The 64483-nt window shown below is 57.4% G+C and overlaps 2 protein-coding genes across 6 annotated transcripts; both read right to left on the bottom strand.

Moving 5' to 3' along the window:
• Positions 1–5360: 5360 nt before the first annotated feature.
• Positions 5361–37583, bottom strand: WASF2 (WASP family member 2; the record flags this gene model as incomplete). 5 transcript variants are annotated; one of them, XM_080357798.1, is made up of 11 exons in its annotated part: positions 37491–37514; positions 36202–36314; positions 35965–36052; positions 20710–20863; positions 16851–16985; positions 16174–16327; positions 15038–15155; positions 13862–13992; positions 12275–12430; positions 10005–10525; positions 5361–9602 (listed from the first exon to the last, which is right to left on the bottom strand). In XM_080357798.1, exons 4-11 carry the CDS (start codon positions 20837–20839, stop codon positions 9445–9447), a joined length of 1503 nt encoding a protein of 500 aa, XP_080213924.1. In that variant the 5' UTR covers positions 20840–20863; positions 35965–36052; positions 36202–36314; positions 37491–37514. The 5 variants fall into 5 exon arrangements, with proteins under 5 accessions (XP_080213924.1, XP_080213923.1, XP_080213922.1 ...); XM_080357797.1 differs by lacking the exon at positions 36202–36314 and having other exon boundaries at positions 35943–36052; positions 37491–37583; XM_080357796.1 differs by lacking the exons at positions 35965–36052; positions 36202–36314 and having other exon boundaries at positions 37491–37582.
• Positions 37584–51941: 14358 nt separating this feature from the next.
• On the bottom strand, positions 51942–57652 carry AHDC1 (AT-hook DNA binding motif containing 1). Its single transcript, XM_080357663.1, has one exon. The coding sequence runs from the start codon at positions 57635–57637 to the stop codon at positions 52685–52687; it is 4953 nt and encodes a 1650-aa protein (XP_080213789.1). The 5' UTR covers positions 57638–57652; the 3' UTR covers positions 51942–52684.
• Positions 57653–64483: the final 6831 nt, after the last annotated feature.

Raw genomic sequence — 64483 nt, 5'->3', positions numbered from 1 at the left:
GTACTGGATGCTGCCCTGGTACTGGATGCTGTGCAGGGTGCTGCCCTGGTACTGGATGCTGTGCTGGTGCAGGATGCTGTGCTGGTGCAGGGTGCTGTGCTGGTGCAGGATGCTGTGGTGGTGCAGGATGCTGTGCTGGTACTGGATGCTGTGCTGGTACTGGATGCTGTGCTGGTGCAGGATGCTGCGCTGGTACTGGATGCTGTGCAGGGTGCTGTGCTGTGCAGGGTGCTGCCCTGGTACTGGATGCTGTGCAGGGTGCTGCCCTGGTACTGGATGCTGTGCTGGTGCAGGATGCTGTGCTGGTGCAGGGTGCTGTGCTGGTGCAGGATGCTGTGGTGGTGCAGGATGCTGTGCTGGTACTGGATGCTGTGCTGGTACTGGATGCTGTGCTGGTGCAGGGTGCTGTGGTGGTGCAGGATGCTGTGCTGGGGCAGGATGCTGTGCTGGTGCAGGATGCTGTGCTGGGGCAGGATGCTACGCTGGTGAAGGATGCTGTGCTGGGGCAGGATGCTGCTCTGTGCAGGGTGCTGTGCTGGTGCAGGGTGCTGTGCTGGTCCAGGATGCTGTGCTGGTGCAGGATGCTGTGCCCACCCGAGGGTCCGTGTCCCCCTGGGCCCGGGGCCCCGGTGCAGCCGCAGGTTGGTGCCGATTGTTGCCGCGGGGGCTGCGGCAGCCGGTGTGGGGGGACATGGGGCTGAAGGGCCGCGGAGCAGCGCCTGCTGCTCTCCCGGGGCCGGGGACAGGGCTGGGCTTTGGGGCTCCGCGTGTCCCCACTGAGGCTAATCCAGAGGGAAAGGAGCAGAGCTCAGGGGCTGGGGACACCCAACCTCCATCCCTCAGCCTGGGGTGGTTCCTGAGCCCACCACCCAGCGGTGCAAAATCCCGCAGTTCCCAGCCCCGCGTTACTCCCTGGCCGTTGGTACCTGGTGCTTCTGTCAACATCGTGCAGCAGCTTCAACAGCTTTTCTCTGCCCGTGCCTCCCCTGCTGATGATTTCAGAGGGAGCAGCCGCAGTCGCTTTGCTCCTCCATGGTGGGCAAGCCCGGCCGGTCCCTCCTGCTCCCTGGGGTCCCTGTCACCTCCCCTGGGGACAGGGTGACACGCAGGGTGTACAGGCAGCACCGCACAGGTCTGCTGGGGCCCCATGGCTGGTGGTGGGGTGGGCACAGCGCTGTGCTGGAGCTGCTGGGCTTCCCAATGTCATTTGGGGGGTTCTCAGGGCTCAGGAGCCAGGGTGAACCCCCAGCGCCAGCCCAGCTCCCCCCACAGCCGGCAGTTTGGGAGCCCCCATACTCACTGCGATGGGAACCCCGAGAATGTCACCCCTCGCAGGTCTGTCCCCTGGTGCCACCAGTGCACGGCTGCCCCGTGTGCCGCCTCCCGCAACCCCGGCTGGGAAAAACCCTGCGGCTCCTACCTGTGCCTGCCTGGTCCTGCCGGGATGGAGGGGGAAACGGGAGCCAGTGAGTCCGAGATGCTCCCGGCTATTCCAGGACTTTGGGGACAGAGCAGGTGGCACCGAGCAAGGGGATAAACGGCCGCGGCAGCGCCCAGCCCGCTCCCTTTTTGGGGGAGAAAGATGCAAAAATCAGAGGTATAAAAACCTGCTGAATCCATCCAAGAAGGCGCCCGAGTGCCAAGCAGCTGCCCCCACACTGCCGACACGCAGCGGGGACCGAGGGCCCAGTTTTGGGGTTAAAACATGAGCTCAGAGGCTGCGAGTGGGATAAAGGCGTGGGAACGCCATCACCCAGCTGTGCGCACACATCTGGCTGGCCCAGCCCTCCCCCTGCCCAGCGCCGCGGCTCCCAGCAGATGTTGGAAGCCGCAAACAGGCTCTTGCCTCCAAAGCCTGTGCCGCGGGGGGGACATGGGGCTCCGGGCGGGTTTTGCTGCCCTTGTCTGCCTTGGGCAGCCCCCGGGCTCGGCTGCGGCTCCAAGCGCCTGCCCTTTGTCACCTTGCCGGGAGCGGGGACACGGGGCAGCAGCACTGGCAGCAACCGCAGCAAAGCCAGAGCTGGTTCCTGCCCTCCCCCTGGTGCTGAAAACAGGGGGGGCTTTGCCAGCTTGGAGGATGAAGAGAGGTTAATGCTACCCCCAAAAATCATCCGCCAGCAGCTTGAACTCCAACGGAGCCACCTGGTGCAGAGCCGAGAGCTGCCATTGCCCACACGGCAGCCCAGCCATGGGTCTCTGCTCCCAGGGATGCACCGGGATATCTGCAATGGTGACGTACTGGGGTACCCGCCATGGTGCGTCCTGGTGGGGAGCGCGAGCCCCAACATCCCCCCTGCGTCACCGCGGGCGGCCGCGCCATGGGGAGGGCTGGGCCGCTCTGGTTCTCGGCCTGGGTTACATTTAAATGAGAAACCTCAGCCCTGGCTTGGGGGATTTTGTTTCCTTGGAAGCGGGAACAGGCAGGAAATGAAAACGCGGCCCCGCTCGTAAGCGTTTTACCAAATGCCGAAGGCAGCAGGAGGTATTTCCCGGTGCGGCTCCGGAGCATCGTCCCCGGCCACCACCGGAGCGCGGCTCCGGGAGCCATCAGCGGCGCTTCCCGGGGCGGAGAGCCCGGCCGACAGCGCGGCGTGGGGTGGGACACGGCGCCCGGGAGGGCGGAAAGCGTTTCCCTCCCTGCGGCACCCATTCCATCCCCGCAGCAACACCCGGCGCAGGGGGCGGCTTTGCTGCGCAAGCCCTGCGCTGCCTGGCCGGGTGCAGGGGCGGCAGCACCCGCGGCTCCCACGACCGGGCGCCCACGCTGGCGCGGGGCTGGGGCTTTGTCTGATGTGCCCTGGCCTGGATTCGGCGATGGGGAGGGGAATTTGGCCCCGGCCGACGGCCCCGGCTGCCTTAAGCCCTCCACATGCAGGCACTGGCCTTTGCGGAGCGGCTGAGCCCCAGCGCAGAGCGGCTGCCCTGCCAGACTGCAGAAACTTGAGCTCCAAATCCATAATTCCTCTGGCACCCCGTGGTTATTTGTGAGCTGCTGTGAGCAGATGGAAGAGTTACAGATAAAGCCATCCGCAGCACGGGAGCCGCTCGCCTTCCCCACACACCCGCGTAGGCAACAGCAAAGCAAGGGAGGAGGGGAAAAAAGAGAAGGCAGAAAGCGAGAGAGAAGCAGTCAGCCATTTCTACACGGGCTGAGCTGCCATCTCAGCACACCTACGTGCAAGAAATGGGGGCTCGGGGCTGGCAGCGGGCCCTTCGCGGGGATTTGGAGGAGGGTTGTGCTCTCCCAGCGCCCGTGGATGCTTGGCGAAGGACGGCAGCGCGAGTCGGGGGTGACATTGGCAGCGCGGAGCGGTGCCACACACTGGGAGCAGCAGGCTGTTAACGCTGATGGGAGCTGGCAGCGCCTGCACTCGCTCCGGTCCCAGAGGGGGAATTAAAGGAGAGAAGCTGACGTCAGTGGTGGAAAGGACACGCAGCCCACTCGTCCAAGGCAAAGCCGGCAGCATCTTCTGGGTGTTGCTAACACCACCTTGAAGGAGAAAATTAAATAGGTCTTTGGAGACAGGGGCTCCTGTGAAGCCGGAGAGCGGGCAGCTGTGATCTGGTGCCCAGCCCCGTGGAGGAGACAGACAGACAAGCACATCAAAGGCCGGGCCGAGGCCGGGGTGCCAAGGCACAGCAGAGCCTGGGGACGCTCTCCCAGCTGCGGCAGCTCCTCCGCAGCACAGTGCTGCGCACGGAAAGGGCTCGGGCTCCAAAGCGCTGACACACGATTGATCTCGCTGCTGGGCTTCTCCCCCCTGCACCGAGCCAAGCCCAGGGCGGGGAGCAGCAGCACAGGGGAGGCTGCTGGGTCTATAGAAGCTCTGCCCAGCGCCATGGGTCTCCAGGAGCTTTCCCTGGCTTCATGGGTCTCCAGGAGCTCCCCCACTGCTCCATGGGTCTCCAGGAGCTCCCCACTGCTCCGTGGGTCTCCAGGAGCTTTTCCCGGCTCCATGGGTCTCCAGGAACATTCCCTAGGTTGCTTGTGGAGGTGGAGGATGATGCAGGGGACCCAGAAAGGGGGATCTGGGACTGAGATTTCTTCATCTTTTAGGGGGTAAACCAGCATGACACTCATCAACGCATCCCCCCACACCCGGTTCCCACAGACGACTCTCAAGGGCTGGGACCCCAAAAGCACAGGGCTACGTGCCAGCGTGCACCCCAAAAAAGCAGCGCTGACCACAGACAAGGGAGCTGGGGGCACCGGCTGCTCCTCCCGGGTCTGAGATGAATCCGAGAGCAGCACCAGGGCAGGTGGGAGCCCAGGAGGTCCCTCCTTCCCCTGCCCTCCGCGCCCCAGCACGACTAAAGGGCTTGCTTGTTCAGAAGCTGGCAAGGCCAATTAATCTAATGAGGTTTTGCAGCCAGGGACTATTGTCAGCCAAGAACGGCACAGCGCTGCGGAGCGAGCGCACGGGCGTCTCCAAGAAGCCAAGGGAATTTGGCAGAGCAAAGCTCGTGGTAAAAACAGGGACGAGGAGCAGGGGGGATGGATCCTTTTGTTGCTCTCCATCGACCGGCAAGACAAATACACCCGGCACAACCGGGTCCTGTACCAAACGCGGCCAAGGCACCTGGAAACAGGGCCAGGAGCCATGGCGGCTGCGGCCAGGCAGATTAACTGCAGAAGGGACCTTGAGTGGCTGAAATGGAGGCACAAGCAGCAGCAGCAGCAGCAGCAGCAGCAGCAGCTGCCTCACAGCCCAGCGCAGCTCCTGCGAGATGGAGCCGGGGCTCATTTCGAGTGGAGGACCACACATGGCAGACCAGGCGCGTCCCCACCGCCCTCCGGCACCCACTGCCCACCCCGGCACGGCTGCGTGCGGGTTATGGGGAGATTGTGGCGGTGATGTCGTTTGCGAGACAGCGAGGGACACGCTGGGTTTCTGCAGCCCACACCTGGGACAGCACCCAGTCTGGGTGACCTCTGTGAGACACCAAACGCTGCCAGGCTCCCCAAATTATAGAATCATGGGGTATTTTGGGTTGGAGGGACCTCTCCAGCTCCCCCCCTGCCATGACAGGGACATCTGCACCAGCTCAGGTTGCTCAGAGCCCCGTCCAGCCTGGCCTGGGATGTCTCAGGGATGGTTCATCCACCACCTCTCTGGCCAACCTGGGCCAGGCTCTCACCACCCTCAGGACAACAATTCCTTCCTCATATCCAGCCTGAATCTCCCTCCTTCAGTTTAAACCATCACCCCTTGTCCTGTCACAACAGCCCCTGCTCAAAAGTCCGTCCCCATCTTTCTTATTGTCCCCTTTTAAGCACTGAAAGGCCACAATCAGGTCTCCATCTGCCAAGGGCCTCCCCGCACACGCCCGGAGTAACACACGCAGGCACCAACCGGATCAAAAGGTTTTATCAAGTTTACAGTTTTTAAAAAAGGATCAAAAAAAATTACTTTTTCTTTTTGTTTTTGGTTTTTTTTACATGTACATTACAAAAAAATCTGCAATTGGGATCTTCATCCAGGGGTTACTGAGCTGATTATATATATATATATATGTATATATATAAAAAAAGCAGCAGGAAAGCCTGGCTTACACAGCAACCGGTGGGGAAAGCACAGACAGACAGACAGACAGAGGTACGGACACGGGCCGGGCTGCGCCCCCCGGGGCAGCAGCTTCGCAGCCGCCGCATGGCGCACGCGGGGCGGCCGACGTGCTGGTTCTGCGGAGCGAAGGGAACCGAACACATCTACAGTATTTCCTGCTCATGAGGTTGGTTCTTTGTCTTTTCTAAGCAGAGTTTCACTGCTGAAACTCCTTTGGTCTGAAACGCGTAACCCCCGCACCCTGAGAGCGCCCAAACACTGCCCGGCCGGGCCCTTCGGGGGCACTGCCAGCTCCTCTCCCACTGTCTCTTCTGCTCAGCCATGAACCCCTAAAATACCAGTGGAATAATTACTCTTATAAATATATTTATACCATATAGGAAAAATAAGGCACTTCAGGAGGGTTACAGCTCGTCTAATTCTATGACATTCTAATCAAGAAGAAAAATGGGTTAGTTTCTGAAATGAATTAAAATGAATGTTAATACGGTAATAAAAACAATCGGATCCACTTCCCACTTCAAGGCTCTAACAAGGAAGAGAAAGAACCCCCCCGAAATCCAACAGCAACAAAACCAGAGCCAGGGCACCCACATCTGCCCCCCGGAGCCCCTCAAGGGCAGGTGCTTTCAAAAGGCACATTAAATAAATTCATGGATTGATAAAAATAATAGAGTCTTTCCCTGAAACTCTACTTTGCAGTTTCTCAGTCGCCCGGGCAGCTCCAGGAGCCCCTTCCCTCGATCTGCTCTGGTGCTTCAGCTCTGATAAGGAGGAGGAAGCGGTGAAGGTCAGTGGAGGGGAACGGGAGACAGAACTGCAGGAGCCGCGGGCGAGGACACCGGGACAATGTTCAACCAGGAGCGCAGGGTCGCCGAGGGGAAGGCGGCCGTGACCTGCCCAAACCCGCGAGCGCGGGAGGGAGTGGGAACACACTGAGCGAGCGGCCCCTGCGACGGGAGGAACGGTGCTCGGGCTCCACACGGACACAGGTCGGGCTGAAATGGGAGACGCGGGAGGATCCCGGCTGCCAGCTTTTTGGCTTCGTGAAATGCTTGAGGTTCGCCCGTTGTGCCGCCCGTGCCAGCCTCACACGGAATAAAGAACAAGGGGAGGAAGGATGGGGATGGAAGGATGAGGATGAAATGACGAGGATGGTGGAGGAGCCCGTGGGCCGCGGGGCAGCAGCTCTGCAGCTCCAGCCCAGCTGCTCTGTCTTGCAAAGGTTGTTTTTGGCACCTCTCCCTCTTCCCCTACTGGTTTAAGAAATATTAGGCTTACTTGGTGGCCCAGCGCTCTGCGATGTCGCAACGCTACTCAAAGACAGCCACTTTCCAGCAGTTGTTTCTAAGGGAGCTGTTTTTGCAATCAAAGTAGGTTTAAAATTAAAGAAACCAAATGAACAACCATCCCTACCTGTCCCAAACCGTTCTGTTTGGGATGCGGCAGCTCTGATTCTCACTCTGGGGTGGTTACAGCAGGGCTTGCACGGACAAAGCTGCGTCCCTGCGGCTGCCAGGAGCCCTGCGAGCAGCCGCCAGCCGAGTCCTGATCGCCCACACGATCCTTGTGCAACAGGCGTGGGGCAACCCGGCCCCACGGCCCCAGGCACGGCCCGGCCCCACAGCCCAGCCATCTGCGTGACAGGGAACGTGGCACTTCTCTGTATTTCACACGACAGGAATACTCGCTTCCCTTCCTCAACGGGGGCCATGTCTCGTTAAAGGCAATTTAAAATTAACCCAGGTTTGGCATTTGCGAGCTCCTCGCTTCCCTGTGTGATAACGCTGTCAGCCCGGGTTAGCTTAAAGGTCCGTTTTCCCCGGGAACCTGTCTCCGAGAGAAGCCAGAGGAGGACGCTTACAGAAAGAGCAGGAAAAACAAGAGGCGGTGATTCTCCTCCAGCCCCCCTTACCCAGCTTGCAGCAAAAATCAGTTTGCATTTCCAAGTCCCTCCGATGGCTCAACTGGCACTCGAGGGGTTTGTTCCCTCTTCCAGAACCTGGAATTAGAGCCGCTCAGAAGTTCCGGATGCCTCACCATCCACACCCTTTGCGTCCTGCCCAGCAGCCCATCTGCAGCCAAAATGTGATGGTGCAGCGATCCAGTCGATCCCTCGGGGTCGCGCTGGGATCCGCACCCCTGGAAGCTGATCCTCCAGGCCCTTATCTGCTCTGAGATCGAAAATGCACATGCACACATACAAGCGATCGGTAAGAACTCAATGGCACAAATCGAAGCCATCAATCAAACGCCCAAAAAAAGGATTCTCAGCAACCTGGCGGCCTCGGGCTGGGCCCGGCGCTCCCGCCTATCGACAACTGCGTTAAATGAGGCAAATCAGAGGAGAAAGAACAGGCGTGGGCTGGCAAAATACTTTACAAGAGGAAAAGCAAAAAGGCTGGCGAGTTGGTCTTAATGGGACATGCAGCTGGATCCACGATCTCCAAAGGCTTTGGAATCGCCTTCTTGCATGACCCTGAGTCAGGTCCAGATTGAAATGCACATCTGTAGCACTGGGGGTATTTGTTTCTAGATGATATTCTATGTAAGGTAATATAAAACAGCAATAAAACCTAGGTCAGCTAGTTCAAGTTCACCGTTTTCCCCCTTGCCAGTACTGTAGTGAGCAGTCTGGGGATTCATCGGGTTAGTGAGGAGAAGAAATGCTTTCTTAAAATTAGCTAATGAATTATAACAACAAAATTATAGAAAACAATGGAGGTTAGGTCTGATGCAACCAATGGGCAACTCAGTTCACACGCAACATGTTTTTAGGCACACTAACTCCCCTCCTTAGGTGGAAGGGAGGAGGAAGCAAAGGTAATACCAGCATTTGCTGTTACTCAAGTCCCTGTGTAAAAAATATGGTCACCCCACTAGAAAAAGCACCTCTTCAAACCGACTGCAGCATCGCCCCAAACAGGCCACGGAAAACCACAGTGTTCAGAGAACCCTCCCCACGCCATCTCCCTGCTCTAGGCACTTCTTTTTATAAACACATTCTCAGCATGAACTGGAGAAAGCAGCAGTTTGGCCCCGCTGGGCGCTGCCCATCCCGACGTGTCTCAGTGGGGCAGCGGTTCTGCTCTCCTACAGGCGAGAAGTGGAGCGACCACTCTGCCCCAGCCTGGCGCCCCTTTACACGAGTCTCCTGGGGCAGACCAGGCGGAAGATGTGAGGAAGGTAAAGGCAGTTTTGAAATGAAACCCAAGAAAGGGTCCCTCCTCACACTGCACCCAACGCGCTCTGCAGCCCTAGAGCCAGGGAGCGCACCCCACGCAGGGCAGTCTGGAAATAATACTAGGGGGTCAGAGGGGAAAGAATTGTGCACTGTTGCCAAAAATCGATTATTTGACAGCAGGATGCAGCAGAGAACTGACATTTAAAGCCCATTTTCTTGCAGCACTACCAGTATTCACTGGAAAGGAAGAGTCATCAGATCAACTGTCTGCTGTTGCAATGAGAAAACTAGCTGAAAATGTCCTTCATCTGAAAGGCCACGTGGCTGCAACAGGATCATCCATCTTTACTTTAAAAAATCCCTCCGGATGGAGGGTTTACGTGTGCTCTGCCTGGTGGCACCGAGAATCGGGAGGTTTAGCTCTCTTTTTAAATAAGCAACCGTTACAGCCCCTCCAGCTAAATCCCAACACCGCATCCTCATCGTCCGCCAGACCTTTAGGAAAGGCAGAGCAAAAAGTGCTGCCAAAGCCGGAGGGGCAGGGAGAGGGGAGATATGCTGCTGGTTGTCTGAAAACCCTTGGCACATCTTTGGTTACGGGCTGGAAAAGGGAATGGTGGAAGGTTTGGCCACCTGATTCTTTAAGAAGACGTTAACCCAGGAGAGAAGGGGAGGAAGGGGACGGGACCGTGGTTAATCCGACCATTCGTCCTCATCGAACTCTGAAGAGTCGTCCTCAGAGTCGCTGTACTCCACAGCGATGCGGCGCGACAGGATTGTTGCCACATCGTTGCCCACAACGTCCCGCTTCTCCTGTTCTCGCTGCTCCTCCACCTTGCGGAGCTGGAAGCCTGTTGGGAAAAATGCAACGGAGAGGATGATGGAAAGGTTTTGGTTACACCGAACTCTCCAAAGCAGGCGTCTCTTTGGCAGTTCTCTGCGTTGGACACGCTGGGGGATAACGCTGATGGGGAACAACAGCCCAGACAGGCTGGATGGGCAGGTGGAATGGGGAAAGAGTTGTTGCCGTGCTCCTCCGAGGGTAACAGCACCGCAATCCCAGCGCTGCCGGCCCCAAAGGCGCAGGTGGACACATCAAACCTCGTGAGGTTGTCACCAGGGTGAGACCTCAAGGGACAGGTGTGGAGCAGCAAGGCAGCCGCACACTGCTCACCAGGGGCTCCCGAGCGCCCGCGCTTGGATACCAGGGGATTTTTCCAAAGGAGGCAATTGGTACGGGAGCACAAGCTTACCCTGACGGATGGCTGACAGCAGGTCGCTCCTGGCATCGCTAACCGCCGGCAAAGAGGACTTGGGCTTGGAGGTGGAGGTGTCGGAGGGCGGAGGGGGCGGGGGGGGCCCATCCAGGCCGCCGGCAGACAGCGGCGGGGGGCCGGGAGGAGGGGGTGGCGGCGGGGGGGGTGGCGCGGTGCCCCCGGCCGGCTGCGGCAGCGGAGGGGGCAGCACGCTGGCGTATTCCACCGCTGGAGGGGGCGGCGGCGGCGGGGGGGCAGCAAAGTCGGGGTGAGGAGGGAAAGAAGGGGGTGAGGGTGGCGGGGGGGTTCCCGGGGAGGGGAAGCCCATGGGGGGTGGGGGTGGCGGGGTGGTTCCCATCAGCGGTGGCGGGGGAGGTGGCGCCGGAGGGGGAGCAAAGCCCGGCCGGGCTGCCGAGGGGGAGCCGATCGGAGGGGCTGGCGGCGGGTGACTCGGGCTGACCAGGCTGGATCGCTTGGTTCCTCCAGAACCAGAACCTCTTTGGTTGTCTACAGGATAGCTGTTGGAGCAGAGAGAGAGAAATCAGACTGTGGGCTGGGAGGCCAGATTAGACTGGACAATCTCAATGCTAACACAAATCATGTGTGTTTGTTACAGTCCAGACATAAAAAACCTAAGTTTCAGCTTCAACTGGTGTTTCCATGAGACCTCACTCCTCAGTTTTCGTTCCCTCGCTGTGTTTCTTTTGGCCTACACCACCAAGACAAAGGAAAGCTTGTGGGGACTGGCAGAAACGCTATCGTCCGTCCCATCTCCCAGGCTGACAAGAACAGGAGCCATGTCACCTCCCCAGCAGCGGCCGGGTGGCACGTCTGAGCCTGGAGCAGCCTCCTGGCTCAAGAGCTCCTGCAGCAACGGAGCCACCAGCCCTCCGCACCGAGCTCCGGCCCATGTCACGCCAAGCCAGGGATGCCTATCGTGATAAATCACACCCGGACAGGCGGGTGTGCCAGGAACACATATGTTCTGAACACCTGCTAGGAGCAGATCTCTTCCTGGATTCCACAGCTCAGAGCTGAGCGCAGCAGCCACGGCTCATAGCTCACCGTGGGGAGTGAAGAGGAAGACATGGAAACCCAACGTGCTTTTAAGGAAAACACCGATTCTTGAGTGACTAAGTCTCCCATTTATGGAAGCTGTGTTGCACCAAAGAACACTAGTGCCCATAAGATACTGTAATATCCTACGTATGGGTAAAGGAAGCCCTAAATTGACATCTCCTTCCATGGTAAAACAGAGAAATAAGGTACATAGTGCCACAAAGACGTCATGGTTTTTAACAGTGCGCAGTGCTGATCCAAGACAGAGCACTGGAGATCAAACCCGGCTCCCAGGGTTCCTTAAAAACAACTACCAAAACAAAACCAGCGAAGGGAGATCTCTGGCTAGGCAGAGATCTAAGCAACCGCATACGGCGATGTGAGCTTCATCTGAGAGCTCGTTTCTGCTCTGCCCTAGAGGAACGTGTTCCGGAGCGGAGTGCTTGGTCTCTCTAACACATCAGAGGAGTCTTTTCTGCAGCATTGCTGCCTTTGGAGAAGATGGAGACAAGCTAATGCAGTCGACATACTTCCTCCTGTTACTCTTGACTCTATTTTACTGCCTTTAAAGAAAAGCTACTCTTGTTTCACCCTTTGTGTCTTGAGCCACTGCTGGACAGTAATTCTCATCTCGAGAGGTGAGCAGAAGTCACCATTTCATGCAATACAAAGCAGCTGCCCCGAACTCGCACTGAAGTCTCTGGGAAGAAGTCAGCTGGTGTGCTCCAGTCGTTTACATTTAACGACATCCGCATCTTCAGCGTCCAGGTCGTGTGCGTGTCAAAGATGGCAGGGCAAGCGGTAACACGAACCAGAGGCAAAAGAAGCCGTTCTTTGACAGCTCTATCAGGAACGCTGAGTCTCCACGCTCCGCAACAACGGCCTTGGACAGCTCACGCAATGGAGCCAGACCATTAGCTGGGACCCCGCTCTTCCAGAAAGTGAAATAAGGTTGCTCTAGTTCTTTCTAAGTCTGTTTTCTGCTTCTGTATGGGAACGACGATGGCGGCAGCTGGGATTTATGGGGATTTCTGTGCTGCCTGTGCCTCTGTCCCTGCCTGCAGTTGCTCTTCCCCTCCAGACAGGAGCATTCTGGTTCCCATACAACACCCGTTAGGAAGTTCTGCTGAACTATCTCAGCCTGTCTCATGTCATCCTTTTACACCACCTCCCACTCCTCGGTGACAGAAGGGATCCCGTAGGCTTACCTAAATTCCAGCGGGGGCGGCGGCAGGCTGTCATCTGGGAACGAAGGAGGTGGTGGCACAATGGAGTCAGTCTGCGGCGGTGGCGGGTAGCAGTTCACGTCCATGCTTTCGTTCGAACCGATGCTGCCGTTCTGATACACCATGTTCGAGGGGTACCTGCGGGAAAGCAAGCCCAGAAATCAGTGTAACGACTTCAAGGCGATGCCTAAAGCTCATTTATTTCCCCCCTCAGTCACAAGAGCTTTGCCTCCTACAACAAACACCAGGGCGGCAGCTCGACCACAGAACGGCAGCGATGTCGACCCAGCGGACGGACCAACCTGCACGATGTAGAAATGAGGTTTTCTAGCAGGAATGGCTTTTCTCAGCACAGTGGGACCTGATCAACCACCGCAACAGGTCCCACAAAACAAAACCTTAAAGCGCCATTTTAAAAGAAGTCTGTTTCTCCAAGCATCCTGTATGGAGACTCACATCCAGCTGTGTTAGTTTGCTCTGCATAATTCTTTGGCTGGAATTTGCCCAGATGCTCCCATGTTTGTTTATTGCTACCACACATCAGAACAGCATGAGTATATACTTTAGAGAACACCAAAATAAAAAATGTTTAACATTTGGCTATAGAAAAAACATCTATAAGAAGATGTTTTGACCAGTTTGGACTTGCAGGACTCCCGCTTACATGGGGTATCATCAGTGGCAAAAAAAAGAGGTGCTCAAAGATGCCAAAAAAAATAAGCTTGAGAAGAGAACATCAAAAAGAAGCCAAGAAACAGCGATGCCATTAAAAACAAGTATCCATAAGTGAAATAGTGCTGAAGGAAGAGACCACTCTCTCACTTGGCTTTCAAAGAGCTCATTTCACTGTGGGGGGGCTCAGGACCTCAAGCAAATTCAAATGCACGAACACGCTTCCAGGAGAAAAGAGAGGAGCAAGAAAATGGTGCTGTTGTGCTGCTCGACTCCTCTGCTAGAAACCAAACCTGTTCTCCTATTAAACTAAAAGCAAGTTTTATTTTTAGCTGGAGAGTGTGATTTAAAGAGAGATTTTTTCTTATATGAAAGGAAGCTGCAAGGAGCGAGCAAGCGAGAAGTGCATTGTGGGGGAATTCAGTCTGCTTCCAGCCTCGCTGGTGTCAAAAGTTAAATGAATTCCCAAGCCAGAAGCGCTAAAGAGAGATCTGTAGCTTGAAACCCTCAGATGGGGACAGCCCCCGCTTCAACTCCGGGGTGTGAAGAGCGAAATGTAACAAAGCAATCGCACAATAGCGGCTCCTCGGCGCGCAGCCCAGGTGTGACGGGACGGCATCGCCGCGGCGCTGGAGCCAAAGCTCTCGACGCTCCTGCGCCCACGCGACAGGCAGCGAGAGCAGCCTCGCCACCGAAGCTGCTCCTGCCGCCTCGTCCAAAGCCGTGCAGCTCCCTGATTTATTTAGCAAATCTTAAATCAGCCGATGGATTTACTGGGAGAAGCTGATTAGCGGCAGTATCGATCCGCGCCGCGCGGTGATCTGGAGAAGCTGCAGCGCGGGGTGAACTGCATGACAATCACCAACGGGGACTGAGTGCAGCTCCGCGCTTGCTTACCCAGCAGGACCGTGTTTGTCCTTTGACTCGATGAATTCCTGTCCCATTTTCAGCTTCTCCCACTCTTCTTTCCGGGTTTTGATTTTCCGCGGATTCACATTTCCTCGGTTTGGATTCTCCTTTTTCTCTTTCTAAGGGAGAAAGAATCAAACATATGCCTTATTTTGCTTTAAATTCACCGGGAACAGCGAGGGATAGGACAGATCTGTAGCCATTTCACAAATATACATTTTCAAGTATACATTTTCCTGATCGCTGCAAGCTCCAAAGATCTCCCATACAGAGAAGCTGGAGCACAAACAGCACAAGAAAGGATGGACAAGATGAGGATTCCCCAGCGCAGGCAGGCATGATGCCCTCACCTCCTTGAGGGCGGAACGAAAGCTCCGTTTCCCGCATCAAATCCGGTTTTGGCCCAATTTTGCCCAATCTCACCATCACCTTGCTGGTGTTAAGTGCTTCGGGGTGCAATACAGACACTTGCCCACAAGGAACGTGGCTTTAGCTGGCCTCACTCTCTGTATTCTAACACGCTCTATATCTCTCCTTTGTTATTTTGATTGAAAAAAAAACATGATTGTTTTGATATTTAACACTTCTGAAACAACTACGCTCCAACTGAATCTTGTATGGTTGGTGAACATGGGTCCAAATCCCCAGGCAGCCAGGAACTCTACCTGCACTTTCAGCTTAGTTTTGTTAAGCCTCCCGCTTACCCCTAGTTTAACATTAGGGCCTGGTTTTGCGCTCCTGAAGGGCCATTTTCTCCTTTCTTTCTTTCTCCAGAGCAGAATGATGACGGCGCTCAGCACAGCGCGGCGCCGGCAGCGGGGTCTGCGCTGCTCCAGCACCAAACAGACCCCTCTGCCACATCGCAAGCGCAGAAAAGGCTCTGATGCAACTCTCTCCCCCCGCTGTGTTCGAGGACTACAAATGAAGCCATTATAACCACCCAAAGACGGTGGCATTTGGAGAAACAGACTAAGGGTATCTTTGTTTTCTTTTTTTAATTAACAAGGATGAGAGTAAACCAGATAAAAAACTTCACTGGATTGATCCCTAAAGAGCAAACCTGAATTCTGGATAGCAACTTTGGAGTCTAAGGTTTATTAACGCTTCCCACCCCCTGTTCTTCCCTGACATGCCTCTGCTGGCAGAGATCTCCCGTTTCCTCACCCTGTGTTTCCGCTTCTCTTTCATAATATCCTTGGTGTCCTGAAGCATCTTCTCTTTCCAAAGGTCAAAGAAATACGAAGGATCTGTGTAGAATTTAAGCGCCTCTTTGCCATCATCCCTAGAACAGGGTGGGAGGAAAAAAGCACACAAACAAGGATCAAGCTGCGCGTTTGTCAGAAGCCCAGAGAAAACACAAGGCACAAGTCCAGAGGACAGTTTAAAGGTCTGCAGGGAGGTCAGTTGCCCCTGTCTCCCATTTCAGAATGGGCACAGGACCCACTTGTCCTGGCTGTCCCACTCGCCATCACCTTTGCCCCAACACAAACCCTCCACTGCTCAGCACCCGAAGAGCTCGACTGCTCTGAAAACCACCACGAGAGCAGCAGGTCTCTCACTTCAACTCCCACTTGTTTGTGTTGTATTTCTGGTGTGGAAAAAAACCCTTCTCCAGCTCAGGAACCCTAAATCAGACCAGCAACGTCCTTGAAACTCATGAGCGAGCACACACACACACTCTCCTCCTACTCTGCAGTGCAGCCGCGTCTGGCAGAAGACAGCTGCCTCCAGCTATCTGTAATTACTTTTTACCTGTTCAAAAGATATTTATGGATGTGGGCTAAGTCTCTGTATTCTGACCCCTTTTACTTCTACTACCTACAAGATGAAATCAGAGCGGGACTGCTCGGGAAAACTGGTTATGCAGCCAGTCTGGGTCACATCGAATGGCTCAGACCAGGCACTGAAGGCCACAGAAAAGCATCCCTGGCTCTCCAGGACGCTGCTGCACCCACCTGGGCGAGAGCCATTTACAGATGTACGCTCTGCAGTGTGCACTGCGGCTTGCTGGAAAAGAGCCACGGGACTACAGAGCAGCACAAGAAAAATGCCTCATCTGCACAACACCTAGCATGTTTATGCAGAGCCAGTCAAGCCTTGCCCCAAGGCACTCACAAAAGTGACAGCAGGTAACCAAATGTATAATTTTCTAGCTGTGCTCATTTGTACAGCCCCAAAAGCAAAGTTTCATATAATCCAGAGGATGGAGATTTCCTGCTGGATCTCAGTTTAGCAACTTGATTTCTCTGGGAGGAAGAGGTACAAGGGAACAAGGGGCCAAGAAGGTGGTGCAGCCGTACCTGTAAGGTGAGAGAATGTTGAGGGGTGGAGGAGTATTGCAGGTCCTGTAGGTTTCAAGGACAGGCACGGGGAGAGAATCTCTGTCGAAGAGCTTCTGGTCCTGAGTAGTGGAGCTTTTGAAGGCCTTCCTGGTGTTAATGCCTTGCAGGGAGACTGTAAGAAAGAGGAGAGCAAGTGAAGAACAGCGTGACCCAGGCCCATGACACTGCAGATCAAGTAGCAAACATCTGATTCCAGTTGGAGTTCTTGGCATGCTCAGCACTTCTTAAGGTCAGGTTCCTTTTCCCACAGATCTCCTGGGAAAGCCGGCAAATCTCAGATCATGCCAAGCCAGGATCCAGTGCTGTACAGACACGGCTCTCCCGAGCGCTGCCCATGTGCTTTTGAACCCCTGCAACTGAGACTCAAGAAGCGCGCCGCTATCAAACGGCTGGAAAGCGAGTTCCCACATGGAACCTCGCTAACGAGCGAATCCAGACTCCAGCAGAAAGGCCAACTACGCCAACAGCGCCGTGTTTGTTCAGGAGGGGAGGAAACGGTCCCTCTTAGCCCAAGAGAAGACATTCCAACACCCATCGCAGCGTCACGCTCGTTTGATGGCCGTGACCCAACGGCGCTGACTCAATGAGAACCTTTACCAGGCTGGGTCCGCGCGGCCTGCGCTCCGCTCCATTACCTTCCTCCTCTTTGGGATCCAGCTGAGTGACTTTGACTTGCAAGCGGTCAACTCTCTCGACCAGAACGCTCATCCGAGAGGCAAAGGTGTTGGCTTGAGTGAACAACTCTCCAAATATGTCTTCTGCAAATTTACCTGGAATATTAAAGCGTCCACTTTAGACCATAATCACTCTCCCAGATTGTTTTGTTGAAGAAAGAACAAGTGAGGGAACCACACTTCAAGTTTTGAGGGTTGAGTTTAACATGCAGGAAGAAAACGCTCTGTTCCACCAAAACCTGACATTTCTTCAAGCAATAAAGAAACAATCAAGACATACTTTCAAGTCATTATTAAAGTAACGAAATAAAAAGGGCTGACAACACTACACTGGTCTGAATCTGGATGGGTCTGTAGGTTCTTTAAGATTCTCTGTTGTTGTGTTTATTAGACAAGCAAATCCAGTTTACAGTCACATTTTTATGGCTCTGGAGCATGGGAAGGGCTCGCAGTCTGCGGCAGGACTGCCTCCGGGGGACCCGCCACAGATTTACACGCTCCAAGCGCTCTGAACTAGGGAGCAGACGCAGCCCTTGATCCTAACGCCGGAGCTTTAGGATCCACAGACGAAAGCACTGACCTTTTTGTTCCTTCAGGTGGCAGTGTCTGAAAAATTGATGCGTTCACGTTTTTATTCTAAATCAAAAGCAAAGGGGAACTTTCTCAAACGGGGATATTCTCTCTGTAACAGCCTGGATTGCCCAGTGGGCTGCTATGACAAACACCATCCGTCGGATGGACAGCCAGAGCGCCTGGGGGTTTGGATCAGGAGCTCGCTGCACCACGAGTGGAACAAAAAGACGTTCCCTGTCCTTAGGAGTTTAAGATCTGCGTACAAGAGGTGACCACAGGTAGACAGAGATGGGAGAACAGGGAGAAAACCAAGAACTTGCAGTGAGTACTGGCTTTTGTTCTGTTCTCAGGCCTAATGAAGGGAACCCGAAGCACGCTGAGGACACCGCGGATCAGAGTAGGACATCCCCGGCCACGGCTGTTGAGTACAAGGCTGCTCCCAACAAGCAGCATGGATTTGAAGCGGATCATCGCACGGTTTGTTCTGGAATCTGTTACTCCTGAAGATCCTTCTCCAACATTCAGGAAACGATCACCAGCTTCACCAGCGATTTTGGAAAATCTCATCATCTGCAACGAGCCACGCGAGGAAGAGAAGTGCTCCCACCGCAAGGCAACGCGAGGGCATCTCCCACAGCCCAGCTGCACCAATACCTGCGGCTATCTAACCCGACATATCAGCTCCTTGCTGGGGCTCCCGCGCCGCTCTCCTTACGTTGCCAAGCACGGGGAAGCAGCCGGGTTAAAAATCAACCTCCTCTAGCCCTTTGCGGCAATGCCAGCTCCAAGCGGTGCAGAAAAGCAAACGCCAGCCGTTACCCCCGGCTGACCCCCCTTCCGCCCTCCCCGGCACCGCAGTCTCCGCACACGCTCCATGACCAGCCCGAGCAGCTTTTCTCAAGCTGGATTTTATTTCTGGAGACCAAGGGCCGGGCGGCTCTTGCTCCAGCCGGGATTCACTGAGCGTTCTGTGTTCACAACACCAGCTCTCCCACTTCACCAACGAGGGCGAACATTTCTCTATGGGATCATTTGGCGCCGCCCAGCAACAGCTCAAAAAAGAAGTTGCAATTTGCTTTCTACTTAAAAAAAAACCCTGAAAATAATTTCTGAATTTCACAAGGAACCGAAACAGGGAAAAAATGAAGTATTTAGTTTGCAATGTCAAGTAGTGTGTTTCAAGCATAAAATGATATCTAAACAGCATTGTATATAGCGGTCTTGACCCTGGAGAGAGAAAAAGGACGGTCTGTGTTCCCTTGCCTGTGCAGACGCACCTGTGCGGAGTTATCAGCCACCATCTCACCTACCGGCCACTTTTACATGGGGTAAGGCAGAGATTAATTTTTTGGTTTAGTTACTTTGACTGCAAAAGCGCAGCTTACAATCAGAATTATCTTTGCCGTGCGCCGGCAGGAAGACAGACGGCATGATTTAATAGGTCTTTCCATCTTTAGCTTGTGGATTCTATAAAATCACACAGTCGACTTATACAAAGTGCTACCAGCTGTGATAGTAACGAAGGGTAAACTCACTGGAATATGAAAGTTTGACAAGATTTATGTTTGCATCTTTGTAAAGAGACTGTGGTGCACTAGGCATGGCTGATTATTCACTTGACAGGGCTGTCACAGCCTACTGAACCTGCTTTACGTTCCCGTAATATTCAACGTACGAGGAAGGAGCGGATTTATTTTTCAGAAGTAAGGAACGGGGGTGGAGGGGCAGGAGTTTGGTCATTTGGGTGCGAGCGTTCTGTAGCGGTTAGTGTAAATATTGCCTCATTTCAAACACCGCTGGCCCTCGGGAGGCGGGTAAGCGCTGGTGCTCAGCGTCTCCTCCACCTGCCTCGCTCCCCTGTCACAAACACGCACGAGTGGCAGCAAGAGCCGCCTCTCCCGAGCGTTCCCTCCAGCGCTCTCCTTCAGGTACCTGCTCCTTCCCGCATGGCCCAGCGAGGCTCCCAGGGCACCTTCCCGCAAAGAAACGGGGCTGCGGTTCGGCTGCCAGCACCTCGCCCTCTCCGACGAGGCAGAAGCAGAGAAGCTTTGAGTATCTTGAGCTGTGCAAAGAAGGTGTAAACCCGCAGGATCTCGGCACGGCGCTGTCACGCTAACCCGCCGCACGCCTTTGGACTGGGATTAGCTTCCTCTGCAGCTGAGATTTGCACAGCTTTGCTGCCTTCTTCCTCATCATTTCACATGCTCGAGATGGATTTTACTCACACTGCACAAGCACCTTGGCTACAAGACCTAACAAATGAACAAGGGCCAGTTGAACGCGAGCAGAGAGACTGGTCTTGCCTGCGCAGTGACATTTCTACAACCCAACAGAATGTGATGCCGATTGGCAGCAAACACAGGCCCAGATTTTAGCGACAGCCACGGTTTTCACTGCTGGAAAGAGACCACGTCCAAACTTTCCCTGCCACATTCACGCTCCGGCAGAAGACACGGGGCTGGCTTTGCAGAGCTAGCAGAAGCGCTTGCAGACATCACGGAGAAGCTAAACAATATATTAATTTGATTATCAAAGTCTCGCTTCAAGGGCAAAGGTAGCTAATCAGAATCCAGAGCATTTCAACGCAGTAAGGAGCCGTCCCGGAGAGACCACAATTAACTCTTTGTCTCTCCCGTGGCACGCAGGGCCACGTTTTCCCCGCAGCCTCTCCAGGGCTATGGGTCAGCCCTACACAGAGCTGAGCTCGGCATCGCCGCAGCTCGCGCTGCTTTCCAACCAGCGGCCCCAAACCCTCAATACTCCAGGGGCAACGCTCAGCTGAGCCTGGGGACTTGAGGTCTCACAACGCAACAAACAGCAGGGGCAAACAGGCGGCTTCTGCGTGCGCGCTTTAATTATCTTTCATTAAAAATAAGGCTACTGACACAGTGTAGATTCAACGGAGTCGAGCTCCATTTAGTAGCGTGTGCAACGACGGGCACGTTCTCCAACACAAGATCCTGGCTCCCATTTTACAAGCCAGAGTTGCGCTCCATCCTCCGATCTGCAGTTTCGCCGCAGCCTCTCGCACACACACATACACCCCCCTCCTCCCCGTTTTCTCTTCGATGGGAAGGCAGTGGGACCAGGGATATGAAATTAGCATCAGATTTCTTTAGGAAAACATTTTAGCATTACCCAGGGAAGGCAGATGGGGGAGAAATAGGAACACGAGAGTAGAAAGGGAGCTAAATAAAGAGCAGGAGCGACTCCTGAGGGCAACGCGCAGGCTCGCCATGGTACTCACTCAGGCTGCCCAGCTGTCGAATGACATTTGCCAGGGTGATGTTGGTCATGCATTCCAGCTCGCTCCGAACGCTAGGCAACGTCTGACGGCACAGGTGCCTTGGCTCAATGTTCCTCGTTACTAACGGCATGGTGGACCTGCTTCAGGCACTGTTCTGAAAGATGAAAAACAACCCAAAAAAGAAACAGGAAAGGATTACTCAACCGCAAATTCCAGGCACACCAGAGCCGCGGTGTTCGTTTTTCCTGCTCTCAAATGGCTTTATTTATAAGGCTTCTTTCCCCCCCTCCCCACCCTTATAAAACCGGTTCATCAAAAATAAAGATCCCGCTGTTCTGTGACTGGCGGTGACAGCAAAGCCCCTCCGGCTCAGGTACGGAGGCAGAGATGGAAAACCCCACGGCTTCGCCCCCACGCAAGGTGCTGCTGGCACCGCCGCAGCCCTTGTTCCCTTCCTACCCACCCGAGCGCTCTCCTTCCTCCTGCACGGCGACTTACAACCTCTTCTGCAGAACCATTTTAAAACTTGCAATCAATAGGTTCGCTTAAACCGAGAGGAGGAAGAATGGAGAGGTTAAAAAAAATAGAAAAGAAAGGCTTTTTGCAGCAAAGCAAAGCATGCGCGGTGAGCTTCTCCTGGAGCAGCACAGACAGAGCTCTCTCCTCAAACAACAGGAAGCGTTTGCAGCTGACCAGGAAACTTTCTGGTGAGGGTTCCCTGTCCTGCAGGCTGCACCCCCTTCCCCTGGGAAATCCCCGGCCCCGGTTTACACTGCACCATTGTTCTCCTGCTCCAGAAGCCGAACGGCGATGGAGTTTAATCAGGATGCAGGACTAGAGCGTGCTCGGAAAGGAGAGATTGATTGCACACCAGTCAGGACAAACTTCCAGTTCTTTCTTTACAAAAATAATATAAAGAAGAAAGCGTAAGTGTCCGGAAGTTATGCTTTGGGCAGAAACCGCTTTTATGTGCAGGTCAGTGCCTTGAACTAACAAAAATCTCCTTTGCTAACAGGCCGAAACGTTGAAGCAACAAACCGTTCCCTCTCAGCTCATCCGCCTCCAAGAGAGGAGGAAACCTGGGCCAGCAGAGCTCGGAACACGGAGCACGATACACGCCTGAAATCTTTAAGCCTAAGTGAAAGCAAATACAGCCCAAGTTCTTGATTAATTTAGAAGGGGAAAGAATCACTTTTCTAGGTCAGCTGAGGAACAACCCAAGAGGAGGCAGCTCCCATGTGATGGGGCTGGGTGTAAAAATAAAGCAGGAAGCGAACAGCTTGGGGAACATGGCTTCCTGTCACCACCGGCAAAACCCAGAACCAGAAAAAATCAGCTGTTTGCTCTTGACTTTGAGCCACCCTTTGATAGTCTCTGTGGCAGCTGGCAGCTTATCTTCGAGGTCCAGGAGTCCTTCCTGGATGCTTTTCTATCAGGGTGTTAAGAGGAAGAAGTGGGCATTATCCCTCCCTAATTACCTCACCAGCCAGATTTTTTGAATTGCTAAATGTGACCCATTAAGGCAGAGGAGCTGAAGAGCCGCGGCGTGCCAGGCGCGCGGATATCTCCAGGACAAGCCGATAGCGGGTGCCATTTTGCAGCGCCTCTACGTGAGGGATTTCATGTGCGAGGGAAGAGCCCCCAAAACCACAGACCTTCCAGAAAACAGCAGCGAGTTCTGCATCCAAATAAATAACAGCAGAGATTCTCCGAGGACCGAAGGCTGTGTTGTTCGAGCACTGCAGCAATTCGGGATATTTAAAGAACTACGGAAGGACTCTGACCTTCGCTTCCAAACACCCTGTGTTTTATCGATTACAGCCCAAGCCCTACAATCTTTTGTCAGCTTTAGCGCTTTATGCCAGACAAACTTTGCCCGGCTCCCCCCAGACCGCAGTTCGAGCCGCTCTCGGTAACAAGGTGGTGTTTGCAGGCTGCCCGCATCCAGCTCTTTTCCCCCGTGTTTCGGCCAAGGGAGCACAGGATGTGCAGAGCCCGGTCACCAAAACCCCGCTGGGAATCAGCCAGCGCGATGGACGGACAGAGGGAACACAGCGAGAGGAGAAATCGACCCGGAGGGTGGAGGAGATGCGTTTAAAACAAGACAAAACCAACCCAAAAGATTATATGTATGGCAGGTTAATTAAACGCAGGTAGCACTCATTTCTGCAAATAGGGGGCAGAAAATGGAGCGGTGCCCCAAATACCTATAAATAAAGAATATATTGTCGCTATACAGACCACCCAAAAGCATTTGTCTTCCAAGCATGTTTTGGAACTAAAAGCAAGGAGTAGTGGTGAAAGTTGTTTTTAAGGAAAATAACAATGGTACGTCCCGTTCATTATGAATTTGCGCCGGTGCAAGACGGCAGAGATAAGGGCTCAGAAAAGCCCTCCCTTTGCAGCCTGGCTGATCCTGGCAGCCACCTCCCATCTCCCAGCACAGCCGCTGTGGAATCCAGAGTTTCGCGCTCCTGATGGCTACGACAGCCTTCCTCCTCCTCCTCCTCCTCCTCCTCGCTGCTTCCCAAGGCAACCAGGACAGCTCCGCTGTTGCTCCCGACACCAACAGGATCCAGCAAGCAGGACTCAAGCTAAAAGAGATTAAACCCAGGGAGCAGCGGAGAGGCGCGGGGCAGGAGGACAGGATGGGCTGTGCACAACCAACCCAGTAACCTCTGGGATAAGAGGCATTTTAAAAGCAAAAATTTCCTCTCCTCAGAGCGGAAGGACAAGGTTTCAGATGTTTTTGTAGGGTGGAGGTGGGTCGATAGGAAATCTGGGACCTACAAGCAGAGCCTGGTGCCAGCGTTAGCAAAAAGGACAGGCCGTGTCCCCGCAAGAAGGAACTTTGCTGTTAAATCTCGTTTGTCCCCGTCAGTTTTTGGGAGGTAGGTCTGGAGATAACAGCTAATGGGCTCCTGTAAAACCTTCATGCCTCACGAGTAGGTGGGACAAAGATTAATAGCGTGGATTGGAAAATTAGTGGCGTATTTGGAAAGCAGCAGTCAGGAGGGGCAGAAAATCAAGCGCGGAGAAGGGACGAGAGCGGAGGGAGGAGGAGGAAGCAAAACGCTGGAGACAGCACAGGGCAGGGACAGGCACCGTAAATGAAACAAGGAAGGGACGGCCCTAAAAACCCTTTCCGGGAGGTTTTCCTCTTTAGGAGAGTCATTAGGAAGGCGGCTGACACACACTACCGGTCAGGGCCATGCAGAATCACTTTAGTTTCAGTGGTCGGGGCACCACAGCACAGCAGTTTTCCACCCCAACCACCCAGCCTGGTCACCAGGCATCAGTCACTGTCACCCAGCTACTGCAGACCTTGGATTACAGCTAAATCTCACCATTCAGACACAAGTTAAATGAATTGCGAGGCCAAAAATCCCTATCTTTCAGGCAAAGATAAGTGTTTCCACTCGCTTATTAATGTTGAAGATTAGATTTGGTTTAGTACTAGAGTTTGGGGTGCATGCGCTGATTTTAAGAAGCGGTAAGAACAGCATGTCATGGGCACAGAGGACCTGCCCTGATCCCGCTGTAACAGGGGATCGAGCACGTTAAAAGTGATAGGGAACTGTCTCTAAGAAAGAGAAAACTCTCCGCAACAGATTTCTAACGAATATGGGGAAAAAAAAGGCATCAAATTGAAACACAGCACTACTATGCGAGGGAAGAAGTGATGTTTGCTGGTTGGAAGAGCCGTAAGGACAGGGGCCGACGTCGAAGCTGCTTGCGTGCCAAATGCACAAACGCTTCTGCATCAATTGACGTTCAAAATACTCATCTTCCCAACCGCCGCACTTCACACCTTCTTAAAAACAAGAAGCAAAGGCTTTTGTTACGATAACAAATGATTTTTTCTCTCCCACTTGAATCAGAACCTTCCTACCTGCTCGCAACGAGCATTTCCTCCCAAGTCTCCAAGTCGTGGCTTGAATCAAAGGCGGTTCCAAGCCTTGTTATGATGGCAATGACTAAAAGCCAAACCATGCGAGAAGCCTAGCTTTGCCCGCAGCTCTTCTCTGCTGCCCCACCTCCCATTGCCAGGATTCCTCAGCATTTCCCCTCTCCCAAAACGCCGCTGAGCCCTGTCCGGCTCCACCGCCCCGTGCCAGCCACACACAAAAGTTTGCTGAGCACGACAAAAGCCGAGCTCACCGCTCCGACATCGCTGCCGACCTTCCAGCACAACCGGCACCCATTGCCAGGATCCACCGGGTTTTTTCGCTCGGCATCGCCCTTCCTACCAACCCATTGCAACTTGTGATTTTTGCCTTTCCGGACCCAGCACCTGGAGCAAACACGGGGTGGATTCCAGACGACTGTGCCGCTCTGGGATTTCTTATCAGCAAGTCACGGACCGCACTCCCCACCAGCTCCACGGCAGCGGGTCGCTTGGGAATCCCAGTTCTGGGTTAGAATCAAGGGCAGTTGGTTTGTTTCAAGCAAGAACTAGCAGTCTATAAACCCCTCGCACAAAGCTGCGTCTTATTGACTATTTTTAATAAATAGGGCCGGCGCAGTAAAATCAGACGATTGTTACAAATAATAAAGGACACGGACTTTGATTACAAGTATTGAGGAGCAATACGGGGGCATTTTAGGATTGAGTATTTGCTTGCCAACGCGAGTTCTGTCAACTGAAACCAGCAACTCGGAGCAAATACTCCTTAACAAGCAGTTTGGAGCAGAGCAGAAAACCAGCACTGCACAGCCACAGAAGAACCAGCTTCTTCTTTTATTCTTTATTTTTGGGTTTTGTACAGCACAGCGAACGCCACGGCGCAGAGGAGAAGGCAGGACTACAAGGTGAGCCGTGTGTGTGCAAGGCACACAAAGAGCTGTAAATAACGGCGGCGATCTGGCAGGGTTCGTCTTACTGGTATTTGACCAGCCAGCATAGCATTACTGGGAGTCACCTGGGTAATTCCCCGCTCAATGTGACACACAACCTCTTAGATCAGGGACCATCTGCAAATAAATCTGGACCCCAGCGGTGATATCATCTGTCGCCATGTCTGGCGTAGCACAAAGCACCTAAGGAGGACAGAGGGTATTTTTGGGGAAGGGGAGGGAAATTAAAGCTTGATTTTTCAAATGCATCAGGGTGACCAATCAGCCTGCCCTTGGCGGGGCTGGCAAAACCCTCTGCTGGACACAACTAAGGAGCATAGTCAAGGAGACAGAGCCTTTAGCGAAGCGCCTTGGAGAGCAGCCTTTAGGAGAACCCATCAGGGGATTAGCCACACCAGCAGGTTTGGGAATGAGGGAGGAAGGAGATAATCAGATCTGAAATTCCCATCAGTATGAAATGAGACTTAACTCAGTAGCTTGCCAACGCAGACTGACTGTTCTTTCTAATGTCTGTGACAACTCTGCTTCAAATTTCAAGCTTCTCTCAGCAGTAACTACTCCCCCATGTAGCTGTAATGGCCAGAAAGAGACCGGCTTTTATGTAACCCCAAAAGACTCGCAGAAAGGGAAGCAGCAGCCACACACACACAGAGAACCGAGCAAAAAAAAGAAGGAAAAATTCAGCAGAAGGCTCTGCTGAGTGCTCAGGGCTATATCCAAGCTCACAATGCAGCCAGGGAGAAGTGAGATGCAGCAATCAGCAATGCTCCAGTTCCACACTCAGAGAGAGACCCAGCAATCAGTGCTGCATCCAGCAATAGGGAGGGAAATTATAGAGCAAACTGCCATGCGATGCCACAAACTCCTCCATCCCGCCAGCTGTAACAAGTATTCATTCCCAAAACCGCGCGTCACGGGCTCATCTGTCATTAAGAGCCCAGGCTGGCAGCAGCTGAGCAGGAGCCGGCAGCGAGGGGCAGCTCAGCTGCTGCCGCTCACAGCGCCCTGGTCTCCCCAAAATCCACGGGGGAGATGAATGAGTGTAAAAGGTAAAACCCCCCCGGGGTGTCGGGGAAAACGTTGCCCACCATCTCTTACCAGCCGCTAAGGCAGAAAGCACAGGCTGTGTTTTCACCCACCATCGCACAAAGAAGCGGGATCTACCAAACCCACAGCGCCTTTGGGAGAACACAGCACCATGGCAAAAAACCCCCCACACGCAGCCCCTTCCCTTTGCGTGTTAATAATCCACTTCAATCCCCAACCGGGGAACTTTGCGGATAGGATCTGTTGGCATTACAAAAGGGCGTTTTGGCACCAGCGTGGGGCTGCATGTTTCCACAGCGCCGCACCGACCCCAGGAACCGTCCGCCCTGATCGCGTCGCATAACGGAGCATTGTACAGAGCAGCCCTTGAGCCAACAGACACCCAGCCCGCTCCGTTCCCACAGTAAAAACACTCTCTTATTTTCCCCCCTCTTTTGTTTTTACCCCCCTCTCCAGCCTGCTGGCTCTAAAAAACGCAAGAGGAGGCTCAGAAAGCCATTTTCTGCATTGTTTTTGTCTGCCTCGCGCGTTATCATCATCATTCGCTGCCCTCAAGGGGATTGCACAGGTGTGCCTGAAAATTTGGCTCTTCCTTTTAAACTTTTGTTATCAGCCTCACTGAGGATGATGTTGCTGGAATGAATGGCAGCCTGGGGAAGGACTCGCTGGGAGAAATGGAGCTGGGGGTGGAAGGCTGGGGGTGTCAGCAATGGGGAGCATGCAGATCCTCCTGCTGCAGTGCCAACAGCCAGCAGTTTGACCTCAGCTTCTTCTTTAATTCCTAAAAACCACATCGCTGCCCTAATTAATGTTTCCCTTCATTTAGCTGAAAAACAAGTTAAATACAGAGGGTCACCTGGTGTTCCTATCAATGCCTGACTAGGATACATGCAGAACAAACGCATTTAAATAAAACTCTACAAGAGATGCGACAAGAGAAAGGCAGTTTAGCCCAATTAAAGAGAGCCGTCACAGGGATTTGATGCTCAGAATACAGAACTATTGATTAAACTGGAACTCAAGCTCCGAAACAGAGAGGTTTCAAGGTCTTTGCCGTGAGGATATACATCAGGAGAGGCAGGGCTCCTCCAGCGCTACAATAGCTCTGGCTCTGTTGCTTCCTAGGAAACAGGAGCAGCAAAGGGAGCAGAACGCTGCCTGTTAACCCTGGGAATCATTTTGGCAAGGATACAAGTCAGTGACAATACCGAGGAGCACCATGAGCTTCAATCAACAGGTAGTTCTGGCATAGTCGGGTACAGAAAACCTGCTATAGGTTCCCAGATATCGTATGAGGGGTGGACAGGTGTCTGTCCATGGACGGGAGGTCTCCAACCTGCTCCGAGTGTCACTGTCCACAGCGACACTATTCAAGGAATCAGTCTCGGCCTGTCCCAGGAGAAAAGTCCCCTGAGCAGTGACAGTAACCTGAGAGAGAGAGGTGGCTACTGAACTGGGACTGGCACTCTGTCCCAAAAGCCAGACCTTAAAGGTCAAAGTTGAGAAGGTTTTATTGACAAAGTCATCCATTTGTTTCTATCCCGATCCAGGCAAAATGAGCTCTGGATAAAAGCACAAGATTCCATTTTCCAAGCCTCTGTAACAGCACTGAATTCACTTAGAATCATAGAATCAATTTGGTTGGAAAAGACCCTCAAGATCACCGAGTCCAACCATAACCCACCCCTGTTCCTGCCCCACGTCCTGAGAACCTCATGTCCGTCTGTCCAGCCCTCCAGGGATGGTGACTCCAGCACTGCCCTGGGCAGCCTGTTCCAATGCCCCACAGCCCTTTGGGGAAGAAATTGTTCCGAAATCCAACCTCAACCTCCCCTGGCACAACTTGAGGCCGTTTCCTCTGCTCCTGGTGCTTGTTCCTGGGGAGCAGAGCCCGACCCCCCTGGCTCCAAGCTCCTTTCAGGCAGTTCAGAGATCAGAAGGTCTCCCCTCAGCTCCTGTTCTCCAGCTGAACCCCCCAGGTCCCTCAGCCGCTCCATCACACTTGTGCTTCAGCCCCTTCACTTCAGAAGGGCTCAACGAGAAGAGATGCCAATTTAGGTGGCAACACAAGCGGCATCATTCCCAACATCTCCACCAGGATGCACCGCGGGTTCCAAGCTCACACTGGCACCGCGGGGACGCCTGCGCGGAACCAGGGGCCAAACTCTGACAAGGATGCAGGGCTGCTAAAGCAAAACAGCGCTCAGATCTCCTTCCCAGGAGGAATCGCCGCTAACAAGGAGAAGGCATTTTCCTTCTCCAGTGGACGAAAGGCTCGTGCCCATGAGCACCAACAAGGCGCTCAGTGCAAAGTGCAACTCACGGTGCAGCAGCGCGTTTTCATCCTAGGGCAGCGCTCGGTAATTAAAACGGAAAGAGAGGGTGTGGTTTCTCTTCTAAATGACTTATTCCTGAAGTCGGAACGTATTTTAACCTTCCTTTTTCAGCAGATAAACTCTGTCTCATTTGCAACTAAGCTCAGCCTCCCCTCCTTTAACACACACACTAAACTATTTTGATTAATGAGAGTCAGAATAAACCAGTTCCAAGTGTTTTCTATACAGCTCAACTGCTCTTTCGGTTTCTACTCACGCCTAGATAATTATATCACAGCTCCGAGTGCCCCCACCCTTCTGCTGCACTTGGGGAATACTGGAAAGATAAGTCTTTTCTTAATTATTAAATGTAAATAGCTCATTAAATATAATCCAATTACTTTAATTGTAAGAAAAAGGAAGTAATTACAATATGTACATGTATTCTTGCCTGAACAGTTTTAATATCTTAAATGAATCTTTGCAGCATTAATATTTTAAGTTAACCTTTGACACAAGGAGAAAAAAAAAGACACTGACTCCCTGCTATTCTGCAGAAGTGTTATATCTGCTGGGATTTCCGTCACAAAATAAACCATAAGAACAACCTTGAGCATCCAAATTAAAATGGTTTATGAACAGCATCTTAATAAAGTCAAAATAACACGTGGGTTTTCTATTGTGGAGGGAAAAATAATGATAAAAAAATAGATATATATATGTGTGTGTGATGCCACATTAAGGCCCTGAATATGCTTTTTGCATCTCAAGAGTCAAGTGAGACCGGTACGACCATGAAGTGGGGAGAACAGGCAGGTCCGAGCCCACCAGCACCACAAGCCCCCGCGTCTCCAGGGTTTTCCAGGCGGTTCTGCTCCGCACCTACAGTCTGTGCTGCCCACGGGCGGGCAGAGGCACTGGGGCTGGTGAAAAGGGGTCTGCCCCATGGCTGGGGTCACTCTGCCCTCCCGCAGAGCTGCCCAGCGAGGAGACCCCCCAGAAACACCCCATCTGGATTTAGTGCGCGCAGTCCCGGCTGCTGTTGGGGATGCGCAGGCGGAGCGCAGGGAGCTGCGAGTCGCGGTCTTCTGGTTTTGCTCAAGAGCTTGACAATCCTTGGACTCACTTTCTCCGTCGGCGCAGCCAGCGGGACCGACCGCCCTTCCAGGCAGGCCTGGGCAAGGCCCTGCTGTTTCAATCAGCTCCCCCTCCGGTCAGATTTCAGCTTGGACATGGTGACACACGCCTGCGTAATCTCCTTGGGACAGTCAGAAAAATAGTCTTTTTAAGCTGTGGTTGTTTCCAGTTTGCCTGTTCTGAGCCCAGCAGTGATCTCACCTTATGTAATCCACAGTGCAAACTCCAAGCTTTGCACCATCCAAGACCATTGCAGAGCGCTTGAAACCATCACTTTATTGAACCCATCTTTTCGGGAGAAGAGAGATTAGACTATATCAGGGATGCTAAAGATGCGAGTCTTTCTATCAAAGCTCACCACAAGGTCTATAATAAGCTGCTTTATGGAAACCTCTCATGTGAAGCCAGACCCTAGACGTAACCTCCTTGATACAATATTGAATTCTCAATAGCAACCAAAAGGCTATTTTGTATAAGTTAATTACAGGCGTTTTTAATTTAGCCTCCAAAAGGGACGCAGCCAGTTATTTCACGCTGCCCTAGACAGAAGGTAAAGGTTTCGCACAAGCTGTGTTTATAGCTGTTCGCTTTCCTCCAGCAAAGCATGGGCTCGGCAGCTGTGGGGATTGAAAGAACAGGATCTGGGTGTGTGCACGCTTCTCTCTTGCCTTTTTTTTCTCCCCTTTTTGCAGCTGCAAGGCCAAAACCATAAGAGCGTGTGTGTTTTTTCTGACGGTGCACAAAAGCAGGGTGCCTGAAAGGGAACTCGCTTCCGCTCTGGCGAGCACTCAACCAACTATTTGCTGGGCTAAGGGGTGGTCGGGGAACTTTCACCCATCCATTCAGCCAAGGCCGCTATTCCCCCTCCCTCCCAATTAAATCCCATTTTTTGCACTCCATGCATGAACCGCAGCTACACCAATACATCAGATATTGTGGCTGATAGTCTCCTCTGAATGCCACTTAAAGCCCTCCAGCGCGGAGCTGCCTGAAAGCAAAGCATCATTCATTCTTTGAGCAACAGGAAGGAAAAAAAAAGACTTTAGCTATACAGAGACTTGAAATAAGACTCTAAGAAGTAGGAAAAGGGCATCCAGCGAAAGAGGAAATGAGAAATTAAAACCACATTCAATCTTATTAGCGGTAATACAATAGGTCAACAAAGTGCTTCGCAAAACTCCACAGCATGGGAACAATTTATGCAGAGCTCCCTCCTATGCGATCGGTGACACCAGCCCATTCGGCTATTAAACAGAAGAGGCCAAGATTGTCAGCGGCTATTTCAAATAGCCCAGCTGGGAGGGGAGATGCTGGAGATATTCCCTCCATTGGAGGAATATTCCACCCCCCCTTTTCCATCTGAAACATCTTCTCTCTCCAGGGATTTCCAGCATCTTATAAGCGAAGTCTCTTTGAAGTACCGCAAAGTGGCATTGCTCATCATTTCGGTAATGATAGTAAATAAGCTCCAGTATTTTGTTGATCCTTTTCCTTTTGCTTTACAAACAAAAGGTCAGAGTCATTAGCCCAGTTTTATGAGCGGGGAGAAATGGAGGCTGGGAAGAGGTAGGTTGCTCTGGAACATCACGGGAAACGTCAGCGAACAAATAAGACAAGAAACCCTAAACCACGGGATTTAAGAATAGCCAAGGCAGGTCATCCAGCCTCCAGATAAACCAGCATCCTCCGTGCATAAAGAGCATGAGAGCAAGGCAAGCGCAGCGCAAATTCCCCCTGCTGCTCTTTTCCACATCCCACCTGAAGACCAAGCAGCAACAACCACCATCATTTCATCGTCCTTTATGGGATTCACTGCCATAAACAGGTCTCTTCAGCTTCTGAACTCATCTAAACAGTCAGAATCCACCAAATCCCAGGGCAGCAAGTCCCACATTCCTCATACAGCAGGTGAAAAGACGCTTCCTTTTATGCCCTTCGCTCTACAATTAAGAGATTTTAATCTCAAATCTTACATAAAGGAGTTGTTCAACTAAATGTATCGCCGTTCATATGAAACAAGCACCTTCCAAGAAGAAGGTTATCTGGCTGCATCGCACAACACGAGAAGCTCTCCATTCTTATCGAACGCTTTTAGCGGAAACCCAAATAATAAACTCCCGCTTTAGGTTTGATTTACGGCAGCGGTAAGAGCAGATTCTTTTCAGTGGACAGCTGCTTATTGAGAATGGGGCGGACAACCATACTCACTGTCAAGAGGAGAATCAAAACCTCTAAGACAAGAGGTCACTGGTGACCTCTGAGCAGCTCAGCACCACAGAAATTTAAGCCCTCAAAACAACTGCTGCTTTTTCGGCATCTCCCATCCTCCCCTCTTGGTACCACAGCACCCTTTAAACCACCAATTCTCCCCAAAACAGCTCTGGGACGCTGCTCTGCGAGAGGAGCTGACACAGAAGGTGCCGAAGGAACAGAGCAGGTCAGCACTGACCCCATTTCTGGGAGACCAAGCGAGATTCCTCATCCTTTAGATTTTCTCCATCAAAGCCCCTGGCAGATATTTGAGATGTGTCCGTGCTCGGCCGCTTCTCCAGCAGCAACATAATACCCGAAAGCTTTACTGCGATTTCAAGAATTAGGAGAGGATCTTGAGGAACTATTTCCCAGGCCCATTAGGGCGGTGAAGGCGAGCTGGGGATGGAGAACGCGATTAACGCTCCGCGCTGCTTGCTCAACAGAAAAATAACGTGGAAGTTGGTGTTTCGGTTCTTCTGGGAGGGGATGGACCTTCTGCCGCCTGCCAGGCAGGGGAAAAACCACCCTGCGGACCTTCCGATGGAAAAATAAATCTTACATCAATCAGAATTAGGCCTGAATGTGAAAACCTTCTGCAGAAGCTCCTGTTGGGCAGCGGCACCAGCAGCCTCCCCTCCTCAAAAAGAAAAACACACGGGCTTTTTATGACACGGAGTTGCAAAAATACAAAGGAAGTGAATGTCACCAGGGTGGTTCTGTTCTGAGCAATCATTTGCTTATTACCCAGAAGCCATTTCCACATGCCTTTTTTTAAACCCAGTGTTTATAAATACCCCAAATATTTAAATAAATGTTAATCTGCCTTAACTTAAAGGCCCGATCTCGCAAATATTTATCCTTGCACAGTGAGAATAAATACCCAGTGCAAATACACAATTCCTGGCTCCAGCTCCCACCAGAAGAGCGCTGCCGAAAGCGGTAACGCGCCCTATGAAAATAGGCAAAATAGGCACGTTTTACTTTCCTAGACGTGAAAGTGTCACTTTTGGTTTGCCTCCTGTGCATTTTGCACAGCGTTCTTTTAGAGTCTAGAAAAAGGAGAAAGGCCGGCGCTGAGCCATCTGTTCTGGCTATTTTAACCCTTTGGCAGCGCGTGGTTTTGCTGGGTGCTGGGGGTTTTATCCGTAACACAATTGCTATTTAATCCCTTCCATGGTTTGTGATGGACATGTATTTTGCAGAATGACCAAAGGCTAAATATTATCATTATACATAACAAAGGCAAAACAAAACCGGCAGCTTTAAAGTTCACAGAATCACAGAATCCCAGAATGTGAGGGGTTGAAGGGCCCTGGAAAGCTCATCCAGTGCAATCCCCCCATGGAGCAGGAACACCCAGATGAGGTTACACAGGAAGGTGTCCAGGCGGGTTGGAATGTCTGCACAGAAGGAGACTCCACAACCCCCCTGGGCAGCCTGGGCCAGGCTCTGCCACCCTCACCCCCAACAAGTTGCTTCTCAAATTTAAGCGGAACCTCCTGTGTTCCAGTTTGCACCCATTGTCCCTTGTCCTGTCCCTGGTTGTCACCAGCAGAGCCTGGCTCCATCCTCCTGACACTCCCCCTTTCCATATTGATCCCCAGGAATGAGTCCCCCCTCAGTGTCCTCTTGTCCAGCTCCAGAGCCCCAGCTCCCTCAGCCTTTCCTCACACGGGAGATGCTCCACTCCCTGCAGCATCTTGGTGGCTGCGCTGGACTCTCTGCAGCAGTTCCCTGTCCTGCTGGAACTGAGGGGCCACAGCTGGACACAAGATTCCAGGTGTGGTCTCCCCAGGGCAGAGCAGAGGGGCAGGAGAACCTCTCTGACCTACTGACCACCCCCTTCTAACCCACCCCAGGTCCCATTGGCTTCCTGGCCACAAGGGCCCAGTGCTGGCTCATGGTCACCCTGCTGTCCCCAGGACCCCCAGGTCCCTTTCCCCTATGCTGCTCTCTAATAGGTCTTTCCCCAACTTATAAAGTTATTAAACACTAGAGTTCAAGAAAGACCACAAACTATCTAGAAGGATTCAAGCTGAGTCTTACACTTGTTGAAATCTTCATTATTACAGAAATAACCTGACTTTGTGGAAACATTAATCCTAACAACCTCCTTCGTTTTTATATCACCACAAAAAATAAAATTAAAATCAAAACAAATACAACAGGAGAAGGATTTGCTGCTGGAACTATAGGCACATGAGGCAATCGCTGAAGTTTTAACCCCTCCACCCACACTGTGCCATTATCTAAGCTTTGTGAATGAAATCAACTTTTCCTAGACCAGCCCTGAAGAATGAGATACATTCAAAGTATGCTGAGAAACTGGGTTGGTAGTTATCATAAAGGTTGTATTCTTCTTAATGAATCACTGCTCGCAAATACCTTCTGAGCTGCAACTTAAAAATACACCATTTCTGTTCGGTGTGTCACGTTATTCAGAGGGAAAGCAGCTTTATACTCTGCTTAAAAGAATTTGACTGTTAACTCATTCCTTCAAACCCCAGCAGCGCGATCTCTAAAGACACGAGAGCTGCAGTTCCAGCTGCTTCTTCGGGAAGCCGCTCACTCCACATGCACAAAATACAGTAGCCAAAAACGCACCGTATTTCCCTTTCAAATCCTCCTGCCCTGCCCCCAGCATGGTTTTGTAAAACCAGAGCTTGGAAATTTGTTAGGAATGTAGACTGGACAGAAGCTGAAGTGGGAAACGGTCCCAGAGCAGGCGGCTTGTGTGGGGCTGGGCACAGGGAAATCCAGCGAGGGTCTTGCTAACGGTACCGTGCAGCGCTTGGAAAAACCTGATAGGGAGCAGACAGCTTGGAAAGGCTTCATCTTCACAGCTGTGAAGAGGAAGGAGCCTGACAGCCATGAAACACCAGAATTTGGGGCATTTACTTTTTGATTTTGTTATCAGACAGATAAAAAAATATCACATTTCTTTTTAAAAGCAGTGAAGATGTGCAGTTTAGGGAAGAGTTTGCATTCAGTTCACCTCAGGAAGTTCATCCTCTGACAAATTATCAAGTACAGAAGGGCTTTGCTCTGCTGTAACTAGGCTACACAGGGAGCTGGTAAACCTGCTCCTCCCCATAGAGAGAACAAGGGTTTGTGCCCAGCAGAAATCGGTGCTGTGAAAGGTAAAACTCCTGGGTTTGATCCCCACCACCAGCAACCCACCCAGGGGCAATATTGGCAACTGTAGCTTGACCAAGGGTCAGCATTAGGTGGGTCTTTAAAGCTTAGGTCATGTTCTCACACCCAAACTTCATGTTTTCCAGCACAATCCTAAAAAAATGTTTAAAAACCCAGAAGTGGAGTGCCCAGCCTGCTCCACCCCACTTCCTGGCTGAATTTGTCCTTGGCTGCGAATGCGAGGGGATTTTCAAAGTCACTCTAACACCACGCTGTGTTTTCAGTGGGTCCATGTGAGTTTGGCTTTAACTTTTGTGGGTTAAACTCTATCAGTTTCTCTGACAAAAACCCACTCAAGGTCAACAAGGGGCAAATCAGAACGAAAAGCATCGCAATGCGGCGTTTTAAATTCCTGCAGCATTCAGCAGATGTCTAAAATGGGTGGAAAACATAACTATTCCCCTTCCTCATGTGACCAAGCATACGGACCTTAGCACTTCCCATAAAGTACCGGTTTTGCATCAGCTCTGTCCCAGGGAAGCACAGCCGCCCTGCTGCCTTCTCACATCTTCTGCTTTCAAGTTTTCCATCCCACGAGTCTTTGGAAAGGACACGCAAAGTGTGAAGGTTACAGAGGGCCTCACCAATTACCACCCTGTCTGCAGCCAGTGTACTTAATAAAAGGGGTTTTTTTTTACTGTTACTCATATAATTTCATGTCCAACATCTGCAGTGCTGAAAAACTTACACTCTCAGTGTTTTGGGGTGTCTTATCAAGCAGGTCTACTCCTGGCATGCACACATCATGCAGTCCCACCAGTGGTCTGATCTGCACTGAGGTGTCCAATTCTGCTGCTGCTACTAATGAAAGTTAAAAAATAAAGCCAAATGGGAAACTTTTGGCAGGAAAACCCAAAAATCCTACCAAGGGAAGGTCCTTGAGGTTCAATAGTAGCTAACAGGGAGGAACTACAATCTCTTACCATACTTGTATCCCAAAGGAGTAACCCCTAAATGCTGGTGAGGTACAGCCTGAGGATATTCCCTAACAACTTATTTCCTCTCTGGAAGAAAAATGGTCTGAGGTCACTGGCAGGTCAGCACGTTAACCACACTACCCAACCATATCCTGTTATACCCTTTAAAACTTCCTTTCAGGGAGCGCCTATGGATTGAATATTTGGGGGAACGTTTCCCAAAGCATGCTACAGCCCCCATCACAGTCTCACCCCAAATGGTTTTAGGTTTTGTGTGCCCATAGTTAATAGTCCTGGGGCTTACTGACGTCCTTACAGGGCACCCAGACACAGGGTGCACCCGGTTGTGGGGCAGGGAGCCAGCCAGGAGGGAGAAGTTGCTTCCACAGCAACCCTGTGTGAGCGCAATCAGCAGAACCTGCACCGAACGAGGGCAGCCAGCTCACACCCAGACAGACAGACTTTGTACGCGGACACACAGACGTTTGCACAAGCACTGATGTCAAACCCAGCCAGCAAAAGGCCGAAAACAGCCTGGGAATGGAGGGTCCCCCTTCCCCAGCACACAGGGGACCCTGCAGCACCCCCCTTTCTCCCCAAGCCATTCCCCACTAAGTCAGAGCCCTGCGATGGCCCCAGGACAGCAGACACCGGCGAGGCCTCGGCAAAGTCCAGCAGAGCAGCGTTTCCTTAACCCAACCCGGGCCCTGTCCCTGTCCCTGCCCCGCAGCCCCTCCGGCCGGCCCAGCCCCGGGCACAGCCCTGCACCGAGCCCTGGCCCCTGGGAGGGGCTGGGCAAGTGTCAGCCCAGGGATTAAACCATTTCCCGCTCCCCGAGCCCAGGCCGGGCCGGGCTGCCCCCCAAGGCCCCCAGCCCGGGGGCGCCGGGGCCCACACAGCCCGCGACTCACTATATGGCAGGAAACAGTGCCCGGCCCAGCCCCACAGCTCACTATTTGGCAAGGGCCTAGCGGCCCACCTCAGCGCCTCCGCCTCTCTCCCCCGGGAAAAGGCGGCCTGGGAGGCCCGAGGAGTCGCCGCTCGCCCCTCTCGTACTCACCCCTCTCCGCGGCTCTGCCCTCTGGGCCCCCTCGGCTCGCTACCACCAGGGCGGGCCAGCCCGGCCGTCCGCCATTCCACAGTTCCCCCTCCCTGCCCTGACTGGGCCTCGCCCCGCCTCCTCCCGGCCGCCGGTCCGCTGCGCCATTGGCTCACCGGCCAATGATACTGCCATGCTATTGGCTTCTCTCGGATGTCTATCAATGCCGTCCTACGCCACTTGCGTACGAAACTGGAGTAGCAGAAGAACCCCACCCAAGCCAGCCGCGCAAAGAGAGTAAACAGGGCGGAACCTACCTTTAGAGGAGGTAGATGGGGGGAGCACAGACAGATTTTGCGGCAGATTCTAAGGGCAGAGGGGAGAACCGCGAAACCACACAAAGCCACGACATTTTAAAGATGTGTGTCTGAGCCTGTGAGGGCCAGAGATCGATCTTATTCCAGGTGGCTTTAGAGGAAAAGAGTCTCTGCCCCTTCCGCACCCCCCTTTGGAGAGCTCCTCTTTGGTGTTACCTTTCGCCTCTATGGTCTCACGCCCAACGAGGAAAGTTCCACCTGGGGGAGCGGGGGTGTCACTCCAGGGCGGGGCGGGGGGACGGAGTGGGAGGGGCGGAGGGCAGAGTTTTGGGGTCCGAGCTGCGAGTGTGGGGCGGGGGCACGGGGACAGGACAGGACAGGACAGGACAGGACAGGACAGGACAGGACAGGACAGGACAGGACAGGACAGGACAAGACAAGACAAGACAAGACAAGACAAGAGTAGGGGACAGGACTGGGGGGGACAGGAGGAGAAAGGAGTGTTGGCATAGGGGGGGCTTTGGGGAGAGGTGGGGGGCGTGCAGGGGGGTGCAGGTGACAGGGGCAGCGCTGGGCTGGTGAGTGGCACCAGAGCCTGTCCTGCCGCAAACCCTGAGGGTCCCCATCCACCTCCAGCCCCCAAACCAGGGTGGGGGGTCCCCAGAACTGGGGCACATGGGGTCAGCCATCCCCCCTTGTGGTGGGGTGATGGCCGCTGGGAGCAGTGGGGTGATGCTGATTTGGGGTTTCTCCCCAGGGCCTGAGGAGGCGTGGAGCGGAGCCAGGGCACAAACGAGCCTCATTTAACAAATGGGGCTGGGAGCACATGTACGGGGGGCTCACAGGATGGGTCCCACTGGGGGACACCGTTGTGCATCCCAGTCCCACAAGAACACCTGGCTGGGCAGAGCCGGGGCGATGCTGACGGGCCCCCCAGAAACGGTGGGAGCAGAGGCTGGATCAGAAGTTACCATCACACCGCGTTCCCACCTGCGCACCTGATGTTGAACCTTCCCTCCCCGCCGGGCGCTCAGCACGAGGCACCGGGGCCGTTGGTGTCGCGGGAGGGGAGGAGCGGGCAGGACGACAGGTGTGGGGTGCAGCGTCCATCTCTGCCGTGCTCGTGCTTCACACACAACCACGGCGGGTAAATCACCGACAGTCCCAAAAGGATCCCTGCCGGTGCTGCTGGGGAGGGCAAACCGGCCACGGGCATCACTGGGAGCGCCACGGGTGTCGCTTTGGTGTGTGCTGTGCCCACCTGCACATTGTGCCTGCAACTCAATCATTTTGGCTGGAAAATACCCTCGAGATCGAGTCCAAGCGTTAACCCAACCCTGGCACTAACCCGCATCCCCGAGAACCTTATCTACACATCTTTTTTGTGCATGTTGCAAACAGCCATTTCTCACCCATTTTGCATCTCTCCCCTCCATGCACAGCCACCTTGGGTGTGATGCTCAGGACCTTCAGCTGCCCCCAGCACCTGCTGCCCCCCATCCTGCCCCAGCACCCCATTTTCACCCCCATGGGTGCAAGACAAGGGCTGAGGTGCTGCTGTTGTGCTCCAGGTTTTCCAGGCTGCCAGCTCACCGTTCCCTTGAAGAAGCTCTGCTTCTATCTCAAGGTGTCACAGCCTCAAGGGAACCACCTAATCTGGATCTGCACTGCAACCTTTATCTCTCCCCGGCTGTGCGAGAGACTCTGTTTATAGCTGCCGAATAATACCTGCTAAACTGCAGGATCCAGCCGCCCCTCCCGGCCCCGCGGTACCCCTGACACTTGTTTCTCTGCGAGAGGGATGCTCTCGCCTGCCAGGTGCTTCTCGCTGTTTTGCTGGAGGTAAATGATGCTCCCAAGGGTGGGGAAGGGCAGCTGGGCTGCTCCTGCATCCCACCCCCCTCCCAGGTGGGCTCCAGCCACGTCCAAGCCCCGATAACCCCATCCAAGCCCTGATAACCCCATCCAAGCCCCTGATAGCCCCCGACAGGCCGTGGCACAGATTGCTGCCCATTCTGGCTTCATTCCAGCCCTGTTTCCCTCAGCCTGGGCTTCGCTTCTGCTGAAAATGAGGTGGGATCCAGCAGGTGCAGCCTCGTCTTTTCATGATCAGATGGGGAGAGGGAACGTCCTCCATGCGAGGGAGGAGATGGCAGCTTATCAGAGCCTGTGTGCCACCCCAGCCTTGCATGAGGCCACGTCCTTGCCCAGGGATGGTGGCCCTGATTCCCGTGGACCACGACGCCCGGGCATCAATCTGAGCTGCAACCACAAGCTGGGGTGCGTAGGATGCACAGGGTGCATGGGGCATCTGGATATGCCCCAAGGATGTGTAGGGCATGTGGGATACCCAGGGTGCACGGGGTCCCTAGGGGTGCATAGGGCATGTGGGAGAGAATCGTAAAATCGTGGAATCATTTTGGTTGGAAAAGCCCCTTGAGACCATCGAGTCCAACCATAACCCACCCCTGTCCTTGCCCCATGTCCTGAGAACCTCATGTCCGTCTGTCCAACCCTCCAGGGCTGGTGACTCCAGCACTGCCCTGGGCAGCCTGTTCCAATGCCTCACAGCCCTTTGGGGAAGAAACTGTTCCTAAATCCAACCTCAACCTCCCCTGACACAATTTGCAACAGGGCACATGGAATGAACGGGGTGCACAGGACACATGGGATGCCCAGGGCAGGTGTGGTACCCAGGGTGGGTGGGGTGCACGGGACGCAGCGGGACGCACAGGATGGACGGGATGCTCGGTGCATGGGGTGCGTGGGGTGCCCGTGGCACCGCTGCCCGCCGGGTCCCCGCGCCAGCGTGGCGTCGGGCAGTTGCTGCGCCGCTGACATTTACTAATCAGCTCTAACCTCCGCCGCACACCCGCTCCGTCTCGCTTGCTGTCTTGTCTCCATGGAGACTCCGCAACCTTTGCTCACTCGTTAATGGTATCTCAGCAAACGAAACTCCAACGCCACCCAGCCTTCCCCTCCCGGCCCCGGGAGAAATCCTCGCCTCTCACCTCCATCCCCGTCCCCTCCCGCCCATGGGGATAAAAGGGACGAGTCCTTGTTAACGAAGGACCCAGCCACGCTGGGCAGAGCCGGGGGCAAGTTCTGACGGCGCGCGGGGAGGAGGAAGAGCCGCCATCCTCCTCGCCGCCAAAAAAAAACAAGGCCGGGGGATTTTATTGCTGCGGCAGCAAGGACAGGCTCTGCCGCGCGGGATGCCGGCCAGCGGCCCCTTCCCGGCTGATTTATTGAGTCACGAGGCTCGGCACAAGCCGTTGTGTGTTCCCCCCAGCCCAAACCCACCCCTGCCCAGTTACCAGTGCCCACCGAAGCCGCCGGCACCCAAAAATCACTGGAAGGCAGCGGCAGCTGCCGGGAGCACGCTCCATCCCTGGTGTCCTGCTCTTGCCGATTGTGTTTTCAAATTAACATGGGAAAGATGCCCATTACCTGCTTCCAGATAATGACTATGATTAGGCAGAGCTCTGCTGCCAGCCGAGATCTGAAGGATTTCTCTGCACTCCAGCAGCGCTTGCCGGTGCAAAAACAAGAGCAATAAAGTGTAAATAAAAGACTAAAGAAAATAACGCGGTCCATCAGCGGAAAGGGTGTGCGGAAGCAGCTCTAATGACGGGCCCTCTGTGGCGCTGGTGGTGGCTCCAGCCCCGCTACAGAGAAGGCAAGACTGGAGAGGGGCTGCCCCATGCCTGCACCCTCCGTTTGAACCCGGCTCGGCCTCCACTTGCTGGAAACTGGGGGTTTGGAAAGAAAAATTCAAGATGTGTGCTTGTAAGCTGCAGTGTAATGAGTGAGGCTGTCCTGGGAGTCCTGGCCCAGCAGGCAGAGCCGGCGGCTTAGGGGAGCAGAAAAAGAAATAGCCTGATGTCCTGATTATCTGTGTCCCCAGGCCACCCCCATGGGGACACCCACAGCCTGTGGGGCTGGGGATGGGCAGGGAGCAGCATGGGACACGCGGTGCCCATGGGTACCAGCTGGCTACAGCACATCCCTGGGGGTACACGAGGGGATGGGATGGGGTGGGATGGGATGGGATGGGATGGGGTGGGATGGGGTGGGATGGGGTGGGATGAGATGGGATGGGATGGGGTGGGATGAGGTGGGATGGGGTGGGATGGGATGGGATGGGGTGGGATGGGGTGGGATGGGGTGGGATGGGGTGGGATGGGATGGGATGGGATGGGATGGGATGGGGTGGGATGGGGTGGGATGGGATGGGATGGGATGGGATGGGATGGGATGGGATGGGATGGGGTGGGATGGGGTGGGATGAGGTGGGGTGGGATGGGATGGGGTGGGATGGGATGGGATGGGATGGGATGGGGTGGGATGGGGTGGGATGGGGTGGGATGGGATGGGATGGGATGGGATGGGGCTCACCCCAGGTGGGGAACCCTAAACTTTACTGTTCAAGGGTCCCTGGCTCAGCCGGCCCCTCCTCATCCTCCTGCCTGGGGCAGGCATGGGGCTGGCAGAGCCCTCACTGACTTGAAGGGTCTCCCCTATGTCCTCACGTGCCCCCCACGGCACGTCACCGCACGGCACATCACCCCACCGAGCCCCCCGTGTCCCCCAGCAGCCCCAGCCAGGGTGACCCCGCAACGGGGCTGCGCTGGCAGCACCATCACTCCCGCAGCAGCTGCAGGAGGAAGGTGAAGGCGGCAGACAAGAGGAGGAAGGCGGCATCAGGCTCAGCTCCCCCGGCAGCTCCATTTGTCACCCTGCGGCCCAGGGCTGGGAGCTGTTTACCTGGGGGGGTGAAAGAGGGGGGGACAACAGCCAAGATTGTCCCCATCCTCTGGGGATGCTGGAGTGTCACCAAGGGCACTCACCCTCATCCTGGTGCCAGGGGAGGCACAAAACCCCCATCTGCGCTGCCAGGCTGAGCTCCTGCCCCCCCAAAACCCCAAGACCCCCCCGCCATGGCCAGGGGAGGTGGAAAACCACGGTCACGAGCTCACCCTTGGCAGCGGCATTCGAGGCGACGCTCAGCACCCCTGGGGCACAGCGTCACTCCTCACACCAAACCATAGGGACAGTCCCCCCAGAGCTGGGGTGTCACCATGTCCCCACGGGGGGGACGGTCCCCACGGTCCCGGGGGACTGAAGAAGAGCTGCCATTTCCTCTGCTCCGGGCAGAGCAAAAACCTCCAAAACTGTGTCCCACATCTGGCTCGCAGGCGAGGTGGCTCCCCAGGGACCCGGTGGCCTCGTGGCACCCCACTGTGCTCCCCGACAGCCCCCCCAGATCCCCATCCCGGGCAGGGGCAGCCCCAGTGCCTGCAGGAGCCATCCCAGTCCCAGTCCCAATCCCAGTCCCAGTGCCTGTCCAAGTACCAATCCCAGTCCCTGTCCCAGTACCAATCCCAGCCCCTGCCACAGTCCCAGTCCCAGTCCTTGTCCCAGTCCCAATCCCAGTCCCAGTCGCAGTCCCGGTCCCAGCCCCAGTCCTTGTCCCAGTCCCAATCCCAGTATCAATCCCAGTCTCAGTCCCAGCCTCAGTCCCTGTCTCAGTCTCAGTCTCAGTCCCAGTCCCTTTCCCAGTCTCAGTCCCAGCCCCAGTCCCAGTCTCAGTCCCAGTCCCAGTCCCTGTCCCTTTCCCTTTCCCTTTCCCTTTCCCAGTCCCAGTCCCTGTCCCTTTCCCAGTGCCAGTCCCAGCGCCAGCCCCAGCCCCAGTCCCTGTCCCTGTCCCTGTCCCTGTCCCTTTCCCAGTCCCAGCCCCAGTCCCAGTCCAGCCCAGACGAGGGGTGAATCTCTGCTCCGATTCAGCAGAGTTCCCAGCAAAGGAGGTTTCTTCCTTTTTTTCTCCCCCCTCAGTGATAACAAATAATAACATAATCCCCTTAATCCGTCCCCAAGGAGCCGGCGCACACCCGGCCGGGAAGCACCGATGCTTCTGCCGCCGCTGATAACTCGCACCGCCGGGGCCCTGCGACAACCGACGCTTCGGCTCACGCTCTGCCCCCCAAAACCCCACATGCTGCCACTTGGCCCCCCTGCCCTCCCCAGCACCCCCAGAGCCCCCCCAGCCCCACAGCCTGGGGGGATCTCGGCATCGCTCCTTCCCGTGGGGCACGGCCACCATGACCCCACAGAGCCCCCAGCTGCCCCTTCCCCAAAGGGGACATGCTTGGGACCCCACCTGGGGACACTTCCCCCCTCGGCTCCTGCTCAGGGACATGGTGAAGTCCCTGGAGACTGAGCCCCATGGGTGCCCTCCCCTCCCACGCTTCTGGTCCCCATGGGGATCCCCCGGGTGCCTCCACCCCAGGGGGGCCGGGGTGCCCCCTGACACCCTCCAGCTGCACCCTACGCTTTGGTTTAGGAGCAGCCAGGGTCCCCAGGGTGCTGGCACAGATCCCGCACCCCCCACCCCATCACGGGGTGCCAGGAAGGAACCCAGGCATCCGGCTGCCAAATCCCCTTCCCTTCACAGGGACCCCAGTGTGTCCTTTCGCCACGGGGTGGGCACACAGCCCACCCCTCCACGCACCACCATCATCCAGCAAATATTAATAACAACCCCTTTGCTTTTATTCCCTGGCTTTCCTGGCCCCTGCTCTGCTGAGCTCAGCTCCTCCGGCTCCAAAACGCCTTTTGAAATTACTGGAGAGTGGAGACCTCTGCAAACGCTCTGCCCCCCCGGCCCCCGCCGCCCCCTCCGCGCCGGCACCCACAGCACCCGTGTGCCGCGCGGGAGCGGGTGCCATCCGCCCCGGTGATTTAAAAGGCGCCAGGCTGGGCTTGATTAAAACCAAGTAAAAAGCCAGAGCCAGGGCAGAGAGGGGGATTAGATCGCTCGGGGGAATGTTAATGGACTCCAGAGCTTTCTGCCCGGCCGGCAGCTGGGTCGCATCCAGCGCGGGGTGGCTGGGGACGGGCCCCGCGGCGGGTGCGCCGAGCGCGCCGGGGCTCAGCTGGACGCGGGGCGCACGGGGAGCCCGAGCGGCGGGTGGAGGATGGAGCGGGGACAGGGCTGGGGGGTGCAAATATCTTCCCAGGGCCTGGCGCTTCCTCTGGGAATAGCCGGGGTGGTCTGGTGCTCCAGCTGGGCGCTGCGCCTCCCCCGCTGCCGGCGCGGGAGGCTGAGCCCGAGGAGGGGACACGGCACAGCGGGGCTGGGGGGCATCGCCAGCACCCCAGGTCCCCTCCCTGGCTGTCCTGGGCGGGGCAGCGGCCCCTGTAGACATGGGGGGCTTCAAAAGGGGCTGTTTGCCAGGGTGCTCCTGGTGGGAAGGGCTGGAGTGGCAGCAGGGTGCCGGTGTTGGGATGGGGTGCTGGCATTGGGATGGGGTGTCGGGGCCCCCCCGCCACAAGATGCTCCCCACCCCGGCTGCCAGATGCAGTGGATTGCAGGTCTGACGTGGGAAATCGCCTCCCTTCCTCGTTAGCTTGTGATTAGCATGTCAAGTGGTTGAAGTTGGTGGGTATAAAGGATGCGAGCTAAGAATAATGGCTTCAATTTTCTTCACGGCACAGCCATTAATTTGAAGGAGAAGGGGGTGTCCAAACCTCCTCGGGCAGTTCCAGGGTGCTGCCGCTGCCTCTCCGGCCCCAACCGTGGGGCTGGGGTGGGTGACGTGGCCCTTGCCCCTCTCCGGGTGCCGATGGGCAGCGGCAGAGCCGGGTGCTGGTGTGCGCTTGGCACCGGCACGGGCATCCCGTGTGCTTCCCCATGCCGGGGCGATGGTGCGACTGGGAGCAGGTGTGCAACACATGTGCACCCGCACACCCCGTCCTCTGCCCCCGCATGGCCAGGAACAGGGCATTTCCCCAGCCTTGTCCCCTGGTCTGTCCCCACGCGCCGGGCAGGGGGAGGAGGGCAAATTCCTGCCGTGTTTCCAAGGGAATGGAAAAACGTCGAAATGGCCGCAGAGCTGCCTTTTCCTGGCACATGCCGGATCCCGGCAGTGGCGCAATGAGCCGCACTCCCCGTGGCACATGGGGCAAAGCTCCGGTTCACCGCAGCTCCGGGGTCACCGCGGCTCCGGGGTCACCGCTCTGCCGGTACCCAGGATGTGGAGCATCCTCCATCCTGCCGTCCTGCAGCACCCCCAGCCCCGAGCACCATTGCCAGCTCCGGCATTGTTAGCACCACCAGAGGCCAGAAACCTCCTCCCAGCAAAGCTGCTTAATTAATACCACCATTTTCCAGCCCGAGGAAGCGGCGTGGCCAGGCAGGTACAGCCAAGCACCCACAGACCAGGCTCTGCCTATTCACCCCATGTCACCCTGGGCGCCCGCCCCCGGTGTCCCCTCAAGCATCACCCAGACACCTTCAATAAGCAAGTGCTGTGCAGAATCAAGAAGCAGCAAATCAACCATTTCCCCACCAAATTTCGAAGGCTTTTCTCCCTTTATTTTACCTCCGCCCTCCCACGCCGGCTCTGCTGGCAAAACCCCGGCGAGCGCCGGGCCTGGCAGTGGCGGCGGTGCTGGGCTGTGCTGATAAACCCCCAGCAATCAGCCCAATCACCAGGCTTTTCAGGCTCAGAAATGGCGCACGCTGCTTGATAGATTTAATTGAGTCTTTAAAAAATGTAATAAATAAATAAAATCAAGCTGTGCTCCGAGCAGCCGGCACTGCCCGGCGAGATGCGGCCGTGCCAGGCGGTGTCTGCAGGCAGGATTTACCTTCCTGGGGGGTGGAAATTGCGCCCACCTTACCAGGGTGTTCATCAGCCCACAATGGATTTAATCTTCCTGCGCTGCTGCTTTTGCCCACCTGATACGAGAGGAAAAATGAGGGGAAAAGAGCAAATTCGATGCCTGCGGGAAGCGTCGTGTTGGAGGCAAGGGGACGGTCATGCACCCCCAAAAGACCCCCCCGGGGGGCCCGCACTTGTGGGGCGGGTGCAGGGTACAGCGGTCCCCTCGCTGCCTCCCCGTGCCTCAGTTTCCCCATTGAGTATTGTCGCAGTCAGGGTTGCTTGGAGCCCACCAAGGGGGGCGCACAGCACCTGAGTGGCCCCCCCACAGGGTCCCCTGTCACCCCCGCCGGTCCCCAGGCACCCGTGGGACCCCAGCGTGGGGGCAGCATCCTCTGCAGGACCCCCCTCCATCACTCCCCCCGCAGCATCTCCCCCAGCTTACCTAAGGGGTGCAGGGGGCACAGAGCAGTAACAGCACCCCCCAGTTTGGCCCTTGCAGAGGTGTGGTTGCACTGTGAGACCCATTTTGTCCCATGTACCCCCCACCCACACCGCCAAACACCCCCACACTGATTTGGGGAGGGTCTGTGACCCACCAGCACCAGGGCCCCCCCAGAAGCGCTCAGAGGGTGTGTGGGGGGGTGGAAATACAACCCCTGCAAACGCCGTCACTGGGGCACAGGGACTAACACCCCCCTGGGACGTGGGGGTCCAGCTGGGGGGTCAGGGGGGTACCCTGTGCAGCAGGGGCTGCATTGAACCAGACTTGCTACCACTCAATAGGGGGGTGCTTTGCAGATCCCCCAGCCTAGCAAATAGCGTGTAGGGGGGTGTCCCTCACCATCCCCCCCCCAAAAAAACACAGCACCGACATCTTCCCGGCTGCAGCCAGCGCTGCATCCCCCCCGCTCCCCCCATCCATCAGTATGCACCGTGTGTTCCTCTCCATAGCAACCTCCCGGCCGCCCCCCCGGCCCCCCCCGCAGCGCAGCAGCACTTTCCGCAGCAGCCCTGACCCCGCCGGGATCACTCACCTCTCCCACCCACAGGTAGCTGGGCCCCCCCGGCCCCCCCGTTCTCTGGCCCTGAGGATGCTGCAGCTTCATCTTCCCGGCCTGAACTTGGTGGATCATTTGTATTATATATATATATATATATATATATTTGCTTATTTTTACTCCTTTACGGCGCTTTCTCATCCATCACCATTGTGTCCTGTCCCCCCCCACCAGGTGACACCCAGGGTACCCATCCTGCCCCCCCCCCAGCACCCCCAGCCCTGAGCATGAGGCGGTTTGGGTGTCCCCAACAATGTCCCCAACAATGTGCCATTCGTACCAAAATTCACCTTTCTCGCTGCAACTCCCACCTTTGCTGCATCCCAACACCCCCCAAAACCCGGGGGAGGAGGGGGGGGGCAGGCTCCCCCCAGCCCCCCAGCACAGCCGGGCCGTGCCCCCCCCCCAGAGAAGCAAGAAAAGCCGCGGGCATCGCTCAATATAGAGGGGTTTCTTTTAATATAAAAAAAGTGCCTATGAAAAATCCCTTCCTAAAGAACACAAAAAGACCGGGGCGGGGGGGAGAAGCGGGGCCGGGGGGGTCACCGGGGGGGCCACCGGGGGTCACCGGGGGGGTCACCATGGGGGGTCACCAGGGGTCTGCCCCGGCCGGGGCAGCACAAGCCGAGGGGTGCACAGGAGGGAGGGAATGGGGGGGCTATTTTGACCAGGTTTTGCCCTTTTTTATTCTGCATTTTGCCTTTTTTTATGAAAAAAAAGTGGTGCTTTTTTTTTAAGGGGGGGGGGAATTATTTCTGCTTTTTGCTTCTTTTTGCACAATCCACAAGCTGCACAGAAGTTGGGGAGGGGGGACACACAGGGGACTTGGGGCGGGGGAAGGAGCCCAAAGCCCCCCCAGCACCCACCCCCTGACTTGTCACCCACAGCAAAGCCCCATTGCCCCGCCCCTCCCCCCCCCCATGAGGGTGTGTGATTGACTTTGATTTCTCTTTCCTTTTTTGCTTTTAATTTTTTTGTCCTTTTTTATGTGTTTTAATACAAATCCGGCTCTTTGGGTGTGTAACCGCCAAAAAACCCGCCTCGCTCTCCCCAATAATTATTAATAATAACAAAAATAAAACTCAAATCATTAAAAAAAGGCAACGGAAACCCAAGGAACCCCATGCGGAAGTTGCACACCACAAAACCACAGCAGATGTACAGAATGCAATATACAAGACACGATTTATAATAAAACATTATATACAATAAATAGGTTATTGTCACTTCTCTTCTCTGTCGGTCGATCTGTAAATAAACGTTTCTCAGTGCACACGGGTGGGTTTTCGCTCTTCCCTCCTGCGCCTTCACCTCTTCAGGTCTCTTCTCAGTCACTTTTTGGTTCTCCCTCCTCTCTCTTTTTTTTTTTTTTTTTTGTGAATTTTCAGCTTTTTAGCTCCTTTTTATTTTTTTTTTTTTTTCTTCAAAAGTATATTTACAATTGCTGGTTTTGTGCGGAAAATGAAAATCCATCCGGTAAAAAATACAAATTCAAAGGGTCCCTGTGCTCCTCGGCCGCGGGGAAGGAGAGCGCGGCGCCGGCGCCACGGGCGGGCGGGCGCGGCGGGCGCAGCGGCAGCCCCCTCCTCTGCTTCCCCTCCTCTGCTTCCCCTCCTCTCCTTCCTCCTCCTCTCCTTCCCCTCCTCTCCTCTCCTTCCTCCTCCTCTCCTCTCCTTCCTCCTCCTCTCCTCTCCTTCCTCCTCCTCTCTGCGCCGGTGGCCGGGACGGGGGGGAACGTGGGGCCGGGGAGGCTGTGGGAGAGGAGAGAGGGGTGAGTGCCCCATGTACCAGGGTCTGGGGTCCTGTTCACCCCCCGTGTGGCACCCATGGATACGGGGGGTTGGGGTCTTGCTCTCCCCGATCTGGTGCTCACGTACCCAGAGTCTGGAGTCCTGTTCACCCCCACATCTGCATCATAACATACTGGGGGGTCTGGGGGCTTTCCCACAATCCATCTGCACCCACATACCCAGAGTTTGGGGTCCTGTTCCCACCAACTCATCTGCATCCTCACATACCTGGGGGTCTGGGGACTTTCCCATCTGCACCCTCATACCCAAGGGTCTGTGATCCTGTGCATCCCCAGGCTGGTACCCACATACCCAGAGGTCTGGGGTCTTACTCCCCGCCCGTATCTGCATCATCACATACTTGGGGGTCTGGGGGCTTTCCTACCCTACATCTGCACCCACATACTCAGGAGTTTAGAGTCTTGTTTCTCCCCTATCTGGCACCCATGCACCCAGGGTCTGGGGTCCTGTTCACCCCCCGTGTGGCACCCATGGATATGGGGGGTTGGGGTCTTGCTCTCGCCAATCTGGTGCTCACGTACCCAGAGTCTGGGGTCCTGTTCAGCCCCACATCTGCATCATCACATACTGGCGGGTTTGGGGGCTTTCCCACAATCCATCTGCACCCACATACCCAGGGGCTTGGGGTCCTGCTCCTCCTCCATTTGGCACCCATGCACCCAGGGTTTGGGGTCCTATTCACCCCCCATGTGGCACCCATGGATATGGGGGGTTGGGGTCCTGCTCACCCAATCTGCACCCACGTACCTAGAGGGTTGGGGTCCTGCTCCTCCCCTATTTGGCACCCATGTACCCAGGGTCTGGGGTCCTGTTCACCCCCCGTGTGGCACCCATGGATATGGGGGGTTGGGGTCTTGCTCTCCCCGATCTGGTGCTCATGCACCCAGAGTCTGGGGTCCTGTTCACCCCCACATCTGCATCATCACATACTGGGGGGTCTGGGGTCTTTCCCACCCTCCATCTGCACCCACATACCCAAGGGTCTGTGATCCTGTGCATCCCCAGGCTGGTACCCACATACCCAGAGGTTTGGGGTCCTGTTCCCCCCCCCATGCAGCACCCATGTATCCAGGGATGTGGCACCCTGTGCTCAACCAATTTGCACCCACATACCCAGGGGTTTGGGGTCCTGCACCCCCCGTATTTGTCACCCATGTACCCAGGGGTTTGGTGTCCTGTGTACCCTCCATCTGCACCCACATACCCAAGGGTCTGTGATCCTGTGCATCCACAGGCTGGTACCCACATACCCAGAGGTCTGGGGTCCTACTACCCCCACATCTACATCATCACATACATGGGGGTCTGGGGGCTTTCCCACCCTCCACCTGCACCCACATACCCAGGGGCTTGGGGTCCTGCTCCTCCTCCATTTGGCACCCATGCACCCAGGGTCTGGGGTCCTGTTCACCCCCCGTGTGGCACCCATGGATACGGGGGGTTGGGGTCTTGCTCTCCCCGATCTGGTGCTCACGTACTCAGAGTTTGGGGTCCCTTTCCCACTGACACATCTGCATCATCACATACTTGGGGGTCTGGGGGCTTCCCCACCCTCCATCTGCACCCACATACCCAGAGGTTTGGCATCCTGTTCCCCCCCCACGCAGCACCCATGTATATGGGGGGTTGGGGTCTTGCTCATCCTGATCTGGCACCCACATACCCAGAGTTTGGGCTCCTGTGCACCCCCCATCTCACCCACATACCCAGGGTTTGGGGTCCTGTTCCCCCCCCCATGCGGCACCCATGTACCCAGGGGTTTGGTGTCCTGTGCACCCCCATCTGCACCCACATACCCAAGGGTCTGTGATCCTGTGCACCCCCAGGCTGGTACCCACATACCCAGGGGTTTGGGGTCCTGTGCACCCCCCATCTGCATCATCACATGCGTGGGGATCTGGGGTCTTTCCCACCCTCCATCTGCACCCACATACCCAGGGGTGTGGGGTCCTGCTCCCCCCTATCTGGCACCCATGTACCCAGGGATTTGGCGTCCTGCTTACCCTCCATGTGGCACCCATGGATATGGGGGTTTGGGGTCCTGCTCACCCTGATCTGGCACCCACATACCCAGAGTTTGGGGTCCTGGGCACCCCCCATTTGCACCCACATACCCAGGGGTTTGGGGTCCTGCTCACCCCCCATCGGGCACCCACATATCCAGAAGTCTGGGGTCTTTCCCGCTCCCCCACCTGCACCCCTATACCCAATGGTCTGTGATCCTGTGCACCCCCAGGCTGGTACCACATACCCAGGGTTCTGGGGCACCCCAAACCCCCCAGCTCTGGCGTACCCAGCACCCCATTACCCTCGTGACTAGCACCCCCCACTCCGGGGACCAGACCCTGCACTGCAGCCCCCCAGACACTGGGTCACTTGGGGTCCCCAGTTTAATGCTTGGCCGTGGGGCAACACCCGGGGCAAGTTCTTCCACCCCAAACAGGTCTGGGGGCACCCACTGGGAGCACTAGTGTTAGAAACCCCACCAGAAAGCGTGGAGCACCCAGCGCACCCCCAGTGCCCCCCCGGGGGACGTATATTGGGGAGCAAAGGGGCTCGGGTGGCACTTACCAGGTGACGGTGGCATCTCCGAGCCCCGCTGGCGAAGCTGCCGGAGCCTGGTGGGGTGAGTGAGTGCTCCCAAACATCCATCCGGCAAGAAAAACACCCCCGGGCAGTGAGCGGACAGGGCGGGGGGGGGGAAAACCAAAACCAAAACCCAAAGCCCCAACCAGCCCCCCAGGGGCAGCCGAGCGGCTCCCCCGGCCGGGCTGCGGGCAGGGGACACCAGCGCTGCCCCGGGCGCTCCGGCCGCCTCCTGCCCCCTTGCCTGCACCCCTGCCCCGGGCTCGGCGGGGGCTGGCGCCGGCTGTCCGTCCGTCCATCCGTCCGTCGGTCCGATTGTCCTGCTGCAGGGCGGGGGGGGCGGCAGTCCGGAAAGCAGAGCCGGGCGGTTGGCAGGCGGGCGGGTTTGAGTGCGGAGGGGGGAAAACGGGGCTTTTCTCTCTTCCTTCGTTATTTTTTTTTTCTTTTTTTCATTTCGCTTATTTTTAAACTTTTTTCCTTTTTTTTTTCCTTTTTTTTTTTTTTTCCTTTTCTTATATATTTTTTTCTTTGTTTTTTTTTTTTTTTTAGAAAACAAACAAACGGTTCCAATCCCGGTTAAATACAGAACTTGAAAAGTGTTCCAGAAAAAAAGTGCTGGCTAAATTACCTCTGCAAGAGAAACAACACGAGGAGGGGACACGATGAGAGGTGCCCAGGGACCCCGTCCCCGCTGCCCCCCCAGCCCTCGCCCCGGGGGGCTCCCCACCTACCCTGTAACAAAACCTCGTTGTCCGGTTGGCACGTCAGCAGCCACTACAATGAGGTGACCGTAAAAGTGTCCTCGGGGTGTTGTTGCTCTACCATGGGTCCCAAAAACCCGCTCTTCTGGGTGGGGGCCATGACGGGGTGCCCTTGGGGTGCAAAACTGGGGTACCTGTAGTTGTCCTGCAGCTGCAGCATTGAGTCTCTCGGTACGGGGGAGATGTTCAAGTCATTGATCAAGGGACAAGCGTAGGGTCCTCGGTGGTGACCCCGGGACATCTCCAAGGGTTCCTTCTCGCCCTTGGAGGGGTGGGGGCCACTGGGACTGCTCAAGTGGGGGTTCAGACACGGGGGGTCCGTCCTGCCCATGAAGTCTACCAGCATCCCGGCCCCCACTTTGCCGTCGTACGAGGGGCTCCGGGTGCTGGCGTTGGGGGAATACCAGTACGGGGGGTTTTTGCAACTGGGGGAGTCGTAGTGCGGTTGAGGCATGGGGAGATCGCGGCAGGCCAGGTGGGGGGCGTGCGGCAGGGCCCCCCCCTGCATGCTGTGTTTGAGCGAGTCGCAAGCGGGCAGTTTGCGGATGTCCCCCCCCCGCAGGTCCTCCTTGAAGGCCAAGGTCGGGGAGCAGTTGGGCGAGAAGGCTTTCTGCAAACCGGCCTCGAAGACAGTCTGCTGGCCGGGGGTGGCCAGCTGGTGCGGGAGGGCAGGGAAGTGTTTGCTCTCCAAATCCGGCTGTCCCAAACTGGGGGAGTCGCTCTGAAAGCCCTGGACGAAGGTCCCATCCGAAGGGGTGGAGGGGTTCATGGAGTAAGGGCCGGCGTAGTCGCAGGGGTCCCGCTCGCCCACCCCGAAGCCCCGGTTTTGGGAGGGCAGGGGGGACATGCTGCTGTCCCCGCTGTAGTAGTCCAAGCCCAGGTCTGTGCTCTCCTGGAAAAGGGGGTTCACCGCCTGCGACTTGGTGGGGAACTTGGCCTTGCCCGTCCCCCTCTCCTTCTTGGAGGCACAAGCCCCCCGAGACCCCCGGGGCTGCCGGGGTCCCGTGCTCCTCTTGGATGGGTACACGGAGGAGGAGGAGGAAGAGGAGGAGAAGTTCAGGTGGGAGGTGTCGAACATGTCCACCTTCTTCCGTCGGCCCCGGCCGGGTTTGGAGTTGCTCTGGAAGAGGACGCTCTGGTTCCAGTTGTAGCCCGGGGCGGAGGACGCCTCGTTCCAGTCCATCATCAGCTTCTCCAGGCTGGAGAGACTGGACTGGCCCTCGCTGGACGAGGCTTCGCTGTTGGCGCGCCGGTAGCCGGCCGGCTGGTTGAACTGGGTGCTGTCGGAGGAGGATTCGGAGAAGGTCTCCGAGACTGTCTGCTGCTTGGCTTTCTGCGGGGTGTAGTTGGAGATGTCCAAGATGACATTGGGCTCGTTGAGGTGGCACTCGAAACCCGGGTTGTAGAGCTGGCTGAAGGCCTCCGAGCTCCAGTCCAGCCCACCGTAGCCCTGCCGGAAAGCCCACGGCGCGGCGCTGGGGAACTGCCGGCAGTTTTCCGGCGAGGGCTGGAAGGACGCCGAACCCTTGGGCACCATGTAGCCGCCGGGCGAGACGGTGCTGGCCCGGCTGTCGCATCGCAACGGCGTGTGCGCTGCACTGGAGAACTGTCCCCCTTGCTCGGCGCTGTTGAAGAACGCGGCTTTCCCCAGCGGCAAACTGGGACCGGCCGTCTGCGGCGCGTAGCCGGCGCTGTGGGCGCTGCTGGGGGAGGACGGGAGGCTGCTGCCGCTGCCGTAGGCGAAGCTGCAGTCCTTGCTGTTGGGGCAGTCCTGTGCCGACGGGTACTGCTTCCCCGGCGGGAAGACGCTGGCGGGTGCCACGCTCTGCCCGGCGCCGTAGCTGCCGTACGGCGAGTAGCCGGGGGTGCCACTGGCCGCCGGGTGAGCCGTGGGCGACCGGGAGACGGTGGAAGGCGGCGCCAGCTTGGGGAAAGCCTCGGTGCCCCGGCACTCCGACGAGCCTTGGGCCACGGCGTAGCCGGCGGCAGCGGCACGGCCAGGTGGGAACGCCGGCCGGCCCTGCATGGCGGCGTGGAAGGCGGCCTCGGCGCCAGGGGTTGCCGCCGCCACCTTGCCGCCCCTGGCCGGGTAGGCGGCCATGCCCCGCTGGCCCGGCAGGGCGGCCGGGGGGGCCGTGTAAGCGGCCGCCGACTTGCGGGATTCGGAGCGAGAGGCCGAGAGGGCGAAGTCCAGCAGGTCAGAGGAGTCGTCCGAGTCCAGCAAGGAGCGAAAATAGCCGGTGAAGAGGCTGTGCCGCTCCGGGCCGGCCTCCGCCTGCGAGGACGCCGCGCTCCCGCCATAGTAGCCAGCCCGGCCGGAGGAGCCCGACTCCAGCCCGGCGGCGTGGAAGGGTCTCGCCTCGGCCCCTTGGTAGCCACCATTGCGGCCAGCCTGGCCAGCGGGGTGGCCGTGGTGGGCGGCCCAGGGGCTGCCCTTCTCCCCGCCGGCCCACTCGGTGGGGCCGTCACCAAAGTTCTGCCCAGGGTTGTTTTCGGGGAAAAGTGCCCCGTTCTTGCGAGCCCGGCGCTTTCTCTTGGGTTTGCCCACGGGGTCGGGCTCCAGCCGGCCCCGCTTGCGCGGGTGCACGGCGTCGGCGTGGAGGGCGGCGGCGGCTTTCTTCTTCTTGCCGATGCCCTCGAAGAAATCGCTGAAGGAACAACGGGCGGCACGGGCGGCGTGGCCACCCCCGCGCCCGCCGAAGCCTCCGGCTTTGCCGCCGCGCCGGCGGAAACCCTGGACGCGGTGCAAGAAGTGGGAGATGCTCTGGGTGTCGGGCGCTTGGTGGATGGACTCGGGCTCGCTGGGCGTCCAGCAGCGGGGCGGCGAGCAGCGCCCCGAGCACTGGCTCTGCCGGTTGAGGAAGGCCAGCTTGGCCAACACGTCCGAGTAGTCGGCTTTGCTGTCGTTGGTGTCGGCGATGTAGGAGGGCTGCGGGGAGGCCAGCTTCTGCTTCCTCCTCCTCCTCTTCTTCACCTCCGGGACGGGCTCCTTGGGCTTCGCTTGGCCCAGCAGCAGGTTCTTGGGGGGCCTGCCCCGTTTGCGCTTCAGGATGATGGGCATCTCGCCGGGGGGGAACACCACCACCACGTTGCGCCCGTTGTTCTTCATCTTGAGCAGTGGCGTGGGCTCCATGGAGCTGCTGGCTGCCAGCTCCTTGCCCTCCAGGTTCAGGTTGCTGCTGAGCGATGACACCTTGTAGGTGGTCTTGTTCCTTCTCCCCAGGGACACGGGGATCTTGGCCATCTTCACCACCATCTTCCTCACCCCCCGGCACTTGCTCTTCTTCCCCGGTGTGGGGGTTTTGGGCACCTCATCGGTGTCCAGGGTGGCGGGGGGTGGCGGCGGGGGGCCCAGCAGTGGGGTGCTGGGCTCCTCGGGCTCCGATGGCACCTCGGCGGGCAGGGCAAGGGGGGACAAGACGCGGCTCTCGGAGGCGATGTCCACCCGGCGCCCTCGCCCTGCCCTCCTCCGGCGGCACAGCATCTTTGGCTTTTCTGTCCGGCGCAGGGCGTACTTGCGGTGGTCCTCGCCGCAGCGCCCGGCCCCCCGGCCCCCGCAGGGCCCCCGCTTCACCACGCTGCCCAGGGGACACCCCCCCAGCCGCGGTTGCAGCCCGTGGGGCTGCAGCGGGTCCCCGGTGCCCGGCTGTGCCTCCAGCAGCTCCGAGACGGGTCCCAGCGGCTGCGTCTCCAGCAGCGAGGGCTCGGTGGGCAGCAGCGGGGTCCGTGCATCCAGCAGCGGCGGCTCCAGCGCCCCGGGCAGCGGCTCCAGCGTCTGCAGCCCCAGCGGCTCCGCCAGCGGCTCCAGCGACTGCAGCTCCAGCGACTCGGACAAGGGCTCCAGCGACTGCAGCTCCAGCGACTCAGAGAGCGGCTCCAGCGACTGCAAGCCCAACGGTTCCAGGTTTTGCAGCTCCAGCGACTCCGGCAGCGGCTCCAGGCTCTGTGAATCCAGCAGCTGGGGTTGCGACTCGAGGGATTGGGAATCCAACAGCCGGGACTGGGAGTCCAGCTCTTGGGCTGGCAGCAGTTGGGGCTGCGGCTCCATTGCCTGCGACTCCAGCAGCTGCGTCCCCGGGCAAGCCAGGGAGGCCAGTTCATTCAGGATGTCCGCCTCGGCCAGCTCCGAATAATCACCAGCATCGGGCTGGGAGCAACCGGCTTCCTCTGCCGGCGCTTTGGAGGGTCCCCCTACACCCCCGCCGTGGCCGGGGGGCTGCGGGGTGCTCCCCCCACCGCTATCGGCTTCTCCATCGCGGGCCGGGGGCCGGGGATGCCGCGGCGGCTCGGTTTTGCAGAGCACACCCCGTTCCTCGGGGCTGCGGATGCTGTTGGCCAGGGAGGGCGAGGAGAAGAAGCTGTACTGGAGGTCGCGGTCGGCCGGCAGAAGGCGGCCGTCCTCGTGGCCACCGCCGCCGCCGCGCAGGTTGCCGCAGTCCAGGTGCACCCCGCTGCTCTTGAGGTCCTCGGAGAGGCGGTTGAGATCCTTCATGATGTCGATGAGCTGCACCACGGGGTGGAGGTTGATGTGCCCGTTGCCGCACTTGCTCCGCAGCAAGGCGAGGATGCTGTCAACGTTGCAGCGGCCCGAGGCCAGCGTCGCGTTGGGGAAGGTCTGAGGCGCCCGATCGTGGGCGGCTGCCTCCTCCCCGCTACTCCCCAGGATCTGGGGCTCGCCGGTGCAGCCCAGCAAGTCCTCGGCCGCCTTGGTGCCTCCGTGCACGCTCTGGCACCGGTCGGCCGGATCGCCGTGCAGCAGCGAACCCGCCTGGTGCTCCCGGCCGAGCGCGGGGTACGAGCCCTCAGGGAAGCTCAGCACGCTGCAGGATAAGGCCTTTTCTGCCGGGCAGGCTGGGGGCTGCTGCACCGGGTGCCCCGGCGGGTAGAACTTGGGCTCTCGGACGTAGTCGGGCGAGCCGCGCACAACGCTGGTCGTTACCACTGGGCCCGGGGGCTTCACGCGCATCCTGACCTCCTCCTCCCCCGCGTGCCGCTTGGCCGAGCAGTTGCTGACATGGGGGTCGGGGAAGGTGACACTGGGACCTGCGTGGGGCAGAGAGGGGGGACAGTGAGGCTTCGGGGGCACCGAAAGCAGCTCGCGGTGCTTTGCTCCATCCCTGCTGGCTGTATTTGCCACCCAGCTCATCCCTGCCCCATCACCAGGATGGCACCGCGGGAACCTGCCCCCATCACCCCCAGCACCCCCCTTGGCCCCCGCAGCGCTGGGGAAATGGGGTTTGGCCACCCCCCTCCTCAGGGGGGCTGGGTGCCCTCTCCACAGCAGGACCTCCCCTGCCAGCCCCCAGGGGAAGTGGGGTGGCTGGGTGGCTCTGTCCCCCCGTGGGGCAAATCTGGGGGGGCCCGGAGGTGTCACAGGGCTGGGACTTACCCTCGGCTTTGCTGCTGCTCCTGCTATTGCACTTGAGCTCTCTGCAAAGGAAGGGGTGCGGAGGGTCAGCCCCGAGCCGGGGGGCACACTTAGGTGCCCAGGGCACTTTGGCAGCACCACAGGGCATACCGGGCTGGGGGGGGCGAAACTCCCGAGCTCCCCCAGCCGAGGGGGCAGCGCCCGCCCATCACCCCGGCGTCGGGGCGGGGATGGGAGAAGAGGGAGTGGAGGGGACAGAGGGGACAGGTTGCCTCCCGTAGTCTCTCCACGGGTGTCCCGGGGGGTGTCCCGGAGCAGGGGGTCCCTGCGGTTGGCCGCCGCTAGGTGTCCCCGGCGAGCCGCGCTCCTCGGCCCGCCCGCCCCCCCGCCCCGCCGGACACACCGGGAGCGGGGGGGAAGTTCTTTTCCCGCGGAGGTGGCTCAGCATGTTCCGCCCTGCCCCCCCGGCCCGCCTCCTGCCCCCCCCGCACAGCTGCTGTCCCCCCCCGGCTGACACTGCACCCCGGGGACTCCCCGCACCGCGCCTGCCTCAGTTTCCCCTCGCTCGGGGGGTCCACGGCACAGGAACCCACGTCTCCAGCACGGAGCCCATGCACCCACTGCACCCCATGGGGAGCTGCAGACACCCCTGTTTGCCCCCCCACAAGCAAGAGCTTTGCAAAGCCACAGAGCACCCCCAAATCTCCACGGATACTTTGCAGCCCCCCCTCTCCCGCCAAGGCAGAGCCGGGCAGAGCAGAAGCAGCAAGATTTGCGGCCAAAACCCCATCCCCCCACCCCGGTACAGCCCCCGCTCCCCGTTCCCGGGGCTCGGCCCCCCCGGGTACCTGGGCCGGGGGTGCTTGCAGTGCAGGTTCACTCTGAAGCTCCTGCCGTCGCTGTCGGGCTGGCGGGGGCCCTGGGTGCGCGGGAACCACTCGCCTGGCGGGCTGGCACCGTTCTCCAGTGCGACGGGCTGGCAGGCGACCGAGCTCCCATCTGTTCGAGCAACAACAGACACCCCCCATGTCAGCCCGGCGACCCCTCCCCGTGGAGCACCCGCTGCCCCGGGCTGGCGTGGGTGCCCGTGGGGCTGGGCACGCTGGGTGTCCCCTGCTTCACGCCTCCCCCTCAAAGCCACAGCCCATGGGGACACCCACGCTGTCCCCTCTGCCCCATGGGATGGGCACAGGGAGGCATTTTGGGGCAGGACAGCCCTTTCCTCCCCATCATGGCTGTGCCTTGAGCTGGGGGCTGCCCACCCCAGCTATCTCCCTGCCAGGCTGCGGGTACACGTTGCACACACCTGTGTGTCCACACTGATGTGCATTGCACATGTGTGTGTATCCACAGGGACATGTGTGTTGCACGTATGTGTGTATCCACATGGACGTGCGTTGCACACGTGTGTGTACCCACACAGACATGTGTGTTGCACATATGTGTGTATGCACATGGATGTGCGTTGCACACGTGTGTGTATCCACATGGACATGTGTGTTGCACATATGTGTGTATGCACATGGACGTGCGTTGCACACGTGTGTGTATCCACACGGACATGTGTGTTGCACATATGTGTGTATCCACACGGACATGTGTTGCACACGCATGCACACACAAGCTCCCCCATGTGACACCAGCCTGCTGGGGGTCCCAGCACCCACATCAGCCACCCATCCAGCACAGGGGTGCACAGCAGAGCCCCCCAAACCATTGCTGTCCCCCCCATGCCTGCGTGTCCGCCTGTCCCCCCCGCAAGAGCCGCGTGTGAATCCCTGCCCGCTGGCCCCCCCAGCGCACACCCGCAGACACACACACACACGCAGCCGCTCGGCGTGATCCGGGCTCCTTCCCGGTGTCTGGATTAGCGTGACAACTTATCAACAAGGCAGGGACAGAGAATTCAAACCTGTCAGTCCATCCGCATCCCCCCCTTCCCCATCTCCCCCGGCAGCCTTTGGGCGCAGCGCTGGCACGGTGACGACGCGGGCACAGCTCCGGTAAACGCCGCCGGCCGCGCCGCCTGCCCGGTGTTGAGTTACACCAAGGGCAATGTGGAGCAGGAAAATATGTGCTCGAAAGACCGGTCTGGTCTCTGGTGAAGCTGCTAATGTGGCCGGAGAAGCTGTTGGAGGGGAGGCAAGGCAGGAAGGAAGCAAACGGGAGGTTTTCCAGAACAGCCGCTGGGACCCGGTCCCTGCCGCACACGCTGCGGCGGCTCGGCGGGGAGGAGCGGGGTGTCGCGGAGTGCGGGGCGCAGCCCTCCCACCTCTGTGTCCCCGTGTCCCCGCAGCGCACAGAGCTGCGGGTGGATTGGCAAACCCTGTGGGATGCCCACAGGGTCCCTGACGGAGTGTGCGGCACCCACCCGTGTGCACCCACGGGGGCCGGAGGCGCTGGGCACATCCCCCTGCCCTGCTGTCACCTCACCCCGCCCAGCGCTGCGCTCCTGCCCTCGCACCCGCTGCCACCCTGGGCAGGGACACGTCTGGTGACAAGGAGGGGGCCACTCCATCTCCCTCATCCTTGCCACCCCCCCCGCGGGGACCACCTGCATCCTCCCCACCCAGCACCCACCGCCCCCGCCCCGCGGGTCCCGGCGGTGGGGAGGGGGCTGCGAGGGGGCCGGGATGCTCGCCCTGCTGCCCCGCTCACTTTCACCTCCCCGCTCAGCCCCAGGCAGGCGCCACATGTTTCGCATTAGGCTCTCTGGCCTCGGCCGCTCTGGCTCGCTCGCCAGGGGTAGGGCCTTTTTCCTTCTCCTTTTTTTTTTTTATTATTTTTTATTTTTTTTATCTTTTTTTCTCCTCGCTGGTTACAAAACACCAGCCGAGACCACACAAGCGAGGGACGGAGGGAGAGGAGAGATAGATGGGCGCTGCGGGCGGAGGAGAGGCGGCGAGGCCGGGTGCTGCGGCAGGGCCGGGGGGCTGCGGGGGGGACGCGGGCGAGATTGCAGTCACCTCCGCTTCCCACCTCCTGACCCCGCAGCCTGCACAGATAACAGCCCCCGAAGACTGCTGACTCGCCTCGCAGAAATCCAATATCCTCGCCTGGTGAACTAATCGACTACCTGGGCTCGCCACCTCCCCTGCCCGGGCTTAATCCTCCTGCTGCAAAGCTTTAATTAGTTTAACGGTTTCAGGCTTGACCGAGGTTGGTGGCAGCGTGGCCCCCCCCGCGCCACCCCCTCCAGACAGGCTCCTGCTTGGGTGGCGGGGGTGCTGCGGGGTGGGAGACGTGGCACCGTGGTGGCGCAGGGGGCTGCTGTCCCCCCAATGTCCCCCGAGGCTGCTGGCACCCAGCCCTGACCCCCAGCGCTGGCGGGAGGGGGGGACGCACAGAAGGGCTCGCTTGGCACCGGCTTGGCGGCAGCTTGCGGCGGAGGGACGGCCCCGCAGGACACACGGACGTGGTTTGGTGCCCGGCTCCGAGGCCACCCAGACGTCAGGGTGGGGCCGGAGATGCCACCGGGAGACAGGCAGGCGGCGGGGACCCAGCCGCCACACAGATGGGGACACGCTGGCCCCGCCACCCCCCACCCTGCCCAGGCGCCGTGCCCAGCTGCCCGCGGCGGCACCGGGGACGGGGCGTCCTCCCCATGGCGGGGTGACGGGAGGGGTCAGGGTGGCCCTAAATACTCCATGTGGGTGTGGTGGGGTCTCTGGACACCCCCATCACCCGTGTTCTGCGTGCACAGCTGGCACAACTGGCCCTGGCGTGCACACACGCACATCTGGGGCACTGCAGAGGTGCGTCCCCCTTGCACACGCAGGCGATGTGACATTGGGGGTGTCCCACGCCTGGCTCTGCCCTTGCACAAGCCTGGGGCTGCTGCAGCGTCTCCTTTGCACATGCACGCTTGCACATCTGGGGGCACGGCAGAGGTTTTCCTCCCTTGCACATCTGGGTGCACAGCAGAGATGCATCTCCCTTGCACACACACACACACAACCCTGGGACACCGGGGAGGTGCCTCCCTTGTACACTGCCCCCCGCTGTCTCCTCTGTGCCCGTCTCTCGCACGCTCCCGCGCTCCCTTTGCTCGCTGACACACACCCGGTCCCCCCAGCCCCGCGAGTCCCCCCCAGCCCGTCCCGTGCCTGCTGACACCAATGGAAAATCCCCTCCAGTGACAGCTTCCTGGCAGGCGCTTTCCCAGGGTTTCCGTGTTCCCCAGCCAGCCCCCCCGCCACCTCCTCCCTGCACCACACAGGGGGCTGCACAAGCAGGAGGACCCCCCACCTTTGCCCTTGTCACCCCAACCTCTGCATCCCCCCCACCCAGAAGCCCTCCCGGGGTCCTCCCGTGGGGACCCACTGGTGCACGGGGTGGGAGAAGAGCGGGGGTCCTGAGGGTTGGGCGCAGGTGGGTGCTGGGGCGCAGGGTGCTCGCAGGCAGCCCTGAGCCCACCTTCGCTTGTCACCCCACTCCCGCCGCGGTTCGAACGTGGCTGTCGCTGCGTCCCACCGCCGCCCTGCCCTCTGTGCCGCGCTGGTAACGACGAGATGGAGCAGATGGCGCCTGGGTTTCATTTTAGGTACCGCGTCCAGCCAAGCTCCTTGGCCGCTGTTTCCCTTCATGGGGCTGTCGGTTGCCAGCGCTGAGGTTTTTTGGGGTCCCCCTCATGAAGAAGGGAGCTGGCGGGGCACCACGTCCCCCCAGCGCGGCGCTGGGATGCGGTGCTGCCGTGAGAGGAGATGGTGCCGCCGGGAAGGGCTTGGCTGGTGTGGGGCAAACACAGCGGGGAGACGTGGTTGAGCTGGGGCTGGGAGCCCCCCTGCCATGGCACCTTGGGTGCCACATCCCCAGGGCAGGCTCAGGCACCCACCGGGGAGGGGACGCTGGGACTGCTGGGGGGCCTGCAGGTCCTTGCATCCCCCCAAGTGCTGCAGCAAGGCAGGGTGGGAAACTCCCAGCTCCGAAATCCCGGCTGGCCCTGGAAGAGGAGGCTGCAGGGACACTGATGTCCCCGCGCTGCTGCGGATGATGCTGAGTTGGGGGACACAGCCCTTCTCTTGGGCCTGGTGTGCCGCTGCCATGGGGGTGTCCTGCAGCGCAGCCCCCAGCCTGGCTGGTGGCATCTTCTGGGACTGGTGGGACTGGAGCCGGTGGGACCCTCACTGGGGTCAGCCCTCAACCCCACAACGTGTCACAGTGTCCTCGAGGCGGGCAGGGAGGGGGACGCCTGGACAGGGCCCTATTCCTGCTGCTGCAAGAACCATCTCCCTGGCAAGAACCATCTCTCCACATCAACCATCTCCCCTGCAAGAACCATTTCCCTGCAACATCCATCTCCCCTGCAACAACCACCTCCCATGCAAGAGCCATCGCCACTGCAACGATCATCTCCCCTGTACCGATCATCTCCCCTGCAACAACCATCTCTCCTACAACAACCACCTCCCCTGCAACAACCACCTCCCCTGCAACAACCATCTCTCCTACAACAACCACCTCCCCTGCAACAACCACCTCTCCTGCAACAACCATCTCTCCTACAACAACCACCTCCCCTGCAACAACCATCTCTCCTACAACAACCACCTCCCCTGCAACAACCACCTCCCCTGCAACAACCATCTCTCCTACAACAACCACCTCCCCTGCAACAACCACCTCCCCTGAAACAACCATCTCTCCTACAACAACCACCTCCTCTGCAACAACCATCTCTCCTACAACAACCGTCTCTCCTACAACAACCATCTCCCCCGCAATGACCATTCTCCCCTGCAACCACGTCCCCCTGCAAGAAGCCATTTCCCCGTACTCTCCTCCCATCGCAAGCCTGCCTGGGCACAGCCGAGGGGGGGACACGCTCCCCTCCATGCAGACCCCCCCAGCAGCACCACCCAGCACAGACACAGCCCCTCTGCCCCCCCAACCCCCTTGGCCCTGAGGTCCCTGACCCCCCTCTTTGTCTGGGGGGGCAGGAGGTGGCGGTGGGGCTGGGGGGGCCGAGGCTGGCAGGGGGTGAAACCGCTCGACAGATGGACGGCAGAGACGGTGGCACCTCGGCCGGCTGGAGCCCAGAGCGGCAGTTCAGAGCTCGCAGGGAAACGGGCTAAATTTAGCTGCTTTTCTCGGTGCCAGCTTTGTTCCCCCGCCCCGCCGAGCCGGCGCGGGCGGCGAGCAGCCGGCCTGGCCCCCTCCCCTGCCCTCTCCCTGCTTGGGGGGGACACACGCACCCCAGCACCCCTCCCTCGAGGTGCCAGCTTGGGGTGCTGGGCGCTTTTCGGGGTGTGGGGTATCTTTGCGCGCAGGTCTCCGCGCGACGGCTGTTCCCGGGTGCTTTGCCCCAACGCGGCGAGCGTGTCCCCCCCAGAAAAAAGCGTCGGCAGGCGTGAGGCTGCGCAGACGGTCACGTCCCCTCCCGCTCTGGGCTCCCTGTTATAGCCACAGCATGAGTCACAGCCCCGGTGTGTCCCTGCCCAGCGC

Source organism: Nesoenas mayeri, assembly GCF_963082525.1.
Source record: "Nesoenas mayeri genome assembly, chromosome: 21".
NCBI classification, from domain to species: Eukaryota; Metazoa; Chordata; class Aves; order Columbiformes; family Columbidae; genus Nesoenas; species Nesoenas mayeri.
Note: the sequence above shows the minus strand (reverse complement) of the source record. Positions and strands in the feature narration are given on the sequence as shown.

Bases quoted from the DNA above. Each gene is read 5' to 3' on its own strand.
- AHDC1 (XM_080357663.1), bottom strand. From the start codon at position 57,637: ATGCGCGTGAAGCCCCCGGGCCCAGTGGTAACGACCAGCGTTGTGCGC.